At 41.3% G+C, this 64,502-nt stretch overlaps 1 protein-coding gene across 1 annotated transcript; it reads left to right on the top strand.

Moving 5' to 3' along the window:
- Positions 1–17,469: 17,469 nt before the first annotated feature.
- Positions 17,470–62,489, top strand: LOC144081015 (nuclear pore membrane glycoprotein 210-like). The gene is made up of 32 exons (XM_077608415.1): positions 17,470–17,482; positions 17,975–18,082; positions 18,776–18,913; positions 19,040–19,195; positions 19,282–19,456; positions 25,164–25,309; positions 26,492–26,710; positions 26,983–27,156; positions 27,281–27,473; positions 29,686–29,792; positions 32,215–32,319; positions 33,948–34,049; positions 34,164–34,292; positions 35,121–35,248; positions 35,321–35,456; positions 35,528–35,590; positions 36,126–36,305; positions 36,375–36,455; positions 36,529–36,660; positions 36,807–36,965; positions 37,087–37,178; positions 37,262–37,436; positions 39,252–39,427; positions 45,786–46,006; positions 51,115–51,251; positions 51,988–52,102; positions 52,423–52,569; positions 54,645–54,895; positions 54,987–55,191; positions 56,296–56,409; positions 56,762–56,839; positions 58,775–62,489. Exons 4-32 carry the CDS (start codon positions 19,190–19,192, stop codon positions 58,831–58,833), a joined length of 4,005 nt encoding a protein of 1,334 aa, XP_077464541.1. The 5' UTR covers positions 17,470–17,482; positions 17,975–18,082; positions 18,776–18,913; positions 19,040–19,189; the 3' UTR covers positions 58,834–62,489.
- The last annotated feature ends 2,013 nt before the right edge of the window (positions 62,490–64,502 follow it).

Genomic DNA, 64,502 nt, shown 5'->3' with positions numbered 1-64,502 from the left:
AGTCAGGTGAGTACAGTAATCCCTTGAATATCATTGACAATGAACCCATCCGTAGCCACGAGAAGACAAAGGACACGGACTAAAACTCCCATTTACCTGTTTTTTTTATTTGTAACAAGCATAGATGAACTGTTTTCACTGTGGGTACAATATTTAAAGTAGTTACATTTTTAAAGATATACTTTATATTTAGATATGAATACATTACAGTCTTTTGACATGCTGATAGCTGTAATCTTTAATAAATATACACCTTTTGATAATTGTACTTGTGTACTTGTATTTCTGTATAGGCGCGAAAACATGTATTGTGGTACTTATAATGGGGCGATCCTACTTCCCGGTTTTTCGTTTATCGTGGCAATGTCTGGTCTACATTAACCGCGATATTTGAGGGATTACTGTATTCTGGTTTTTGGTAGGGTTAAAAAAAGGGGATTTCTTTATTATTACTTTTTAAATATGACCAAATGATGGTCAATTATACCAGATATAAAGGTTCTTAAAGTTATAACCCTACTGGACACCTAACATAGGTTTACATGCAATTAAGGAAACATGTCTACAAATCTAACTAGTGTATGTGAAGGAGGTACCAGGCAGGCTTTGTTTTTAAACTGCACCAGGTGCTGAGAGGATACAGCACTTCTTTTCATATGGGCATCTGTTCGATCAAACACATAGACCTAGAATAGCTGTAGGTCTGATCTCAAAGTTCTGGTCAGACTCAAAGGAGACAACCCACTCTGGGCTCTTTCCACAATCGCTTTTGAATGACTCCTTTGAGCTCAAGTTCGAGCCTTTTTTTGAAAGCTTAACAAATGCTGCTTTTGTTTTGCCTGTTGTGTATTTCTCACAGTCACGACAATATTTTTGAGCTTGGTGTGAAATGTAACCGTGAAGATGTCTGATTGTGTTCGCACAGTGATTGTAACTGATAGTATTCAGTCAGTGCATTGTAGAGCAACCAGAAGGAGCGTGTTCAGTGAAAGGAAATGTAGCCTTTGCACAGTTCTGTTGTGTGTTAAACCTCAATAGATAAACGATAATCGAGATGTGTTGTTTTGCATGTGTATGTGTGCGATGTGAATGACTGCACAAGAAAAAAGCCGAATGAATTTCTTAGTTGAGGCTCAAACGGCGATGACGCTGCATTCCGGGAGCTTTATGATGTGAAACACCAAAGGAAAGGAAACAATGATGGCATTCATGGGATGTCATTTTCTTCAACTTTTATCTGAGGAATTTGTTGAGTATTACTCCTGTTTCTTTAACGTAATGTGTGCTCCTTGTCCAAAGTAGGCCTTGAAAGCTCGATGACCAGGTCAGCTGGTCGTCACATCTACACACATCATTAACCCAGAAGAAAAATACACCATAATACGATAAGCTGTGAGTCTTGGCATCCCCTCAAAAATTATTTTGACTCAGAATGGGAAAGCCATAATGCGTGGAAAACACCTAAAGAGATTTACTCATTGACTGCTTCCAACTTTCCCAGTGAATGCATTCAACGGCCATAACAGTCAATGTCACCAAATGACTATATTTTCCACCCTTTTTTTAATCCGTGGCCCGCCAATCGCAGGGCACAAGGAGACAAACAACCATTCACGCTCACACTCATACCTAGGGGCAATTTAGAGTGTCCAATCAGCCTACCATGCATGTCTTTGGAATGTGGGAGGAAACCGGAATACCCAGAGAAAACCCACGCAGGCCCGGGGAGAACATACAGGTGGACCGACCTGGCTTTGAACCCAGGACCCCAGAGCTGTGCGGCCAACGTGCTAATCACTCAAGCCGCCGGGCCGCCTTATGTTAAAAGTTTTTTTTTTGTTAAAGCCCCCACTTTTGAGCTAGTCTTCTTTATGCAATGAAATAATTTGCACTGAAATTAAATACGCCGGAAATATTTTCTTTCTGAATATCATATCACCTGACCTCAGATCTGACAGAACTCACTGTCAAAACTTTCCAATGCCACTGTTCCAACATGATGAAAATTTCCCCCGGTGCCTTGACGCTGTGTCAGCCAGAAAAATGACTCCGTGTCAGGTGCAGATGTTTTTCAAGAATGGATAAGGACATTCCTTTGCACTGCTCTGAGTGCAAACGGTCATCCGTACACTTCCCAGGGCTACTTGTGAGTTATTGTGAAGTGCTGGGGAAAATTCCCGCTGGTTCGCTACACCATTATCTGATTAACTGGGCGTGTTGCTTGTGAGTCATAAGTGTGTTCATCACTGACACGTGAGAAAATTAGACAGAAATGACAACAAATAAACATGTTGTTAAAAAATATCTCTAGAACCTTATAAAAGCTTTTGGAATGACATAATGAATGCTGATTGACCATTGTGTTTGGGGATAGGGATATTGAGCAGACAGATACACTTGCTCATGTCAACAAGATGGGCCAACAAAACTCAACCAGCAGACCACAATATGCACATGACGTGGTATTCTCTGAATAATTCAAAGCATTATACCATGCCCTTCATAAACTTTCTTTGGGGATGCTCTAACTTTGCGGGGTGGGGCAAAGTCTTTGCTTTAGGGAATAACACAAATAAATGTATATATTCTGACAAGTTTTTCCATAGTAGGGATTTTTTCCCTTTTTTTGGATGGAGAACAGAGCATGTTCTAAACTGGTGCCGCAGGGTCCAAAGATAAAAAGACTAATAGTTAGACTGCGGTCACAATGGTATGCAAACAGTCATGAAAGCAAAGCAGTACCTGTTCCATCTTGCAAATTCATTTGATGAATATTGTGAAATTTCACAGCTTAAATTGAGAAACCATTTTTTTTAAATCATAGCTTCAGGGATTAGAAGCAAATATGTATGAAAGGCATCAACAAACAGGAAAGCATTTTAAACTGCAAATTTGACTGGATCTTTAAAGTGACGTCAATCACTTTTTGTGACAAATTCTTGTTTTATAAAAACAATTGTGCACTGTCAACCAGTTTCTATTTTACAAAAACATTATTTGGTGTGATGTGATAATCATTAGTATCCAAAGAAAATGTAATTTAGAGCACTGTACTGTACTTGATGCCCTTCTAAATATGCCATTGACTCTTGCACCTTGATGACCATCCTTTTATGACTGTGGTATATTGCAATTTTGCCCTAACTACTACTCATCATTTATCCATTCTCAATTTTGCTTGCTAACCCTTAAGCTTAATTTTGCTAACCCTTTCATTTGCAAAGTATGAGCTTTTTTTCACCCTTACAGGGCAATCATTGAACTCACTGGCTGCCGTTAACGAGACTAGACGTCCAATCCATTTGTCCAGGAGGGGTATTTGAACAAACAATTATTCCAGACAAAATGGATTGGACATCGAGTGCTGTGGCACTAAAAGATCATCATTCATGGTGAGTATTTCTTGTTTGAATTAAATGGTCGTGGATTGCTTTCATGCAATCAATTAAAACATCCTCAATTTTACTTGTGGCTGTAACCAGTGTGTATCTGTTTTTATTCCTTTTATTTTTAAGGAGTTGGCTTTTGTTACAATTGTATTAATTTATAATGTTTTTATGAGTACATACAAAATATCCAAAAAGGATTAACATCAATTAAAAATAACTGGTGACTCATCACCTTATCGTGGTGGTGGGGTTTGTGTTTCCCAATGATCGTAGGAGCTATGTTGTCTGGGCTGTATGCCCCTGGTAGGGTCACCATTGGCAAATGGGGCTGAGGTGAGGGACCAGACAAAGAATGAGTCTGAAGATCTCTTATGACCACTAACACAATTGAACAATGTTTTCCCCCACTTGGACGCAGGTCACTGGAGCCCCCACTTTGGAGCCAGGCCTAGAGGTGGGGCATGATGGTGAGCACCTGGTGGCTGGGTGTGCTCCTGTGGGGTCCAGTCGGGCACAGCCTGAAGAGACTACGTGGGTTCCCCTTCCTGTGGGCTCAGCACCTGTGGGGGAGACCAAAGAGGTCAGGTGCGACGACAGTTGAGCGGGAGCCAAAGAAGGGGTCTTTGGCGGCCTGATCCCCGGCTGTAGAAACTGGCTCCTGGGATGTGGAATGTCACCTCTCTGGTTGGGAAGGAGCCTGAGTTAGTGCATAAGGTTGAGAAGTTCTTGCTCAATGTAGTCGGGCTCAGCTCTAGGCACAGCTTGGGCTCTGGTACCACTCCTCTCGAGGAGGGTTGGACACTTTTCTACTCTGGAGTCGCCCATGGTGAGAGGTGACCAGCAGGTGTGGGCATACTCATTGCCCCACGGCTCGGTGCCTGTACATTGGGGTTCACCCCAGGAGATGAGAGATTAGCACCAAACAGCAGCTCAGAGTACCAAGCCTTTTTGGAGTGCTTTGAAGCGGTGCTGGAGAGTGCTCATGTGGGCAATGACAGTGATACCTGGAAAGGCGTGATTGGAAAGAACGGCCCCCTTGATCAGAGCCCGAGCGCTGTTCTACTGTTGGACTTCTGCGCTCAACGTGGATTGTCAATAATGAACACCATGTTCAAGCATAAGGGTGCATTTGGCACCAGGACTCCCTAGGCCCCAGTTCGATGATTGACTTAGTATAGTTGTGTCATCAGACTTGCAACCGCATGTCTTGGACACTGGGATGAGGAGAGGGGCGGAGATGGCAACCAATCACCACCTGGTGATGAATTGATAGTGGGTGAAGAAGGCAGTCCGGTCTGGGAACGTCTCTCAGAGTCCCCCTTCAGAAGGAGTTTCAACTCCCACCTCCAACATAGCTTCTCTCTCCTCGTCCGAGAGGAAACGTGGGATTTATGAATGTCTTAAAATGAATAACAAGCATACAAAATCTATCTGTGTTGAAACGCAGGGGAACAAGAGGAAGCTAACGGTAGGCAAACATGAACACATGAACAAACATCTCAAATGCAATATGAAGAATTCAAACAACAACATTAATAAACAACAAACATTAATGTTTTATGATTTCTTTGGAATTTAATTTTTCACCCATTTTATTAGTCACTACTGTTTTTTACTTATTTGGATTCAAGTTGCCCTTCTGCATTGCTGGTTGACAGACATTTTGAAAAAAGAAACTATCCAAAGACGATTGCCTTTGACGACTTTTAATAATGTTTCTATTATGCAACAAACGTCGTCAAAGTGGGCGATTGCACGACTCGTGAGCACTTTTGCTGGGTGTGATTTTTTTCTACGAAGACAGAAAGTTCGTGAAATTCTTGAAACATGGATAGTGGTTGTTGTGAGACAGCCAATGAGAGTCCAGCAGAGTGTAGCGAGGTTCTAAAGTGAGAGTCAATGCATCCGCAAAAATATTCTCCAAATAAAATTACATAAGGAAATGCATTTACTTTTGGGGGATTTGGTAACATTTTTTGTATCTTGTGGCACTCATTTGTATATAAAAAGCTTTCGCAACTCTAAAATTTCGTACCTAGAGGCATTCGTAAGTAGAGGTATGACAATATAGGGTAATCACACTCCTTAGCCTCCCCGGAAAAGGTCTATTCGGGGGTACTGGAAAGGAGGGTCCGCCGTGACGTCAAATCTTGGATTCAGGAGGAGCAGCATGGTTTTCATCCTGGCCATGGAACAGTGGATCAGCTCTATACCCTCAACAGGGTTCTTGGGGTGTAATGGGAGTTCGCGCAAACAATCTACATGTGACTTGGAGAAGGCGTTCGACCGTGTTGTCTGGAGACTCTTGTGGGGGATACTCCAGGAGTATGAGATACCGGAATACCCTATACATGGGGTAGGGTTCCTGAATGACCGGTGTCAGGGGTTGGATTCCGCCAAGGCTGCCCTATGCCACCCATTCGGTTCATAACTTATATGGGCATCTAGATGCAGCTGTGGCGTTGAGGGGTCGGGTTTAGTGGCCTCAGCATTGCATCACTGCTTTTTGCAGATGTGATTCTGTTGGATTCATCAGGCTACAATCTCCAACTCTCACTTGAACGATTCACAACTGAGTGTGAAAAGGTCGGGATGAGAATCAGCCCCTCCAAATCTGAGATCATGGTCATCAGTTGAAAAAGGTGGCATGCCCTCTCCGGGTCAGTGGGGGAGTTGAAGTATCCTGAAGCCTTGTTAATGAGGGGAAAAAATGATCGGGAGATCGACAGGCAGATCGGTTAGTGTCTGCAGTGATGCAGACTCTTCATTAGTCCATTGTGGTGAAGAAGGAGCTGAGCCAAAAGACAGAGCGCTTTATTTATCGGTCGATCTACTTTCCTACCCTCATTTATGGTCGCGAGATATGCGTCGTCACCCAAAAGAAGTTTCCTCCGTCAGATGTCTTGACTCTCCCTTAAAGGTAAGCTGAGAATCTCGGCTCCAGACCTAAACCCAATAGAAAATCTTGTAAAAACTCTGTGTTTCTCAGCAACGCCCCAGAAACCTGACTGATCTAAAGAAGATTTATGTGGAGGAGTGGGGCAAAATCCCACCTGCAGTGTGTTCAAACAAGGTGAAAAACTACAGGAAAAGTTTGACCTCTCAAATTCCAAAAAAAGGCCAAATATTAACATGGTTTTCTCAGGTGTTAAAATACCACAAATTTTTTTTGACACATCCATGATTTCTAAGTGGGAGAACGTGCAAAATAGCAGGGTGTTGAAATCCTTATACTATTACTTATTACTTATACTAATACTGACGCACACACACAATAGTCATTCAAACCTATAGAAACTTTGATCTTCAAGGTTTGTGGAGGAAGTCGTAGAATCAGTTTATCCATCTCTAAATACATTTTCAGTTTCAAACCAAAAGCAAAATTAGCAAGAACCTGAGCTGTCAGCATTTTTCATTTGAAAGAAATATAATCACCAAGAATTGCTCGATCATAAATAGAGAAATGACTCCAGTTAATATTTTTGTCTTCAATATTTAACATTATAAAAAGCATAACATACTGAGAATTTTGTATCCATTGATCAAATAAACCTTGCTAAATAATTTCAAGTGTCTGTTGGTGGCCCTGAGGGAAGTTCAAGAGGTTAGCAACACCTCTGGGATGCAACCTCTTAACACTACACGTCTTCACCAAACTGACAATTTACTATCTCCTTGTCAATGATATCCATGATCTGTTTCTGAACAATGAAATGACATCTACATGGATAGTAATAATATGGATTGTAAAATTCCAAAGTAATGAATTCCTAATGAGAAACCCACATTCTTAATAATATTTTTTTCCTTGCTGTCACGTTAACAAAGCATAAAATTCTACTGCCTTTTTTATTTTTATTTAGAGATGCAAGTTCTTTAAATAACAATAACTTGACATCCTGATTAGGAAGTTATAGTCTGTTTAACTATAGAACTGGTCGACCATTGCAGAAACATTAAAAATGAATTTGCTATTCCAATTTAATCCATATGCAAATCACCTAACATTAATTTGAAAAAAGGAATCTCAACACTGTAAAAGTAAAATGTCCTTCATTAATTTGTTCTTGTTTGTTTGTTTGTTTGTTTGCCCCAACAAAGCACTTGTTTCTTCCTTAACACCGAGGAGCAGTAAAATATGAGAGAAATGGTTTGTTTAACATTATTATTATGTTTTTGTAATATTTAGGATATATCTAGTGTGCTTGTACTAAGAACATAGTAACTTGATGTCATAGAGAGAAAAAAATACATCAATTTTGTATAACGTTCCCAAATACAAATTTAAAAACAGCTATCAGACCTAAAACACCAGAACTACTCTTTTTCAAATTCATGCCTAGTGTAATTTCATTGTTCGTAATAAAGAATAGCTACTAATCTTTGAGTCAATATAATTTATTTAAATTTGAGACATTTGGGTCCTTATTTGGAAAGAGACAAGATTCTGAAACAAGAAAACAATGATTGTAGTGGCAATATTGTCTGGAATTACATGCTGTTAAAATTACGAGACGAATTAACGAGACAACACGTGAACTCTGGCTTCGCTCCCATTGGTCAGCGAACACCCAGTCAAGGTGTCAAACTGTGATTAGGATTTCAGTAAATCTTGCCACCAATGCAGCCTTGGAGAGGTGCTTCCCCCTAGGTCACTGCACTAGTGCTGGGACGCGCTCCTCCCTTTCCTCCCAGTCTGCTCTTGAAGATAAATCTCATTCTTTGACCTGGATCTTGTCCACCTGCTTTCCTTGCAGGTCAATCCACAAGCAAAAGGTTTATTAAACATTCTCCATGACTTCCAAATATTCACAACATGATATCATTTGCAAAAATTGGATAGAAGGAAAAGTATGTCGCAATCCATGGTGAAATGAGATTAATAAATGTAATAAGTTACAGACAAACCTGCTAACCTTTTTTTTTCATTTTTCTCTCAGGCATATTCCTCTTTCACTATCTCACTTTCTGTGCTCGTTCTCTTTTTTTCCATTCAAGCCAATCATTCTTATTAGTAAATAGGTTTCAAGTCACATTTTTACAGAAACCAAGCTTAGTTTACTTAGCTTACTTGACATGGGACGGTTTTTTTAGTAGTGAAGGTGGAATCTTCAACACATTTTAACCCAAGTTCGTTACCTCAGCAGAGCCAGGAACATCATAGGGGACCCTTACCACCCTGGTCACAATCTGTTCCAGCAGCTGCCCTCTGGCAGACGCTATAGGTCCCACAAAGTACGGACAAATAGGCTTAAGGACAGTTTTTTCCCCACATCCATCAGAACTCTAAATTTGCGGTAACACAACACACATTCCCTTCTGAGGTAATATGAAAAGATGTTTGGGTGGTGATCTGCCTCCTACTAGCTGACTGAAGGTAAGTGAAAGACAGTGAGAGGTAAGTGACCTGTATCCATAACAGCAGAATGCCAAATTACAAGTCCGTAACTATCACTTATTTAGGTATTTTGCCGAGTAAACGCAGCTTATGGAGAAGCACCAACAATTTCGTCATACGCAGTTTCTGGGTGTGATGACAAGTAGGCTTTTTTGTTGTTGATAATGACGACAGGGCCTATGTCCGATTATTATTATTATTATTATTATTATTATTATTATTATTATTATTATTATTATTATTATTATTATTATTATTATTATTATTAAGTTAACAATTTTTAGATTATTGCAATTTTTTCAGAACATTTGCATGAAATGGGAAAACTCCTTTAGATCAAGTAAGAAAATAATTACAGGCTGTACTCAAATGAGGACAGTGGGTTAAAATGGATTAAGTTGCTATGAAATACTGCAGCAAGTGAATTTATAATGATAGCAGGCAATGTTTTGGACACAAATCCATCCCTACAAAAATGACAGAAATTGCTTAGCAATGAAATAAAATGCAAATTAGTCTTCCTTTCTCCACTGAAAAATCTCCTAACAAAAGATGATGTCACACTCAGCATGAGCGAGAGATTTTTCATGGCTTTGTATTGTGTTGTTGCTGTGTGGCAGCTCTCTGATTTTGTCCACGTGTACTAGATAGCACTGCATTACAAAGCTAGTTATGATGATCTATGCTGGTTTTGATTGTTAAAATAATAGTGGCCGTTCCCTGATGCATTGTACAAAAACAGCCAAGTTTGAGTGCAGAATGTATTTATTTGTTTATATTTACATGTAAAATTACATTAGTGCAGTCACGTTCTTTTTTTTGACTTGGTGCCTATTGCATAGCAGTTTTAAAAATGCATGTTTCACAGTCAAATTGTCCCAAGACTGCACTTGTCAAACTTATCGAAATCTGCTTTACAAAGAAGGCTGGTATAATAATGTTTGGTCTGGCCACCTCCATGCCAGTCAAGACACAGTCTTCCAAAAGGGAGTCATTACTATGGATAATGAATGTTCATTCCTTTCTTCATTTTCCGAACCGCTTATCCTCACAAGGGTCCTTGGAGCCTATCCCAGCTAACTATGGGCACCAGGCAGAGGTCACCTTGAATCGGTGGCCAGCCAATCGCAAGGCACAAAGAGACGCACAATCATTCATGCTCATACTCATACCTAGGAGCAATTTTGAGTGCTCAACCAGCCGACACTGCATGTTTTGGGATGTGGGAGGAAACCAGAGTACCCAAAGAAAATCCACGCAAACATGCAAACTCCACACAGGAATGTCCAGAGTAGGGATCCAACCATCGATCTCAGAACTGTGAGGCTGACGCGCTAGCCACTCGACTGGTGGGCCGCTATAAATAAAAAATGTGTAAAGTTTTTCTGTCTTAGAACAACTTAAATAAACCAAAAAATGGTCACTTCTGCACAGTAGGTGATGTAGTAAATTGTTGGATTCAATCAAACATTTGCAGAGGGTAGCAGACCCTATGATGTTACCACTTGGACCCGGCCCAATGTAACCATGCATACTTGCCACTGCAAAAAGCAGACAAGGCTCTAGCCTGTGCTTGTCTGCTGCTCAGAATGCCCATTAACACTCTCTTCCCCCCTCAGGTGATGACCACCTGAGCTATCAAAGACAAGGGTGCCTGTGATGATACCTCCTCCACACTCTCATCACTAGATTTTATCCTCAGACCACCTCCACCTGCCGGCTGTTGGCCATTTTCTAGAGTTTTCTTTGCAGCTTTTTGCCATGTTCTGTAAGTATCCTGGCACCCTCAATGTGTCAAGAATACCTCTTAATCTCTGCGGTTCATTTCCACTCTTCCTGTAAGTGTCTTCAAGCCTTTATGGATGGATGTATTTTCCTGTCTAGGATGTACATTTCACTGCCCCTGGATCACAGCTCCACCTGATCCAGAAGACCAGATAAAGCTAATTAGGGGAAAGAGATGTCAGTCATCACAAGTGAGACTGGATATACATTCTACATACCAACAATAGAATCGCAGTTACTCAAAGCTACACTCAGTGGAGCACACGTAGCTATTAGCGTGAGTTATGCCACGGAGAACATGTCAAAGACAGGAGCTGCATTGACTGCCTCTTTGCTACCAGTGAAACATAGCAGCTGTTGCACTTACCCAAACTAAAATTACTGCAAAAATGACAAAAATCAGTATTTTTTGTTGGAATGACCTTAGTCGTTATAATTCATCTGTGATAGCACAAAACTGGCGAGCAGCTCTGTGCGGATCTGTTGTGTGCATCCATATTACTGTCACTGAGACATTCACACCCTTTCCGATGATTAGATGAGGTCCTGGGTGTTCAGTGACCCCAGAGAGATTTGGTGGGTGGAAGGTGACGGACTCATTTAATTGCGTTTAGTGCACCTTAACCCTTTCGAGAGCAATTAAATAGTTTGGCTACTAAATTGCAAAATGCTCAACCCTATGAAGACCTGGTATCCCCAAACACGGAAAACACATTTTGGGTCATGTAGGTCATACTAATAACAGGCATAAAAATGTGATCTGCATGAACCAAAATTAGAATTTAGACCAAGTTACTTGGGAAAGACTCCATCACCCTCTTTACTCTCATAAAGATAAGCAATACACAAGATTAATGCTAAACATTCATGATTTACTGTCATAGTAAGAAATATTATTTTGTTTTGAATTGAATTGAATGCTTTTATTGTAATTATTCAAGTGTAATGAGATTTAAATTGAATTTGATTTGATTGATTTAATTGATTTAAATTGATTTAAAACGGAAAAAAAATCATTGTGACATGTCTTTTTTTATTTGATACAAAGAACATTCACCTCAAAAAGGGCCATTTGTTTTAACTGAAATTACCGGTACACTGATGTATTTCTGATTAATGTTGGTCTGTTAGATGCAAAAGGTAGTGGTAGGTGATTTTAAGGGGTAAGTGTCAGGTATTTTCTTTATTTTTAATTTTATTATCTTTATTTATGCATGCTTTTGTGAATGTCTACTGACAAACATAACAGTGACTTTTGTCACTTCAGTTGATTGGGATGGCTTATTTGGTCATAGTATCTGCAAATGATGAACTCAAACTGTTAGGTATATAGTTTTTTTTTTTTGTTGTTGTAGTATTGGGTTTTCCTTTCGTGTCCTTTCCCAACCCTGGTGTCTCGCCTGCTCACTGTTTCTGGTTGTGTTGTGCACCCATCACTGTCTATTTAAACCCTTTGTCTTGGTCAATCCCTCGTCGAATCGTCACTTCATGCCTGTATACGTCGCCTCATGTCTTTTCCCATATGCCCAGTTTTCCTTGTGCTCCTTTAGTGATACAGTTTATGCCTAAACAGTTTATGTTTAATAAAATACACTTTAGTTTAGCAAAACATAAAAATCAATGCTCTGACAGCCATCTGATTGTGGCAGTTATCCTTAGGTACTTTGTGTACAAATTCACTGCAGGTGTGATGCACCGCCCTCAGCTTCATCAACTGCTGGGAAGAAGCCAGGTCATCGGAGACAACAGACTGTGACAGAATGAATGCATTATATTTCATCTCATTTTCTGAACCGCTTTATCCTAATTCAGGTCGCGGGGGACACCCTGAATCGGTGGCACGCCGATCGCAGGACACAAGGAGACGGACAACCATGCACACTCACACCCATACCTTGGGGCAATTTAGAGTGTCCAATCAGTGAATGCATTATATATTGTTAAATAATTGTAAAAGTCTGCAAATTATTAATGCTCTTGGTCCACCCACATTATCTTAAGGAATTATAGTATACTGGTGGTTGTATTAACAGTGATGTAGAACTGCACTGATCTGTTATGAAAGCTGTGTCTCTTACTCATTTGCCCTGTGTAGTGATGAAATTTGGTTACACATTCCTCACAAAAACAAACACATACTATTTAATGTGTCAGAAATGATGCAATTTAACCATAATTGGTATTTTGCCAAGTAACCATGAAGTCATGGCTGCCCTGTATATAATTTGCTGTCTGTTGCTGATTTAAATATATAATCAATAATTATAAAATCCACATTAAATTTGAAGGAACGGATTCTCATTGTTTCAAACAAATCAAGATTTAACAACAACAAACTAACAGACAAATAAATAATCAATGAATAATAACAATAAATAATTAATAAATAAATAATACTTCTGCAGTAGTACTGATAGGAAGTGTAGATGATAGCACACTCCTCACTGTAAGGCCTAGACCAAGTTCTAGACACACACTGGTTCACATTTGGAGATGAAAGCATCGAGCTCATTACTGTCAGAATCCATGTGATCAAAGACATTTTCATGTTACAAACTTAAAGGAGCAATGCATGTTATTAAGCCAATTATGGTTTATTTGGTACATGCTTGAAGGCATGAACGTATGCAGTCGACTCGCAAACATTTGTCAATACAGTAATCCCTCAAATATCGCGGTTAATGTGGACCAGACATGGCCTCGATAATCGAAACACCCCAAAGTAGGGTCACCCCTATTAAAAAAAATCTTCAGTGTTGAGTCCGAGTGGCAAGACTGACATCTGGTTACAAGTTTCGGCCTGGATTTTCACATTTTTATGAACTTTATATATATATATATATAAGGTTCATAAAATAGTGAAAATCCAGACCGAAACTTGTAACCAGATGTCAAAAATTGAACCACGAAATGGCGAGGGATTACTGTAATCCACCGTTTACTGGATTGAGTGAGAATATAAAAAATCCAGCCCACAAACACCAACAGACATGTTTGTGCTACTTAATCCCCCCCCCCCAAAACCCACTGACATGCACCAACACACAAATGGATGCGCACACGCCTTCTATAGGAAGCATTAATACACACAACTTCACAGTTATTGCCATCACTGGATAAGCGGAAGCCCTAGGTGCATAAGCACTGTTGGGCTCCCAAAGAGTTTTCGCAGGTCTGAGCACACAGACGGCCTTGGGGGTACCAGCACTCATTCACTTCGAAAGGCTCGGAAAATGGATAAATGAACGTTCATTCATCTTCAGCGCTGCTTACACTCACGAGGGTCACAAGGGTGCTGGGCCTATCCTAGTTAACTGTAGGCCATGTATACCCTGACTTGTTTTTAAAATATTCTGGCTAGGATTGCTTCATGGCTAAACAAGAATGGTGCTTGTTTTAAGCTCCGAAAATAAATGCCACCTGATGGTGTAGTGATTCGCTCGCCCTACTTCGCCCACCATTCCTGCTGGTGGCGGTATGATTGTGAGCGCGAATGGCCTTCTGTCTCTGTGTGTGCGCTATGGTTTACTGTCCACCGGTCTAGGTTGTAGTCTGCCTTTCGCCCAAAGTCAGCTGGGATGCCTATCTCAGCTAACTATGGGCACCAGGTGGGGAACACCCTGTATTGGTGGCCAGCCAATCGCAGGGCAGAAGGAAGCTGACAATCATACACGCTCACACTCATAACTAAAGGGCAATTCAGTGTGATCAACCAACCTACCCGGCAAAATGAGAAAAACAAACATTCAAAAACATGCATACCTACTGAAAATTTGAAATGATCAATCAGCCTACCTTACATGTTTTTGGGATGTGTATATATATATATATATATATATATATATATATATATATATATATATATATATATATATGAAACGCCATCTCATGGTGTAGAGCAGGGGCAGGGAACCTATGGCAATGATATCATGCATGCTCTTCTGCATGCATGATATCATTGATACTGATTTTGTAAGCCACCACATAACAATGTTGTCAAAGGAAATCAGAGACTTTTTGTACGTTAAAAGTGATGAAATGACAACAACAAAAAAATTACACTTTCATATATTTTTACTTTTCAATTCCGAGATTGGCTCTCAAGAAATAACATTAGAAAATATGAATTGTTTATGGCTCTCTCTGTCAAAAAGGTTCCCGACCCCTGGTGTAGAGGTTTCCTCGCCTGACTTCGGTGCGGGCAGATGCGGACTCAATTTTCAATTCCCACTGGTGGCGGAATGATTGCAATTGCGAATGGTCGTCTATCTCTGTCTGCCCTACGGCTGACTGGCAACCTGTCTAGGGTGTTAGGTTAATTAATTAATTAAACGTACTGTATATGTTTCTGTTCAATGGTGAACTGAACTACAGTACTTGGATCAGTCTGACACTCATCACTATCTAAAGCAAAAAGAAACAGAGAGGACCTCAGAGGCAGTGGGACACGACTTGAACCACATTCAAATAGCAAGAAAAATACATCACAGCGTTGTAATGCTTTGGCGTGAGCGGCGTGCTGAATTTTCTCCATTTTTCAGAGCATTTCTTGGACGTCTTTTACAGTGGTGTCGGCTGCCTCAACTTGTCCCAGTTCCTGCCCCTGGGGGCTAATTCCACAGCATCAGTTTGTACTCAGGTAGGACCCAGGATTGCCTTTTATCCGCCCCCTAGCCCCCAACAGCAGCCCCTCTGATCTCCTGCCTGTGTGGCATTTAACCCCTGTGTCCCTGCAGTCTGCAACTCATTCACCGAAGCAACACACCATGCCGTCATCAATGGCTCTGAATCACCTGCTGGAAACATTTTGTCCAAGACTAAACTAATTCAGAGCTGCCAACCTCCATCGACCTCATTTCAGGAATACCCTTGTCCCATATAAGTGTAGGACAATTTAAATCAAACTTTTATTATCATGTTTTTAAATTAATTGAAATATTGTGTTTTGCAAACCATTGAAAAAGTACAGCATAATGAAAATAAGTTTATTTTTGTGTTTGGGTCCTTCTACGTGGGTTTCACAGTCAGTAATTCCAAGATGCGTCACGTTGAAGTCACACTTGCATGTTGTGCAATGTGCAAATGTCGGTCCTTTTGGAGACATGGGATATTTCATCGAATACAATGCAATAAACTTCTATGAGTGTCTGGATTTCTTAAAAGTTTCATCCAAATTGTAATCCATTTTGCGCTTATTCCGAGGAGGTATATTAATAAGACTTACTAGTGCTGTGTAGTAGTTTTACTTTCTTTAGAACAACCCCAGAAATGATAGGAGTTGTTACAAAACAAAAGACTGGTGGTTTAATCATCCTTAATAATACTTACTTCCCTTGTGAAAAAAAATGAAAAGCGATAAAGCGATAGAAGCTACCTGTGCCGCACTGACGTCGCACAAGACGAATCATTCGTCAGAACTTGTAACTCGGATGATTCACAATGCACCCGTGTTACCAAATTCTTGCGGTTTACAGTGCAGTTGAATCAAGATGGCGGAAGCAGTTGCGATGGTGTGAATTTCGAAATGGTTGTATAAAAATAAATTTAAGTGAAAATTTTCGGGGATTTACGGAGTTCACTGAGGTTGTCCGGAGTCTCGGAGTTTGCGTTGGATTTGCGGAGAAACTCCAGAAATTCCGGAGTAGTAGGCAGCCCTGCTATTTTGACTCATTTACATTTCGCTTATCTTAATATCCTTCAATCCAAACTTCTAAATTTTGAGATTTTTTTTGGTACGACGCAGAAATCACATTTACCAATTAATCTTAGCTACAAAGTCACTTTAGAGCGAAAGTGCTAGATAATTCTAAATGTTTATTTTTAACATTTGGAATATCAGCTTTTACCTGAATATTTCGTCATATATTAAACATAGTCATGCTGACACTGATCCAGCTTGCATGAGAGGAAAATGGCCAGCATTCTAAAATACATTTGATCATTCTGCTTTGCATAGATACGTATAATTAATGTACACATGTTTAAACCTTAACATGAAAAATAAGTAATAATAAAAGATCTCTTTAACATCAAATTATTTATGTACCAATGGACTCATTCACTAATTCATTCATTCATTTCTGACCCGCTTTATCCTCATTAGGGTCGCGGGGGGTGCTGGAGCCTATCCCAGGCGAATCCGGGCCAGAGGCGTTGGTCAGCCAATCGCAGGGCACAAGGAGACGGACAGCCATTCACTCTCACACTCACACCTAGGGGCAGTTTAGAGTATCCAATCAGCCTGCCATGCATGTTTTTGGAATGTGGGAGGAAACCCACGCAGGCCCGGCATGCAAACTCCGCACACGTGGACCAACCTGGACTTTAACCCAGGACTTAAGAGCTGTGAGGCCGACACGCAAACCCCCCCCCCCCCCCCCCCCCCAATCAATATTTATTCGGAAAACTCTTAATAATATTCTTTTCAGGAGTATCAAAAGGCACACGGGTACAATAAACCTGTATGATTATTAAAATATGCACTATTTACATGCAAAAATATTTTTGTTACTGTTGTCAAAACGTGTAATGTCGCATAACACCACTAGATGGCAATATGGTTTAATGGTAGCGTTTATGTCTCAGGTTTTTCATCGCTGTTAAATTTTGAAAACTGAAAGCTAATTGCATATCTAAAACTATTTTTAAAAATCACCCATGACTAGCTAAATAGTGCATTTTCATTTTAGCTATCAAAATTATAAAGAAATCGCATTCCTCTTGTCAACTCTGCATTGACAAACCTAATATGAATAATTTAATTTTAATTGGAATGAATTCGTTTTTCCCAGGAAATTGAAAGAGAATGCAAGAGCATGACATTCAAATCAACCATCTGAAATTTTCAAGCTGAAGAAAAAACCCAAAATCCAATTCCAATTTTGATCACGTGACACTCGTAGACAAGCGGGTGAGTTTTCCCGTTTTCTATTTTTGTGGACTACGTGCATCATGTCGCTAGCAAGTGATCGGCCAATTATTTGCTGGGTAGTTTTATTTATTCATTTATGGAATGAAAACACTTGATTGATATTTGAATTTCCAATCAATAAAATGGTGGGTCAATGGTTGAGTTGATTACCGGCAGAAATATTGGCATGGATCAAATTAAATTATATATATTATTAACTCGTTTTATTCACAACCGTTGCCTACCATCGAGGCGCCTACGTAATTTTTCTTACTAGCAAGATCATACGTATGTAATGAATTCGACCTGGCGCACGTAGTCCATATGATGAATGCCGTTCCAAGTCGCGCGTGATGACGTTTTGTTTCTTTACACGCGCCTAGTCTTCAAACTCACCGCTTTGTCGATGCCTTCTGCCTTTTAAAGTTGACGATGTTGCTTTTCTTCCTCTTTTTTTGGCAGAACATACCTATTTTTTCTTTCTTCCCCCAGGACTACCTTGATGTTTCTGACTCTTTTCAGAATGGAACTCATCAAAGAGTCAAAAACGGCGTTGTAGTCTTTGATGCAACTCTGGCTGTTGTTGAGGATGATGTTGAGGTTTGTCCACCCTTTTAAAGATCAATAACATTGAAAATGACAGCAAGATCACACCGTGTCCCTGACCAGGATAACCGGTGTTGAAAATGAATGAATGATTTTTTTTCATGCCAGATGTATTAAAACCCCATAATGGAATAGTATAGCATGTAATGAATCATATCGTGTATGGTTATGATTGCACACTGCCGTTATATGAGTGTTTGAGCAATAACTTGAGATTTAGGCACAATTATGAAGCAAGAAAAAGCTTTTCATGATGAACATTTTCAGCTTTGGTTTTTAAGTAATTGACAACTAAATCCTCATTAGAAATGTCTTGTTGCTGTGAAAATAAGAAATTATTTAATATTTCTAAAAAAATACAAATGTTTCTTTTGGGTTTTAGCTACCAAATTTGAACAAAAGTAAGGGGTTTTGTACAGTAAGGTTATACATTTTGTGATAACCAATCACTTGTATGCATCTCATTTACATGGTAACCACACACAATAAATTACAATATATATCATATTGCACTTTATAGGCTGAGATCTGTAGCAACATACACATTTAAGGTACTAGAGTTTAACAAATTGACAGTGGGGGAAAAATTTGATCTTGTCATTTTCGTTAATCTTGTTTTTCATTTACTAAATTTGGTAGATTGGATTGATTCATGAGTCATTTCCTGTGTCCTCTGTTCTTTTTTAGAAAGGTGTGGTCCACTCACTCACCAACCCAGTCCAAAATGAACAGAATGTTGGAGGCCGTAACCTTATTGTACTTACACCTAGTATTCTCACATTCCCATGGCAATCCAAGGTCGGCGCATATCAGCACACAATTAAGGTATAATTCATTAGTTTCATAGTGCTGATGACTGAGTTTCTCATCCTATTCTTTTAATTTTTTTAAAAATTATCATTGGTAGCTGTCACACTCGATCTGACAGTTTGTCCTCAATGCTTTGAACAGGCAACAGGTGGCAGTGGAAAATTTAAATGGTCTTCCTCTAACACTCATGTGGCCACAGTGACTGTAAAAGGTGTTTTAATAACAGCCAGTGATATTGGTGTGACCAAAATTCATGCTTATGATAAGCGTAACCCACTCAACGTCGGAGAGATGACGGTATAGTAACTCATATTTCTATAATGAGAGAATTCAATGTATGACATGGAAATGTATCCAGGATTTGAAAACAGTATATTCGATAGGTATATGTTCTTGAACCTGTGAAAATGGTCTTTGCTCCGTGCCCAGTGGAGGCACGAGTGGGCACGACTTTAGAATTATCGCTCAGGATGTTTGGACGACTGGAGGAAAAGATGCAGCGTGTCATGTTGATTGACTGCTCTCACTTTGACTTGCAGATTGATGAGGAACTCAAAGGCGAGTTTGCAAATATATATTTTCCCTTATAAATATATTCCCTTACTCACATGACATTTGCCACCAAGCGGATCTTTATTCATGAATTCTGCCAAAATGTAGAAGGTGGCCCAGTGGCACGAGTGGTTAGCGCGTTGGCCTCACAGCTCTTGGGTCCTGGATTCAAATCCAGGTCACGTCCACCTGTGTGGAGTTTGCATGTTCTCCCTGGGCCTGTGTTTCCTCCCACGTTCGCATTTGAAAAAGATGAAATGAGACTAAGTCATTTTCAATTTGTGTACAAACTAGAGTTTTTTTATTTTGACTTCTTTTTGAATCAATGTAATGTAATGCAATCGAAAAGAAGGGTAAATGTATATCAACAGTATTTAACCTTTCTATATTGGGTACTCCGGTTTCATCCCACATTCCAAAGACATGCATGGTAGGCTGATTGGACACCCTAAATTGCCGCTAGGTATGGGTGTGAGAGTGCATGGTTGTCCGTCTCCTTGTGCCCTGCTATAGGGTGTTCCCCACCTCTGGCCCGGAGTCAGCTGGGATAGGCTCCAGCACCCCCCGCGACCCTAATGAGGATAACGCGGTTCAGAAAATGACCTGTGACTAATTCTTAGGTGTGACTTATATATGATTTTTTTTCTTTCTCTCTGACCACCAAAAGCCCGTTTTGTTTTTGTTAAGTTATACTATTCTGAAAAACGTATGTTAACAGATGCCTTTTTAGCCTGTTCTCCATTTTACTTTTGTTTCTTTAACATATTTGTTCTTGGATCCTCCCAAAAATGCGACCCACACTCTAATGCGACTTAAATATATTTTTTCCCTATTTGGCTGGTGCGACTTCATTTCTCTCATCTCACCTCATCTCATTTTCTTCCTCTTTATCCGAAGTTTCGTTGCGGGGACAGCAGCTTTAGCAGGGAACCCAAACTTTCCTCTCCCCAGCCACTTCATCCAGCTCTTCCAGGAGGACCCCAAGGCGTTCCCGGGCCAGCCGAAGACATAGTATCCCCTGCGTGATCGAACCTTCTCCCGGTGGGACATGCCCGGAACACCTGCCAATAGAGGCATCCAGGGGGCATCCTGATCAGATACCCGACCACATACATCTGGCTCCTCTCAATCCGGAGGAGCAGCGGTTCTACTCCGAGCCGCTCTCGGATGATCGAGCTTCTCACACATCATCTGGAAAGAGCAGGGATGCAATCCTGAGGTCACCAACTCGAACCCCCTCAATGCCATGGCTGTGCCTAGATATTTTGTCCATAAAAGTTATAAACAGAATCTGTCACAAAGGGTAGCCCTGGCAGAGTCCAACCCCTACTGGAAACGGATCCGACTTGCTAAGCGGACCAGACTCTGACACCGGAACCCGCGTATCAAGATTCTCCGGGGTACACGGTCGAACGCCTTCTCCAAGTTCACAAATTACATGTAAACTGGTGGGGCGAACTACCATGCCACCCCTGATGAGGGTGTAGAGCAGATTCACTGTTGAATGAAAACCACATTGCTCCTCCTTTGGGTCTCCCGGGCCGCACGGGCATCCGCCCCCATCATTGGAGCCAACTCGCCACCAGGTGGTGATGGGTTGAAAGCTCCACCCCTCCCTTTACCCGAGCGTCTAAGACATGCGGCCACAGGTCCGACGACACAACCACATAGTCGATCATCGAACTACGGCCTAGGACAGAGGGTAGGGAACCTATGGCTTGGGAGCCGTATGTGGCTCTTTTGATGGTTGCATATGGCTCCGAAGGCATATGTGACTCACCTGTGAGTTGAAAATATGGTGACAGTCCCGAATGCACCAATAGGAGCGTCACGCCGGTACTGTGGTGTTGACACTACATCTAGCATTGCTAATTATATATATATTTTATTAGTCTCTTCAGCATGCATACTCTCAGTGATACTCATTGATACTCATTGATAGTCATTGAGAGTCATTGAGAGTCATTGAGAGTCATTGAGAGTCATTGATAGTCATTAATAGTCATTGATACTCATTAATACTCGATTAGCAACAGTGTAACCATGTTGTCAAAAGAATTCTGGGACTTTTGGACTGGGGTGGAATGACTAAAAAATGCAAACATTTTCATATATTTTTACTTTTATATTCACAGTCTGAGACCTGAGGTAGAACATTTGAAAACATGAATTGTTTATGGCTCTCTTTGTGAAAAAGGTTCCCGACCCCTGGCCTAGGGTGTCCTGACGCCAAGTGCACAAATGGACACCCCTATGCTTGAACATAGTGTTCATTATTGTCAATCCACGACGATCACAGAAATCCAACAGTATAACACCACTCGGGTTCCGATAGGGGGGGCGTCCTTCCCAATCACTTGCCTCCAGGTCTCACTGCCATTGCCCACGTGAACATTGAGGTCCCCCAGCAGAACGAGGGAGTCCCCTAAAGGAGCACTCTCCAGCACCCCTTCGAAGGACTCCAAAAAGGGTGGGTACTCTGAACTGTTGTTTGGTGCATATGCACAAACAACAGTCAGGTCCCCCCACTCGAAGATTGAGGGATGCTACCCTCTCGTCTACCGAGGTAAACCCCAACATCTACATCACACCTACTCGGTGCCTCTCAACTGAGCGACTTCAGAATGTCACCAGAACCCAAGCTGTGCGTAGAGGTGAGTCTGACTACATCGAGCCGGAATTTCTCAACCACACGCACTAGCTCAGGCTCTTCCCCAACCAGAGAGGTGACATTCCATGTCCCATGAGCCTGTTCCTGCAGCCGGGAATCGGACTACCAAGGATCCCCTTTGGCCGATGCACCTGACCTCTTTGGCCCCTCTCACAGGTGCTGAGCCCATGTGAAGGGGAACCCACATCGTCTCCGGGCTGTGGCCGGCCGGGCCCCATAGGTGTAGGCCCGGCCACCAGGTGCTCGCCATCGTGCCCCTCCTCAAGGCCGGGCTCCAGACTGGGGCCCCGGTGACCCATGCCTGGGCGAGGGAATACGTCGTTCAAATGTGTTTCTCATCCAAGAGGTCTTCTGAGCCATCCTTTGTCTGATCCCTCACCTCAGACCAGTTTGCCATGGGTGACCCTACCAGGGGCACAAGACCGCAGACAACATAGCTCCAAAGATCACTGGGACACACAAAGCCCACCACCATGATAAGGTGATGACTCTTCGGGGGTGACTTATAGTCCGAAAAATACAGTAAATGCAATAGATGATCATATTATCTACCTACTGAGGACACTACGGTCCTTTGGAGTGTGCAGAACACTGCTGAGGACCTTTTACGACACTGTGGTGGTATCTACAGTGTTTTATGCAGTGGTCTGTTGGGGATGCGGGAGCACGGAGAGGGACAGGAACAGGCTGAATAAGCTGGTCAGGAGGGCCAGCTCTGTTCTGGGCTGTCCTTTGGACTCTGTGGAGGTAGTGGGAGAGCGGAGGATGCTGACCAGGATGATGTCCATCATGGACAGCACCTCCCACCCCCTGCATGAGTTTGTGGAGTCCATCCGAAGCTCTTTCAGCAATAGATTGCTGCACCCTCATTGCAGGAAGGAGCGCTTCCGCAGATCCTTCCTCCCATCAGCTGTCAGGCTCGTTAACAAAACAAATGGTTGAGTGTTAAGACCTACCGTATGTATATATATCAGTGGCGGTCCGTGCATTTTCTGGTAGCACCTTCAACGTATCAATCCAACCCTCAAAAACTATTTTATGGCTATAAAACCTCTACTGCAGCTACAGCTGCGACACATAAAAAATAATCAATAAATCAATGCACAAAAAGGGGGTAAAATCCACTTCCTAGCAGCAGTTCATGATTAAATACAAATACTGGAGCTTTTCAGACATTAAAACCAGGCCAGGGGGGTGATTTTCCCGGGAAAAGACAGCGATGAACGTCAATGGCGTCCGGGCAAACATTGCCCGAAAATGGGGAAAAATCCAGCCGAAAACAGCATTTATTGATTAAATACAAATACTGGAGCTTTCTAGAACTCAGAACTGGGCCCAGAGTATAATTTCCCCGGTAAAAAGACAGCGATGAACGTCGATACGACCATATACGTCCATACGTGAAACGGCAAAAAAATTCACTAAAATTAGGTAAAATCCACTTCCTAGCAGCATTTATTGATTGAATACAAATACTAGAGCTTTTGAGACATTACAACCAGGCCAGGGGGGTGATTTTTCACGGGAAAAGACAACGGTGGACGTCAATGGCGAAACAGCAAAAATTAAACTGGGGTAAAAATGGGGTAAAATCCACTTCCTAGCAGCATTTAGTGATTAAATACAAACACTGGAGCTTAAATACAAACACTGGAGCTTAAATACAAACACTGGAGCTTTTCAGATATCAGAACCGGGCCCACAATTGAAATATTATTTAGGAATATAGCCATATTATACTCACCAAAAATCATTTTTAACTGTACACAATATCCATCCTCCTTTCTTTCTTCCTTCTTTTCTATCGGCATCGAAGCTAATGATGAAAGTCGAGCCTGTCCTGTCATATTTCCGGCATAGTCCGTCTTGAAAATGGTTTTAAATCAACACAACAATATATTTGCTTGTGCAGCTAAGTTAGCGCACTGAAAGTGGCGCACACAACCTTTTCCCGGCTGTAACAGGCTTGCTAGCTTCGGAGTTGACCGCCCTTTCTTAATGATGTCCATTTTTTTCTGGAAAAGTCCGTCTGGAAAATAGCTTTGTGAGCAAATCTGCAACAAAATCCATTTGTTTTGCTCTGTCGGCCATTGTGGGTGGAGTTTGCGATTTCTGGCTGCCTCACTATGGCTTTGGCCCGCCTACTCTCTATAGCAAGCCAATAATAGTTGGTGAAAGCAATGATGTATCCCAGCCAGCAAAATGCCAATGCTCATGAAAAAGCATTGTGGGGTTGCCAACTCGAAATCTGATTGGTTAAAAGCAACAGTCGTGTTTAATGCAGCAGAGCCTACAGAACTGATTGTGAAGGCTTTGAGGCAGATTTCTGATCCTGGCAACAAATAAAGGCTGAAATGTGATTGGTTAAATGCTTCAATATGAAAACACACATCTCGAAGCAGTGCAACCAGGGGGAAAAGAAATGAAAGGAAGCCAACAGACCATTTGGAATAATAAGTATTGATCGACAAAATATAATATGATTCAGATATTTCTTAGGCCAGCAGAGAAGGCCTTGAAGGCCCTGACGGCCCGCCACCGATGTATTTATATATATATATATGTATATATATACGTATATATATACGTATATATATATATACGTATATATACGTATATATATGTATATATATATATATATATATATATTTCAGCAACACATATTTATATTTATTTATTTATTTATTCATGTATTTATTTATTTATTGACTTACTTATTACCTATCTATTTATGTCTAAAATTCCTTTCCTGTATCTGCATTCTCACCCTCTTGCTTCTGTGAAAATGAAATTTCCCGAATATGGGATGAATAAAGTTATCCAATCCAATCCAATATTTATGATTTTGGAAGGATACATTTATGGGGCTTGTTTGACATTAAATCGATGCAAATAGTTTTATTTTTTTATTTTGTCAATTTTCATTTTTAGCATGTCTCACTATTCACTGAAGACCCGAGTACTTCCAGTAAAGGGCAGATGACTGTTCGTACTATTTTACTACTTTCGCCAGTCCCTAACACTTGTCTTTCTGCATTGCAGATCGACTGGCTCCAGGCCAGGGCTACTGCAGTGGAGTGAGAGCCAAAGCCTTGGCTCCAGGTTACGCTGCACTCTCAGTCAGCTACAAGCAAGGCAATGTTCATCTCAGAGCAAATATCACTATAGCAGCTTATCCTCCACTCATTGTGAGTCCTAAAAATAATGTAATTTCAATGGCCTCAAATCTAACAATTTTCTTGTGGGCAGTTTTTGTTTATCAGCAATCCAGACCCATTCCTCCTGAATGCTGGAAGGCATTTACAGGGCCTAGAATATTCATTTATTCATTCATTCATTTTCTGAACCGCTTTTCCTCACACGGGTCACTGGCAACCAATTCAGGGTGTCCCCTGCCTCTGGCCCGAATTCAGCTGGGATAGGCTCCAGCAACGCCAGCAACCCTTGTGAGGATAAAGCGGTTCAGAAAATGAATGAATATTTAGAAAGAAATACATTTGACACCATGTTTGAAATACTGTGTGGCGCTAAATATGACAAAATGTTGCCGTCTTTTTCACACAGCTCAGCTTTCAAATGGTGACTCATACAAATTCGACTAGCACTGGCAACATAAAAGTTTATGTTCCACCACTAATATGAGGTTAAAGACAAACATTTTATGTTCCACCACCCCTAGTAAATATCAATAACATGAAAGTCGGAACAAAAGCTGAAATTAACACAGCGATGCACTGCAACATGCTGAGGGGTGTTTGGAAAAAAGTCTAATGTCAGCTTGTTGTGATCTGCATTTGACCATGTGTAAAACATGAAATAAAACTTTAAAACCATTTTTAAACCACCTGATGGTGTAGTTTTTCACTTGCTTGACTTCACTGCTGGCAGGCATGGGCTCGATTCCTGCTGGTGGCGGTTTGATTGTGAGCGTGAATGGCCGTCTGTCTCTCTGTGTGCCCTGTGGCTGACTAGCGACCAGTCTAGGGTTTACTATGCCTTTCGGCCGAAGGCAGCTGGGATAGGCTCCGGCAACCCCCCAATCCTCACGAGGATTCGCGGTACGGAAGATGAATGAAAATTATTTTCAACACATGTCCAAAAAATAGTTTTATAATATTTTTAATTGTATTAAAAATGAACTGTTCATTGTGGCAGTTTCTTTTTGACAAAGTTTGAATTATCTTAAATATTCTAACATGCAATCTCAGACTTTCGAGTAATCCTTCTCTCATCAGTGTGGCCATACATTTCAGGACAATTCTTCACTTTTGTTTAAATTGAAATGGTTTGCTTAGAAATAAATACATTTTAAATTGTTTATCTAGAAATAATGGCATTACTGTAATTTTCTTTATTATGTCAATTGGCAGGCAATTGACCCTGTGTCTGTGGCTGTAGTGACTCTGGGTTCCTCTAAAGATATGCTGTTTGGAGGTGGCCCTCAACCTTGGGTTCGGGATCCCTCTAAATTTTTCTGTGACTTGAAAGCAGAAAATGAAAAAAACATGAGCTTCACACGGACCAGCCCATTATCCCAAAATTATAACCAGCACTTTGTCAGAGCAACTTGCAGGGAATTGGGAGAGCAGGTAATGTCCCACCCCTATTTACTAAATATTTTCTATTAAATTGCCACTTCGTAAGCATAACTCTTTGTCGCAGTTATTTTTGGAAATACACCTAACAAGTAGAAAAAAAAGTGCAGTAGGTGAATGTCAATGTTTTATTGTGAAGACTCAAACAAACAATCACATTCGTTGCATGATTCAGAGAGACTTCTGCCCCTCAGTCATTGTGACCCTAGAGTTGTGTTATCCATGCTGAACCAAGGTCAAGACTCATTGCAATAATTTTTCTGTAGATGCTGGAGATGATCGTGAGTAACAAGGACTGTGTGACCAACCCTTACCCCGCTGTGGAGCGTGTATCTGTAAAGTTTGTTTGCACTCCTCCGTCACGCCTCAAACTGGTTCCAGTGCACACGATCCCACAGCTGGAAAAACCGTGCCCCTTGATGCAGCCGAACAAAACTGTGGTAAATGTTACATTTATTCTATTCTTCTAATGGTTTTTAAGTCACCTCAGTATAGTTTTCAAGGCATTGTAAACTGGTAATGTCTCAATCTTTATTTATTTTTTATTTTGTTGTTGTTTTCAAGGTGCCTGTTTCAAATTACCGCAACTCAATCTTGGACCTTGAAGCTTTTGATCAACAAGGGCGGAGATTTGACAACTTCAGTTCTTTGAACATTGTGTGGCTATCAAGCAAAGTGGATTTAGCTAGTTTTGACCCTATTCTACCTATGACCCTTCAGCTTTTCGAGGATGAAAACAAACAAATGAAACTACACGGTAAACATTCTGGTTTAAATATTGTTTGCTGTATTTCAATTCATTCAGAACAAGCTGTAAAGTCGGCAATTTATTCATTCATTTTCCATAACGCTTTTCCTCATCAGGGTTGTGGGAAGTGCTGGAGTCTGTCCCAGCTAATTACGGGGCAGCCAATCGCAGAGTACAAGGAGACAGACAACCATTCGCAGTCATACCTAGGGGGAATTTACAGTGTTCAATCATCCTACCCAGCATGATTTTGGGATATGGGAGGAAACCGGAAAACCCACGCAAGCTCGTGGAGATCATGCAAACTCGCCACAGGAAGGTGCGGACCTGGTAACCAAACCTATCAGAATTGTGAGGCTAATAGGCTAACCACTCGGTCAGGGCCACCTTTTGGCAAATCAGTGACAAAATATATCGTATTGGCCCGAATATGAGACAATCCTGATTATAAGATGACCCACTCTTTTTCAAGACTCAAGTCTGAAACAAAAAGCATGTCATTTTGCCTCATTCAAATAATGCAAAAAATATCCAATCTTAATATCTGAACATTTAAATCTGTAAACTAAATCTCTCATCTCATCTCATTTTCTGAAACGCTTTATCCTCATTAGGGTCGAAAGGGGTGCTGGAGCCTATCCGAGCTAACTCCCGGCCAGAGGCGGGGGACACCCTGAATCGGTGGCCAGCCGATCGTAGGGCACAAGGAGACGGACAACCATGCACACTCACAATCATACCTAGGGGCAATTTAGAGTGCCCAATCAGCCTACCATGCATGTTTTAGAATGTGGGAGGAAACCGGAGTACCCAGAGGAAACCCACTCAGGCCCGGGGGAGAACATGAAAACTCCACACAGATGGACATGACCTGGATTTGAACCCAATACACCAGAGCTGTGAGGCCGACGTGCTAACCACTCGTGCCGCCAGGCCACCCACGTAAACTGAAGTGCGATCACATTTGTAAATGAATGGCTTCTGGTTTTTGAAATGTGAATTAACCAATCTACTGTGAGAAAATAATAAAATTGCAATAACTGCATTAACTATTAAAGTGTTCAGTATTCGCTTTTAAGATATCTGGCGTCATCCAGCCTGGCGCCATCCAGCTTTATTTCAATGCAAAAAACATCGTCTTATATTATACGGGAAACACTTCATTCATTTTCTGAACCGCTTCATCCTCATTAGGGTCGCTGGAGCCTATCCCAGCTGACTTCAGGTCAGAGGCAGGGGACACCCTGAATCGGTGGCCAGCCGATCGCCGGGCATAAGGAGTCAGACAACCACGCACACACTCATACCTAGAGGCAATCCAATAAGCCTACTATGCATATTTTTGGAATGTCTTTCTCGCTGCATCCCCCTTGCGTAACGATATCTACGAGCGCCGGACCGAACAGGTGGCATTTTTTACTGGAGATAGCGTGACCAAGTCACTAATCCGCGAAAAAGCCAGCGGAATCTACATGGACTTGAAAGAAAAGCAAGCATCTAAAAAAAACACCAGCGAAACCCTTCAAAGCGAGTCGTGGCTGGTTCGCTAATTTTTAAAAAACTAACTGGGATACACTCGGTTCTGAGGCATGGAGAAGGAGCAAGTTCCAAATCGAAAGCCGCTATAGAACACATTGAATACATTAACATCTTTGACTTGGTTGTCGCACAAGAAGGTTTAAATTCAGTGTAATTTAAGATTAAAACTTATTTTTAAGTGTGTGTGTGTATAGTAATCTAGGTTAATTTATGTAAAATTTTAAGTTTGTTATGTTACAAGCGCATTGCCATCCATCAAGTCTCTTTCCGGTCCTTTCTCTCTCTTTCTCTCTAAGTCTGTACTGAGTAATGTCACATTTTAGTATTGAATATCATAACCACTAGATAGGTATTTGTTACTTTGTGAGTAGGCGGCGAATTAGAACAAATAAGATGTTTTTCCATTGTAATATCCTGTTTTTGGTGATTTTTCAGAGGGTGGGAATGGATTAATTTGTATTCTGTTATGGGAAAATTTGATTTGAGATACGAGTAAATTGACATACAAGCTCGGTCGGAATGCATTAATCTCATATCTCAAGGTATTACTGTACTGGTATATTTCCCTGTCTGAAAGCCAGGTAGATTACCTTGTAATGTTACAGTATATATTTTCTGACAGCCTCTTAACAGTGTTGATATCTTAATTGAGCAATTCCTTTTCTTTTTTTATCTGTGACAGGGTGGCAGACTGTTGTTGTACATCGTCAGTCAGGAATTGCTCTCGTCACAGCAACTGTGCAGAATTACCAGCTTTCACATATGAAAGCAGCCAGTATATATGTTGGTGTAAGTGTCACATTTTACTTCTCATCAATGATTATATTTCTTCACTCCTTGATGGTGGAGTGGGGGCGGCAGCTTCAGCTGGTAAGCCGAGACTTCTGTCTCCCCGGCCACTTCACCCAGTTCTTCCAGGAGGATCCAATGGATTCCTGGGACAGCCAGGAGACTTTGCATTATCTGAGATGTGTCCGGAACACCTCTCAAATTAGCTGTCCAGAAGGCATCTTAATCAGATGTCCGAGCCAACTCATCTGGCTTCTCTCGATATGGAGGCGCAGCGGCTCTACTCCGAGCCCCTCCTAGTTGACCGAATTTCTCACCTTACCTCTAATGTATTGTTTCCCAACCTCTGTGCCGTGAGCAATGGTCAGTTGTGCCGTGGGAAATTGCAAGAAGTCATGCAATGTTATATTCATAGAGAAAAATTAACATGAATATAACGACATTAAAATTGAACTATTACGAGGTTAAAATCAAAACATGATGAACGTTAAATTATAGATTATACGATTACAAGATTCAAATTGTGAAAGTTTTTGTTGCTTATTTTTCTCTAACATGAACCGGAAGTTGTTTGGTTTCTAGACCATCATCTTTTGGCGACGTGAAGTCTGTGAGCACAATTTCTTTTTTTGCATAATATTAGGAGATTTGAGTAATATTTGGAGAAAAGTCATAAATGTGATTAAAAACATTACATTACTTATTTTTGCGTCACTCGAAGCGGAAGTTGATCAGGGTCCGCAGTCATCAACTTTTGGTGACATTCGGTCAGTGTGAGAAATTAGATTTTGGAATAATTTTGGGGCTTCATGTGATTCCTGCTGATAAAACTTCGATGAGAATGACTATTGATAATATAAGCGACATAGTTTTAAATTATACGATTTTCAAATGGTGGTGTCCCTTGAGATTTTTTCAATTCAAAAAGTGTGCCGTAGCTCAAAAAAGGTTGGGAAACACTGCTCTAAGGGAGAGTCCCAACATCCTGTGGAGGAAACTCATTTCAGCCGCTTGTATCCGGGATCTTGTTCTATCAAATATGACCCACAGCTCGTGATCATAGATAAGGATGACCGTTAAATAGAAAGCTTTCCCTTTCAGCTCAACTCCGTCCCCATGACAGACCGATGCAAAATCAGCATCACTGCAGATGCTGCTCCGATCCACCTGTCGATCTCCCACTCCATTTTTCCATTAATCATGAACAAGAAATCAGGATAGTTAAACTCCTCCACTTGGGAAATGACCTTATCCCTGACCCGGAGGGGGAATGCCATTTTTTTTCTGACTGAGGACCATGATCTCAGATTTGGAGGTGCTGATTCTCATCCCAACCGCTTCTCACTTGGTGGCGAATCATTCCAGTGAAAATTGGAGATCGCGGCCTGTTGAACCCGAGAACCCTGCAAAGGGTATAGAGCTGATCCACCGTTCAACAGCCAGGACAAAAACCACACTCCTCCTCCTGAATCCGAGATTTGACTTTCCGGCAGACTCTCCTCTTCAGTATCCCCGAATAGACCCTCCCAGGGAGGCTAAGGAGTGTGACTCTCTTATAATTGGAACACACCCTCCAATCCACCTTTTAAAAAGGGAAACCACCCCGGTCTGCCAATCTGGAGGCACTGTCCTCGATGTCCACTCAATGTTGCAGAGGCGTACCAACCCAGACAACCCCACAACATCCGTGGGCAGTGACATTCTTAACGAGATGGAGAGCCTTCGTTTAATATGGTTAAAAGATCAACAGTTAGCGGGAGATAGTGTGACCGAGTCGATAATCTGCGAAAAAGCCAGCCGAATCTACATGGACTTGAAAGCAAAGCAAGCATCTGAAAAAGACACGAGCAAAACCCTCAAATTTAAAGTTTGTTATGTTACAAGTGCATTGCCGTCCACCAACCCTAACCCTCAATATAGTATAGTAATGATAAATAAGTAATCAATAAATAGTAATAGATAAATAAGTGGTCAACATAATAAATAACTAGTCTAAGTAGTAATAATAAGTCTTGATTAAGTCCTAGGTGCAGAACTCGAGTTGAGTATGGTGACAGCTCGTAACTCATCATAAAAGGTCTTCTGAGTCATTCTTTGTCTGGTCCCTCACCTCGGACCAGTTTGCCATTGGGGGCCCTACCAGGGGCACAAGGCCTCAGGCAACATAGCTACTAGGATCATTGGGACACAAACCCTACCACCATGATAAGATGATGACTCATTGGGGTGTGCATTGAAGATATCTAGTTTTCCCTGCATTTCTAGTTTACATACGATGTCAACTTTCTGGACTCTGTGGATAGATTTTTCAAAAAACAAACATTAATTCATTCTTGATATACTTTTCTACAAACAGTTCTATCATGTAATATGTACATAATTGCCTTGTGTAAACTTATTCTGTTCTAACTCTTTTGACTAGAATGAAGTGTTCGCTCCTGTTTCAGAGAGATTGGAGCTTATAATAATTGAGGAGGTGAATGTTTTTCCTGACACATTAACCCTATACAACCACCCAGATGTGCGGGTAAGAGATTAGTTTTCATTCATGCCAGATTCAGACGACACAGTTTTAAGCCCGACACAGCGTGCAGACTCATTAACTGTCTTGGCTGACATTTTGAAATGAGGTGGGACAACGATGCCTCGTGTAGTATGACATATCAACTGACTCCAGTAATCCCTTGAATATTGCGGCTTCAACTTTTGCGGAATCACTACATTGCAGACTTTTTTCTTGAAAAAAAAATCATAAAATGAAAATCTACGCTGAAACTCGCAAGCCGAAGCCACTCCCCTGTCTTCCGCTTGCCACTAGCAAAATGACGGAAGATAGAGGACTCAACACTGAAGAAAAAATTGTTGTGCAGTGGGCAGTGGCCATCATTTTTATCCAATAATAGAGCTTTCTGAGAGGCTGGGAGCTGCTGTGAGGGTGGAATTTTATCAGAAACGCGAGCCCCGTGCAACCTTACGCCGTGGCACTTATTTGAAAATAAAACTTGCTTGGCGAATTGGACGGCAGAGAGCATCAACGAAGGAGGATTTTTTTTTAGAAATGCGAGCCCCCTGGCGACGGTGGACGCTATGGAGGAAGTGTAGTTTACCGGCCAGTCGGCCGACGATTCGGCGCCCCGTACCCGCGGCATCGGCCGGAGATTCGAAAACATGTATTGTGGTAGTTATAATGGGGGCGATCATACTTCGCGTTTTTTTGTTTATCGTGGCCATGCCTGTCTACATTAACCACGATATTCAAGGGATTACTACTGATCTGGCGTTTTGGACGCCTCACAACCACATCGCAGGAAGTGTCAGAAATTCTGCTAGTTGTATTATAGCAGAAGTTGGTACACTATACCATAAGGGGTCGCAGCTGGTGCGGGTTTTCATTCCAACCCATCAAGATAACACCTTTGACCAATCTGGTGTCCTCCAAGTGCAATCAGTGGATTGCAGTCAGGTGCTTCTTGTTTCTGCAGAAACCTCATTGGTTAAACTGTCTGTGCTGGATCGGTTGGAACAAAAAACAGGACCCTCAGCGGCCCCCTAAGGCCGATTTGACCACCTCTGTACTATAGAGTAGAGTGTTCCTACTATTTGTTGATTAATATTGACCAGTAGTGTATCTTTGTGACCGGCATGTGCTTTCTCATGTGCACACTTTGTAGGTGTTTCTCCCCCCCTTGAAAATGCAGATGCCTTCTTTGTGTTACACATACCAAACTATGTTACTACACCCCACACACCAAACTATGTTACTACACCCCACACAGACAAAATGAACAATGAATCCCATTTTCTGTTTTGCTTATAGTGAATGTGTTTATCAAAGCAGAGCAGAGAACAATCGCTATTATGATACAAAGTGCGTCCTTTGTCATCAATAGTTGACAGCAACGTCACCTGACAATTTAGAGCACCGGTCACAAACTCTGTTCCTCGAGGGCACTTATCCAATTTTTCATATCTCCCTTCCCCAACTCACCTGAATCAAATAACCAGTATCATTATCTGGCTTGTAAAGAGATTGCTGAGGAGTTGATTTGATTGAGGTGAGTTTGAGGAGGGAGAAATGGAAAACAAACTGGAAGGATGCCCTTGAGGACCAAAATTGGTGACCCCATGATGTAAAATTTTTGGTTTTACGTGCAGGTCAAGCTTGCCCTGCGCGAAGGATCAGGCCACTTTTTTGTCAATACCAGCATCAAAGACATTGCAGATGTGGTATTAGAGGACATACAACGAGCAGCTCAGGTATATGGGGGCATGTGGAATGTTATTGGAGTGACCGATATAAAAAAATCATGATTTACAGGAACTACTGGCTTGATGCCCCTGCTAACTTGAATATACCCTCTGAATTCCCAGATTACCCCCATTCAAGCAGGTGTGGTGCAAGTGATGGTCTATGATCTGTGTTTGGCATTGCCGTCTACAGCCAAAGCCACAGTGCATGTTTCTGACATCCTAGCAGTGAATTTGAGCTTGGCTGAAAAGGTCAGTTTCAAAAATAACTAATTTACTTCATTGTCAGTGGCGGCTGCTCATTCAAAGCAGGGGATCTCATGTTTTGTTCCGGTTAGTAAATGTGGAAATGTGGAAATTTGTCTATGTTGCAAACACATTTTAATCAGAGCACTTTGAATCAACTAACTCACTTTGTAATACCATTCCCTCATTCATTTTCTGAACTGTTTATCCTCACAAAGGTCGTGGGGGTGCTGGAGTCTATCCCAGCTAACTACGGGCACCAGGCGGGGGACACCCTGAATGGGTGACCAGCCAATCACAGAGCCCAAGGAGACAGACAATTATTGACACTCACACTCATACCTAGGGGCAATGTAAATAGTTTAACCGCCTACCCTGCATGTTTTTGGGATGTGGGAGGAAATCAGAGTACCCCGAAAACCAATGCAATGAACGTGCAAACTCTACACAGTGAGGGCCGATCTTGGATCGAACCCTCGATCATTTTGTGTAAGTATCATTCAATAAACAACAATAAAGTAATCCGAGACTTACATTTAAGTAGTTGTAAATTGCTCAATTTTGAACTGATTTTCAAATTGTTTTGGTTGTCATAAACGTCAGAGATGCAGCTGCTCATTATGTTTAATGCTGGAACCTTTCAAATTGATTTTCTTTATTAGACTAAATTTAGTGATACAATTTTGATTTGTGGCTCAGTGGAACTCTGTTTTTTTACTGTTTTGGTGGTTATCTTCTAAGATTCATGGACCTTCATCTTAACATATTTTGATTTGCCTTTCCTGTGAACTGAATTGTTGATTTCCCTACTGACCCAATTTGTCTCATTTACAGGTAGAAATGGGTAATTCTATAAAATGCTATGTGAGTGTATTGGATGATAACAAGAAGCCATTCCCAGCCAGCTATTTCCAATTCATGAAGTTGAAAGTGACAGCCGCATCTTCAATAGTCTATATAATGTAAGCGATATGAGACTTGAAATAGTTTTGTTGGAAAAAAAACCCTCAAGGTCTAAATATCCATTTTTCCAGAGCACTTGCAAATTCCACAGAACATGACAGTGCAGTTTACCTGCTAAAAGGGGTTTCTAATGGCCAGACAACTTTGTCAGCCTCTGTGGTGGATAGAAATGAGAACATAATTTTATCTGCCCCTCATCCAATTGAGGTATTTTGTTTGTTAAGTTATTGTCTCCAATGCAAACACATTCAAACTATTTGTTGTCGGTTTCTTCCTAGGTATTTCAACTCTTCAAACTCATCCCCAGGAAAATTACTCTGCTGGTTGGAGCAATGATGCAGGTGTGTGTGGACGTGCAGTGCTGATGTTTAAGATAACAGCAGGCAGCCACTGTCCAACCGCTCTATTTTCTCTTAACTTTGACCATTGCTCTCATCTCATTTTCTGAACCGCTTTATCCTCATCAGGGTCGTGGGGGTCCTGGGGCCAATCCCAGCTGTCTCCGGGCCAGAGGCGGGGGACACCCTGAACCAGTGGCCAGCCGATCGCAGGGCACAAGGAGACGGACAACCATGCACACTCACACTCATACCTAGGGGCAATTTAGAGTGTCCAATCAGCCTACCATGCATGTCTTTGGAATGTGGGAAGAAACCGGAGTACCCGGAGGAAATTCACGCAGGCCCGCGGAGAACATGCAAACTTCACACAGGTGGACGTGACCTGCATTTGAACCCAGGACCCCAGAGCTCTGAGGCCGACGCGCTAACCACTCGCGCCACTGGGCGGCCTGACTACAGTGTTACACTCTAATTAATGTACATTATTAAATGACTTTGGGGAAAATCACATTTTAATTCCAATTTTGTTTTCCAGATAACATTTGATGGTGAGCCTCAGCCTCAGTCCAACATTCTTTTTTCTGTCTCCAATGAAGCCATTGCTTCTATAAATGGCCTTGGGCACATCAAGGGTGTGGCCATTGGTAACGTCACAGTGACAGGACTCATCCAGGGTGTCGATGTAGAAACTGGACAGACACTCCATGTGTGGAAGGTAACTGTGTTCCAGGTGAGTTTTCTTTAAACAGAGGCACATGCAATTACAATTCTTTTGTGTCTTTAGGACCAAATAGAAGTTGAAGTTGTGCGTTTGACTGCTATTCAGATTAGGGCACCCATTACATGTATCAAGAAGGGAGCACAGGTATGGCAATGAGCTGAATTATTTCATCATGTGGTTAGTTTTTACCCTAATTTCATCTCATTACTGTCTGAAGATGCCTGTGTATGTGATGGGTTTGACCAACAGTCAAACCCCTTTCAGCTTTGCTAATGCTGTGCCTGAACTTAGCTTCCATTGGTCCACCAATAAAAGAGACGTCATCGATGTTCAGTCAAGACACTCAGTGGTATATCTAATATATTCTTCAACTTGGTTCATTTGTTTGGTTCCTCTGATCAGATTTTTTGCATCTTGTTGTCTTTGAAAATCTAGCACTGTGCTAACTATCCATCATCACTTTTAATTTTGCCTTTTCTTTTTTTAAACTTTTAGGCTAATGTGGAGCTCAAGTCAGAACACAATTTCGGCATGAGTGTGACTGGTCGGACAAGAGGGCTGACTCGGCTCAAAGTTGTCATCAAAGTTGTCAACCCCAATATGGGTCAAATTGCTGGTAATCTTCTAGAGCTCAAAGATGAGATCCAAATCGAGGTAAAACTTTATAGTTCATTACATTATGAGCTAATACGTGTGACAAAACGTAACATAGGCGATCTGTGCTTTAATTTGCAAGGATTGCTCATGTTATTTTCAAAATATGTATTTGATCAAGGTCTATGATAACCAATACATGCTTAATCCTAATGTGGAGAGTGGAGAGATACTCATGGCTCCAAATTCAGTCCTAAAACTCCAAACAAGCAGGTGAGTTATATCTAATGGTTTTTTTTTTAACTTAGTACTGAAATAAACACACCTGTAACTTTATTTTTATTTTTGTGAACTAGGGATGGCGTGGGTGTTTTCTCTTACCAGATACTGAATGGCACTAACCAGACTGCTGTTGCACAAGTTGACGATAAGGGCCACCTCTTTTCTGGGCCACTCCCTGGCATTTCATCACTGCTTGTCACCTCACAAGAGTCCTTTGGTGTTAATCAAACTCTCATCATTGCAGTAAAGGTCAGGCATTGTCTGCAATGTATTTTATTTATTTATTTTTACATCAGATATTGTCAAATTTTGTTTTAAAAGAACGGAATTATAACATGCATTAAATCAGAGCAGTATGGGATTCGTAGATAAATACCTGAATACAGATATGGAATAAAATTTCATAGCAATCTAGATTTCATAAAAGGTCTGTTTCTGTACTCATCACTATTTTGGAGCTGGTGTGCTTATATACAGTGTGTGCATCCATATTTACAGTGCCGTGAAAAAGTATTTGCCCCCTTCCCGATTTATGTGTTTTTGGCATATTTAAGGTTTCAGATCATTACACCAAATTGAATATGACACAGTGACAACTCAAGGAAATAGAACAAGCAGTTTCTAAATGATGATTTTATTTACCATGGCAGAAAAAAATTACAAACTTCTCTGGCCCTCTGTGAAAAAGTAAGTGCGAACTTTGGCAGCAATAACTGAAATCAAGCGTTTACGATAATTTGTCTTTCACTACGCCTTGGAGGAATTTTGGCCCACTCTTCTGTGCAGAATTGCTCCAATTCTGCAACATTAGAGGGTTTTCTAGCATGAACAAGCCGTTTCAGATCGCATCAAAGCATTTCAATAGGATTTAAATCCAGACTTTTACTTGGCCACTACAATACCTTTCCTTTTTTTGAGCCATTCAGAATTCATTCTTCCATCAATTACAGCAAGTCGTCCTGGTCCTGAGGTAGCGAAGCAGCCCCAGACCATCACACTGCCACCACCATGCTTCACTGTTGGTATAGTGTTCGTTTGATGGAACGCTGTGCCATTTTGAGCCATTCTGGCATGTTTTGTGCCATTTTTTTGCCAAATGGGCCACACATCTTCCAATATGTTCAACTTTTGACTCATCAGTCCACAGAATGTTCTTCCAAAGGTGTGGAGGATCATGTTTTTTTGGCAAACATAAGACAAGCCTTTATATTCTTTTTAGACATCAATGGTTTTCGCCTTGGAACTCTGCCACCGCTGCCAGCTTCGGCCAGTGTTTTTCTCATAGTAAAGTCATAAACATTGACCTTAACTGACTGAGGTCAGCGAGTCCTGCAGTTTTTTTATGTTTTCTAGGTTCTTTTGTGACCTCCTGGATGAGTTGTCATCGCACCCCTGGAGTAATTTTAGCTGGCCGACTACTCCGGGGAATGTTTACCACTGTTCCCAGTTCTCTCCATTTGTGGATAGTGGCTCTGACAGTGGTTTGCTGGAGCCCCAAAGCCTTGGAAATGGCTTTGTAACCTTTTCCACACTCATAGACGTGCATCACTTTTTATTCGCATTTCTTCTTGAATTTATTTGGATCGTGGCATGATGCTCTGATTTTGTAGCCTACTTCACTTTGTCTGACACATTCTATTTAAGTGTTTTGTTGATTCAACGCATGTGGTGCTAATCAGGTGTGGGTTTGGCCTGTGGAATTGAACTCAGCTTTCCTTCCATTGTGATTTAACAAGGGGGCAATTACTTTTTCACAGAGGGTTGGACAAGTTTGTAATTTTTTTTCTTTCTTTATAAAATCATCATTTAGAAACTGCATTTTGTCTTTCCTTGGGTTGTCTCTGTCATATGAAAATTGATTTGATGGTCTGAAACCTGTGTGTGATAAATATGCAAAAAACACAGAAATCAGGAAGGGTAAAATACTTTTTCATTGCACTGTATGATGACATAGGTGACTCTTTTTTTGCCCATACATCCTCCATTCTGAGATATTACATCCCCTACTGTCTGCTCTATCATGAATTGTCCCTGAATGCAGCACTCCTCTTATCTTATCCTCAGGTGGTGCCTGTGTGTTATGTGCGCTTCAGTACCAGTCCAGTGTTGCATACGTTCTCCAGGGAGAGCCTGAAAGCCTTCCCTTTGGGCTTAGTGCTCACCTTCACTGTTCATTTTCAAACGAGGACTGGAGAGGCCCTGCACAGCACCAACAACCATCTCACCTTCTCTACTAACAGGTCAGTCCACTCCACATTCAGATCCTGTTAAACACCCTAGTGGAATTCACAGTGAAGTGATGCACCAAAGCAAAGATTCTTTAGTCCCTTTGAGACATGCAAAAATGTACGATCAGTACTGGCACGCTCTTGGTATGAAAGCAATTAGCTTGCTCAACTGACGTGGAAATTAGCTAGATGTTTACCAGCCACGACCTAGTTAGAAGGGCTATGGGTAAACACAAGTGGATTTTGTGACTTGCCAGGACTATGTTACATTTCCTCTTTTTTTCCTTCTTGATCTCAAAACAAAATAACATTTGATAAGCAATGGACAACTTTTTAATTAAATGAAACTATATCCGACTAGCGGCCCGGCGGCTTGAGTGGTTAGCATGTCGGTCTCACAGCTCTGGGGTCCTGGGTTCAAATCCAGGTCGGTCCACCTGTGTGGAGTTTGCATGTTCTCCCCGGGCCTTTGTGGGTTTTCTCCGGGTACTCTGGTTTCCTCCCACATTCCAAACACATGCATAGTAGGCTGATTGGACACTCTAAATTGACCCTAGGTATGAGTGTGAACCTGAATGGTATTTTGTCACCTTGTGCCCTGCGATTGGCTGGCTACCAATTCAGGGTGTCCCCCACCTTGTGCCCGGAGTCAGCTGGGATAGGTTTCAGCACCCCCCGCGACCTTAGTGAGGATAAAGGGGTCCAGAAAATGAAAGAAGGAATGAATGAATGAATATATCTGACTACTGTTCGCTGATCTTATGGCTTAGGCTGTTCAAATCCTAGTTTCTTTATATTTATACACTGGTACCTGCTTAGGAAATTAATTTGTTCCAGAAGTGGTTTGCCATCGCGCCTCCAACACAAATTTTGGGCAATGGAAAAAAAAGAACGTATAACCACCTTTTAGCTATTTTAATATGTTCATACATCAGACTATATTCAAGCCATGTTTAGGGACAGGGCGTTTAAACTCATGGTTTTAACATCACTTCTAGTTATGGTGCTTTTTTTCTTGCTTAGTTTTAAAAGTCATAGGACAGTTGTTGTCTTTGCCATTCGGTGTCCGAATCAAAATTTTATTAATCGTGTGATTGGGAAATTACAAGAATAAGAATCAGCGGGAGCAGGCAGGTTTGGGAACTCATAAATAGATTTTCACGTTTGTTAAACAACCTTTAGGACTGAAGCATTCATTTTTAGAGTTTGGTTTTCGTGGGCCAAAACGTATGTAGACTTCCGTTGGCAGGTCAAAAGAATTACACATTCCTTATGGATACAAAATGGCAAACGGAGAAGTGAACGAGATATAAGCATAAAGAGAGCGCTACACATGAAACTGTGCAATAATGACCCACCAGTGAAACTGGAGCAACTAGTTGGAAGGTCCCAGTTATTTGAAAATAGAATGATCGTGGAACGTGACGGTGCCACTACTCCAAACATAGCGTGTAAAAATGGTAATATGCCATATATATTACAATATTATCACCAATTTCTTTGCACTCGTTCTTATAAAAATGCTAAATTCTGGGGTTTATTATTCCAAGATATGCGTCCTGTGACCAATGAATCTTCTAGTTTCATTTTACTTTCATTTATTCCAAAAGGCTACTGGTGGTACTAAGCAGCTTGCCCGTCATAAGAAAATTTGAATGAAAGGAAATGAGATTTTTGTTTCGGGTCTGTGTTTGAAATGGATTATGGCAACATATTTCCAATTTTATACATTTACAGATGATCATTTTACAATTCATTGTGTCAATTTGTTTTTAAACTGGCTATAACATGGTAATCTATAAAGCCAATGACTTTCCTAATGACCCATTTAAAAGGTGTAATTGAAAGAAAAAACTGGAGTGGTAGTAATTTGGACTCGGATCGGTAGTTATTCTACAGGAGTGGGGCTGGATGGCATTTACTTTTTGACTCAAACTCATAATGGGGATGGAATGAGAAATTTTCTCAGGGAATGAGTGGAAAAGAGAGTGAAAATCAACTCCCAATTCATGATGTAGTGTATTAGTCTTTGCAATTTACACACTTTTAAAACAAAAAGATTTTTTATTTATAGTTTGTTAAATTATAAACAATGCCTTTCCTGTCACATTCACCTCAGCTTTGGAGAAAATGAGTTTTAAAAAATGGGTTTGCCAGGGAAGTTGTTATGAATGAGCCTCGGTTGCGGCGCAAAGAGGGACCCAAGCCGCGGAAAACAGGCAGACAAAACAAAGTGCCGGTCCCAAAAGGTTTAAAACAAAATGCTAAAAGAATAAATCTTTTAAACTAAAAACTGGGAAAAATAACAAAGAAACAATCTGAATGGGGAAGCATAAAGACAAGGTGACGCACACCGACAAAAGGCAACATAACAATGACATAAAATAATTGCACGCCCGACAGACAAAGACACCGGGTTCAAATACACAGACAGGGGTTGATGACAATGACAAACTCCTGGGTCACACAAGGGAAGGAGAGCCAGAAAGGACACAGCAGGTGACACTCATGTACAATCACACGGACAGACACACAAGAAAAAACACACCCAACCACCAAACCCCAACAGTCTCTGGAGGGGCAACAGCGATTTCACAGACCGCCTCGCCCCGGACGACCTCTGGAGGGGGTACGGCAAACCGCCTCGCTCGAGGACCAGGACGGGTCGTGTGCTGGAATCATGATGGGCCGCTGCTGTCAGGGACCCGATGTCAGGGACCCGATGTCAGGGACCCGCTGTTAGGGACCCGCTGTCAGGGACCCACTGTCAGGGACCCACTGTCAGGGCCCGCGTTGTCAGGGCCCCCACCATCAGGGGCCCTGCCTTCAGAGTCCCTGCTGTCAGGGGCCCCGCCATCAGAGTCCCCGGCGTCAGGGGTGCCGGGACGGTGCCCCGGGAGCCTGAGAGTGTCGAGCACGAGCCGGCACTCGAGAGTGACGAACAGGAACCGGCGCCTGAGGGTACAACGAGCAGGACCTGGCGCTTGGTAGCGATGAGCACGGACTGACACGGGAGAATGATCGGCACGATCTGGCTCTCAAGTGCTGGAAAGCAATGACCACAAAATGGAGCCTGAGAGCGACGAGCACGAACTGGCATGGAAAAATGATGAGCTCCGAGACGTCTTCGTACTCAAACAAGTCCAATGGATGAAATGTTTGTTTGCGGAAGGAGATTGAGGCTGGGATAAATGTGCTGTGGGGAAATAACGGGGGGAAAACATGAGCGGGCAGGCAGTTAGATGAAAGGGAGGCCGGCGGCGGCGCTCATGCCGTCACCAAAGGCCTCTCGTCGACTCCACGATAGGAGACCATTGGGCGATCCAACACTAGAGCCAGGGAGATCCTGCTAGTTCCAGTGTGGTGTGATTATTATGTTATGGTTCGCCTCGGTTGCGGAGCAAAGAGGGAGCAAAGCGCAGAAAAGCAGGCAGACAAAAGAAAATGCTGTAAATGTAAAGTTTAATACAAAAAACGCTAACAGAATAAACCTTCCAAACGAAGAAACAAAGTGAACGGCGAAGCACACAGACGGGAAGATGCAACATAACCAGAGAAAGAAAATAATCGCACGGCCTACAGATGAAGACACGGGGTGTAAATTCACAGATAGTAGTTGATGGCAATCACAAACACCTGGGTCATGCAAGGGCAGGACAGCCAGAAAGGACACAGCCTTTTTCTCCAGGTTTGTCTAACTCTGTTTTTGATCGTTTCCCCCTAAAAGTCAATTGGGTCAGGGCAACTGGACCGAACATGAATACAATTAATTTATGTCGAGACCCTGAGTGACTTCACTTTTGGGTGTTTTTTTTCTTGTGTGTCATGTCCACGTGATCGTCCATGAGTGTCACTGGGTCAACACCCAAAAGTGAAGTCACTCAGGGTCTCGACAATAAATTAATTGTACACACACTCCTCAACTTACGAACGCAATTGGTTCCGAGCGATTGTTCATAAGTTGAATTTGTTTGTAAGTTGATTTAGTGCTATATTTTGTATTATAATTTATGTTTAAGGCCTATATAAGTATATTGAAGGTTTATATAAGTGCATTTGTATGTTTAAGGCTTGTATAAGTAACACGCATTGGTTTGTACTGAAAAAAAAAACATTTAATAAAATGGAGAGAATATGTACAGTACTGTAGAGAGAGAGATAGATTTATGTATTAGAAACTGGCCAAAAGAAGCGACCTAATGACGATTGCACAGTTTTCTTCTTTTTTTCATCATAAATGATGCAGTAGCACTGTATGGCATCATTCAATTGATTTGCAAACTTTGTGCAACGTTCAATATTTGGGTCCTGCTGCTCGATCTTTCTGTTTATAAATGGTACTGAATGTGCAACGCTCACCACTCTCACGCGCATCAAGCTTCGTTATTATTGCCACTCGTTTCAAATGAAATGGCTTGCCTCTTCCTTGCAACTCCCTCAATAGAAGCCTTTAGCTTTTTACCAACCATATTCAATATTGGATGCATGAGATATTTAATGATACAAATGAAAAAGGTTCTTTGCACACTGGAGATACATTCACGCACTTCCGCATTGCAACGAAGAAGAAGGTAGATGCTGGGTGAGCTGAGCTCTCACAGCGCCAGGCGTCGGTATTAGCGGCGGAAAGAAGTACTACTCCGAAAAAGACGCGAAATACAAAATTGGACTTGCGAACATTTTTGGACTTAAACGCAATTTGCAGACATGTTCGTATGTACCGTTGTTCGTAAGTTGAATGTTCGTAAGTAGGGGAGCGTCTGTATTCATGTTCGGTCCAGTTGCCCTGACCCAATTGACTTTTAGGGGAAACTGATCAAAAACGGAGTTAGACAAACCTGGAGAAAAAGGCTGTGCTTAAATTTTTCTAACAAGAGGATTTGACAGGTATTTTTTCCTGGATGTACTTTGTTCTGTATAGATACAGGCAGAAAGTCATATCCTTTAAGCCAGAGGTCTCCAAACCGGTCCTCGAGGGCCGCTGTGGGTGCAGGTTTTTGTTCCAACCCATCCAACAGAAACAGTTTAACCAATGAGGTTCCTGCTGAAAAAAGAAGCACCTGACTGCAATCCACTAATTGCACTTCTACGATACCAGATTGGTGGAAAGGTTTCCTCTTACAGGTTGGAACGAAAACCTGCACCCATTGCGGCCCTTTCTGGAATAGTTTGGGGACTACTGCTTTAAGCGGAAGAATATGTGCAAAATACGCTACTACTAATCTTTTGAGATCTTCATTGGAAATACATGTCAAATGCTGTCTGGGTAAAAATGTATTTTTTTCAGGCATTTTATGCTGCTGAGGTGTTATTTTTCAAAGGTGCTAGTTTGTCTTGTCAGACAATGAAAGACAACAGCTGGTGTAACCAAAAAGCTGTATAAGTTGGATTGGATTGGATAACTTTATTCATCTCGTATTCGGGAAATTCCATTGTCACAGTAGCAATAGGGTGAGAATGCAGATACAGGAAAGGCATAGTTACACATAGTTACAAGTTAAGTGATTAATGTAAAAATGAATTACCGTAATTACTCGAATATAACGCGCACTCGAAAATAACACGCAGGTATAACTTTGGGCCAAAAAAATCTGGAAAAACGCAGTACTCGAATATAGTGCGCACCTAAAATTTCCCGCTGACGAAAATCAGAAATCTTACCTTTTTTTCTTCGTTTCACGATTGTTTTGTTCAAACAAATTTATTCATTAGAATCCTTCAAATGAAAAGTTCCTCTCTCTCTTTGTCTGTCCTCTCATACATCTCTTCATTGAGAATCCTATCAACGTCCACGCTTCCTTCATCCACTTCCTCTTCCTCCCACAACACATCATCCGATTGGCTTTACGAGATGACGTAAAATCCGTGCGTCAAAGTGAGTTTGACAATGCTTTTTTCGATCGAAAATTTGTAATTTATTTTAGTTATTGATTATAACACTGAACTGAGAGAGGGTGAACTGAGACGGGTACGAGGCTAGAGGGGGGCAGTGGTGGTCTCGGCTTCACGAGATGACGTCAAATCCGTGCGTCGGCTCTACGAGATGACGTAAAATCCGTGCGTCAAAGTGAGTTTGACAATGCTTTTTTCGATCGAAAATTTGTAATTTATTTTATTCAATTCAATTTCAATTCAATTTATTTGGCAAGAAAAAGCACCAGGCTAAGGGCCATGTAACAAGACACACACAAAAAAAAAAAAAAAAAAAAAAAAAAAAAATTGTTTTTGATTATAACACGCACCCCCAACTATTGGAATTAATTATTTTGCAAAAACCTGCGTGTTATATTCGAGTAATTACGGTAAACTAACATTCAAAGATCTGCTTGTTGTGATCGAATTTTAAAAATGGTTTGCTTGTGCCTGTCAGGCATGATCTGGTGCAGGTCAGCTCTGGCCCTGGTAACCGTACCTGGACAGTGAAGACAGTCAACATAGGCCTTACGCTGCTGTCTGTGCATGACAATGAAAACACAGTTGTGGCAGATTACATTCCACTTCCTGTGGAGTATGCCATCCAGCCAGAAGAGTTTCAGACAGTGGCGGTGGGCTTCGTCATTTGTTTTACTACTCAACTGGCCACTCAGCAAGGTGAGAGACTTGCAATAGCCGCTGAAATGTTATTAATCATCATCAATTTTAGTCTAAGGTTTTGGTTAGTACATTATGTTTTAACAGAAACCTGGTTAAGTCAGGATAACAGCATGGTAGTTATGAGTCCACCCCCAGAAACATTAGTTGCTTTAGTGCGACATGATATGATTGGTTTTAAATGCATGAATGTATGAATACATTGCAGTGGCGGTCCGTGCATTTTCTGGTAGCGCCTTCAACGTATCAATCCAACCCTCAAAAACTATTTTATGGCTATAAAACCTCTACTGCAGCTACAGCTGCGACACATAAAAATAATCAATAAATCAATGCACAAAAATGGGGTAAAATCCACTTCCTAGCAGCATTTCATGATTAAATACAAATACTGGAGCTTTTCAGACATTAAAACCAGGCCAGGGGGGTGATTTTCCCAGGAAGAGACAGCGATAAACGTCAATGGAGCTTTTCAGATATCAGAACCGGGCCCACAATTGAAATATTATTTAGGAATATAGCCATATTATACTCACCAACAATCCTTTTTAACTGTAAACAATATCCATCCTCCTTTCTTTCTTCCTTCTTTTCTATCGCCATCGAAGCTAATGATGAAAGTCGAGCCTGTCCTGTCATATTTCCGGCATTGTCCGTCTTGAAAATGGCTTTAAATCAACACAACAATATATTTGCTTGTGCAGCTAAGTTAGCGCACTGAAAGTGGCGCAAACACCCTTTTCTCGGCTGTAACAGGCTTGCTAGCTTCAGAGTTGACCGCCCTTTCTTAATGATGTCCATTCTTTTCTGTAAAAGTCTGTCTGGAAAATAGCTTTGTGAGCAAATCTGCAACCAAATCCATTTGTTTTTGCCTCTGTCGGCCATTGTGGGTGGAGTTTGCGATCTCTGGCTGCCTCACTATGGCTTTGGCCCGCCTACTCTCTATAGCTAGCCAATCATAGTTGGTGAAAGCAATGACGTATTCCAGCCAGCAAAATGCCAATGGCTGCGAAAAAGCATTGTGGGGTTGCCAACTCGAAATCTGATTGGTTAAAAGCAACAGTCTTGTTTAATGCATCAGAGCCCGCAGAACTGATTGTGAAGGCTTTGAGGCAGATTTCTGATCCTGGCAACAAATAATGGCTGAAATGTGATTGGTTAAATGCTTCAATATGAAAATACGCATCTGGAAGCAGTGCAACCAGGGGGAAAAGCAATGAAAGGAAGCTAACAGACCATTTGGAATAATAAGTATTGATGGACAAAATATAATATGATTCAGATATTTCTTAGGCCAGCAGAGAAGGCCTTGAAGGCCCTAATGGCCCGCCACTGATACATTGTCATAAAGGTAAAACAATTTATAGACCACCCAAATACGATGGAAGGCTTTTGATGCATTTGCTCGGAGAGTGACTTTAACATTTATTTTGATAATCCCGAAAAAGGATGTGCATATATATATATATATATATATATATATATATATATATATATATATATATATATATATGCCATAGCAGGGGACAGTTATTGAATCTGATAGACTAATTCCTCTTTTTTCGCGGCGAATGTCGAAATCGCGAAGTAGGATCACATCTATTATTAGTATATACCACACTACGTGTTCGCCCCTATATAAAAATTAGAGTACACAAGTATAATTATCTAGAAGTGTATATATTAAATACAAGCAGGGGGGCCCGGCTTCGCTGGTTCCACCTGCTTGTTTAGAACCAAAAGACAATTGTTGCGCTATTAAAAAAAAATCTGTTCTGACAAATGGGTTAGATGAGAAAGGAAAATTTCCGTTACACGCATAACACAGCAAACATGTATACAATTATGGACAGAATAATTTCAGCACTTCAAATCAATCAAACAAAATGTACAGATATGATATGACAAGCAATTCAGCAGTTAAATTCAATTAAACCAAAGCATCAGTAGGATACCAAAACAGCCCAAGCAGCGGTCGCTGATTCAGCCATTTGGCCAATGCGAATAGCACACAGTTCCTCAGTCTCATCAGCCCGAGCAGCTGTTATAGCCTTAGCGGCTCTTCGCCGGCCACTTCTACGCTGAGCGTAAGTCTGACCAACCCCAGTAACTGAAGTAGCCGAAGACTTTTTGCACGGCAACGCTCTCGTAACATAACATAAACAAGTTTGAATAAACTTGGATTACGATGCAGAAACACTCAAAAATAAGTTTAAACTAACCTCACACTAAACTTAATTCTAATTTTGTTTTAAATTTTGATACCTTTCTTCTCCCGGGTTGGCTCTATTTGCCCCGCCTCCACCCTGACTTTCAGATGCAACCTATCGATTGTTTGGTTTTGTATTCCCTTCAAAATATTCCCAAAACAATGCACACAAATGTCCCCACAATAGGATAACGCACGACCACTTGCCAACGAGAAGTAGTAGATACGCCATTCGCACTGACTAACGGGGAGAAAAAAACACTGTAAAAATGCAACGCTCAGCCCAGTGCTCGCAGACAAATTACACGAGGGAATTGTGACCAGAGAGACATTACACAAGGGAGTTGCGGAGAGAGAGACAGTGCCCATGATGTTCTTATGAGCAGCCTCTCGCGTCCGCTGTCTGCTCGTATATCAAAATTTGTCTCGTATCTCAAATTGCTCGTATGTCGGGGCACTCGTATGTCGAGGTACCACTGTATTTAAGCAATGTTTGGGTGTTAATTTTGGTAAAACATTATAAACCAAAATGAAAATGTGACGAAAATAAATACTCACACAATAGCGGTGCTGTTGCGTAGTTCATACAACTAACTTAAACCACCACAAGAGAGCAGCAAGCTAACATATTTCAGGTCAGGCATACTCATCGATAATACTTGCAAATGCTCAAAGCTTCAGTTTACACACTTAGAGAAGGTAAAGAAATCCAATCACTCCTCTATTAGGATTCAACAGCCATTTCTGGCTACCATAATGTCAACTCTATACGATGCACGGTTTGGATCCGACAGCCGTTTCTGGCCACCATAATGTCACCTCTCTACGATGCAGGGTTTGGACAAAAGTAGGGTGAGAATGTTAACATTAAACATATACCCATCCATAATTCACGCTTTATCTATTCCTGCTCCCGAAACACTTTTTTTCGTGATGGAAAGACTCGGTGAGACACGACGGTGCTGGACGCACTGACCCAAGACGCCTTTCCACGTCATTTACAAACGTCATTTTAGAAAGAATTTCCGCCAGCGAGTTTCCAAGTGCACACACATCCATCATCACATGGATGATGGATCCATCACGCTTTATAAGGATTAGAGAATAGATAAAGCGTAATTTATGGATGGGTGGATGTTTTATAACTCCCGTCACGACAAAAAAAAAAGTGTTCCAGGAGCACCTAGAAACTCGCTGGCGGACCAATCAGCCACGCGGTGCGTTTAGGGCACATCATGTAAAAACACTGATTCATACATCAACTCTTCTTTCAGCTGTAACAAATAAAAGTTGAGTTTACACACTTAGAGAATGTGAAGAAATTCAATCACTCGCCTATTAGGATCCGACAGCCATTTCTGGCCACCGTGAAAATAATTTCAACTCTCTACGTTGCACGGTTTAGACAAACGTAGCAAGAGAATCTTAACATACACACACACATACACCCATAAATCACGCTTTATAAGGAATATAGATAACAATTAAAAAATAAGCATATGAAAAAACTATATACATTCCCATTGGTACGTGCTCTTTTCTTGAACCCCCTTTCACATCATGCCTTTTCTATAGACAAATAGCATGTTGGGAAGAAATGTACACTGACAGTCACGCTTTCAGGGTCATACAGCGACATCTACAAAATTTTGAATTTAGTGCATACACAAGGCACACTGATTGATTGGGCGCCCGTTCATTTAGAGAACATTTTAGACTTTTAAGTGTGCCCTATAGAGGCAAAAATATGTTATGTCTGTGGTTACACTAACTTCCTGTGTCAAAAGATAGACTATAAAATACTACTGGTGGTCAACAAAATACTTAATGCCATTGGAGCAAAATACATGCTTGATTTGTTTGACTCATATGGCTAACGGGTCTGCTGGTTGTCCCAAGAGTAAAGCAGGATGAGCAGAGCTATATGCCTTTTTCTCCTCTTCTCTTTTTCAACTGTTTGTTTTTAACTGTCCTGATTATTTAATGTGACTTTTACGTGTTATATTATCTGTGTGTGGGTATTTTCATGTGATCTTTGAATTACCTTTGTTAGGTATTGGTTCTTTGGTGGTTTAGTTTGGTGTTTGTGTTACGTAAAGTGTGGCATCATGGGACTTAGTTGGACCCAAATGCAGGGAAGCAATTAAGGGACGAGGGTGTGGACTGCCCTAACAAAACTTTAATCATTGATGCAGGAAGGGAATCAAGAAAATAACAAGGACTTTAGAAATATATAACAAAATAAAACCTGACGTGGAAAGACATGGGGGAACGAGGAACAAAGAACATGGCATGAAACAAACAAGGTAGACGATCCCACAGGGACTAACGAACACACTGGGTATAAATGGACAGACAAGGGTTGATTACAAAGTACACACACCTGATCACATGAGGGAAGGGAAACCATGAGGGACACAATTTGCAAAAAGTTTATCAAACCAACCAAAACCCCAACTAACCCTAACAGTTTGTTATTCTTGGCGCTTTTCTTTTGTGACTTGTCCTTGTGATTACCTATTGATTTCACCTGTTGTTTCCCGCTCCTGGTGCATTTCCTGCTTGCTGCTTCTCGTGTCATCCAGGTGTTTCTGATTATTTTATCAATCCCAGCTAACAGTGCACAAGGCAGGGGTCACCCAGAATTGGTGGCCAGCCAATCGCAGGGCAAATAGAGATGTACAACAATTCATGCTCACACTCATACCTTGGGGCAATTTAGAGTTTTCAACCAGGATACCCAGCATGGTTGTGGGATGTCAGAGGTAATTAAAGAATGTTAATTAAAGAAAACCTTAGATTACTTCACTCCCCTGTGTCCACCTCTTTCCCTGCACACCTCATCACAACCTAAATTTGTTCATTTGTTCTATCTAAATGATTTGCCTTGCCTTGGTAGGAGACCATGGAACTTGGAGCTCCTCATCTAACGCCACGCTGCAGGTAGACGCCAAAACTGGTGCAGCTGTAGCCAGAGACTATGGGACTGCTACCGTGTACTATGAGATACCTGGTGTTTTAAAATCATACAGAGAGGTACAGTATAATGTCAGAATTTAGCTACTAATGTAATTTATTATAATTTAGTATTATAATTAATCCTAAAATATAGTGTTTTATTCTACCTCCGACAGTCATGGTTTTGCTGAACAAGTAAGTGCAAACCACTGATTTTGAGCTGCTTTTCCATATTAACTTCTGGTTGCATTTTAGTACAGATTAATATCTTGACGTTGTATACAAATTTTGCTTGTAATTTCAAATCCAATAAGGTAATGTTTTGTACAAAAAAGGATAAGAATCGATGTCCCAATATTTTGAACCTTGGGTTTTACTTGTTTGTATCTCTTATGTGGAATAAGTTGTCATTGAGCGGGCCGGCGGCCAAGTGGTTACCGCGTCGGTCTTCATTGTGTGGAGTTGGCATTTTCTCCCGGGCTTGAGTGAGTTTTCTCCGGGTACTCCATTTTCCTCCGACATCCCCGAAAACATGCAGAGTAGGTTGGTTGAACATTCTAAATTGCCCCTAGGTATGAGTGTGAGCGCGATTGGTTGACTCTCCTTGTGCTTGCGATTGGGTGGCCACCGATTTAGGGTGTGCCCTGCCTGGAGCCTGTAGTTAGCTGGGATAAGATCCAGCATGCCCCATGACCCTTGTGAGGATAAGCGGTTCAGAAAATGACTGAATGAGTTGTCATTGAGTTAGCTTCTGGCAGCACCTGAATAGGGTTAGGGTTTTCTTTAATTGAATGTGTTTTTTTCTGCTGATTAGGTCAAAGTGGAATCATCTACAAAGACAGCTGCAATCGCAGAAGCCTTGCCAGTTAGAATTGGAAAGCAGACTAGAGTACTACTCATAAACAAAGGAGAAGGAACAAATCTAATCGGTATGAAGCAGCTCATCATTTCTCACCAACAAACACAAGCATGACTGAATGTTTATGTAAAAACTTGAACAACATTCCCTTCACCTCTCCCACTCCCTACTTTGAACCTTGTGCCACTCAAAACCAATTGAAATGACAGACTTCTCTCAGTTTAGCATGACATTTGAATTCAGAATGTATCAATAGTGAGGAGTGTTTAATAACTCACTGAAATGCTTTCTGCGTAGCTCATTTCACATTTCCATTCTATACATGTAATTTTGTTAAAAAAAAAAAGTGGATTTAACCCAACGCTTATACCAGCGAATGATACCCTACAGGAACGTGCACCTCTACCCAGAGAGAAGCCATAGAACAACTGCAACCAGAAACCTCTGTCATCTGTCAACTCAGTTTTACCAGCCATGCTGTTAATTTCCCTGCTCGCAGCATCTTTAAAACACATATCAGCTTTGATCCAAACACTGGTATGTCTCGATGGATTTTCATTCCCATGAGCACTACGGAATTTGATTAGGCCATGTAACCTTGCGTTTTTAGAAATATATATAAATCTGATGATTCACTGTCCCCTTAGTCATTCTGTGTTTTGATATCTGTGACATAGATTTGTGGAACAAGGTTGTCGCAAAACAAACATGGGCACCGTAGTCATGCTCCATGACAAGAGGCAGGTGTATACTGTTTACAGGCTATAATCAGTGGCGGGCGGTGCATTTTCTGCTAGCGCCTTCAACGTATCAATCTAACCCTCAAAAACTATTTTATGGCTATAAAACCTCTACTGCAGCTACAGCTGCGACACATAAGAAATAATCAATAAATTAATGCACAAAAATGGGGTAAAATCCACTTCCTAGCAGCATTTCATGATTAAATACAAATACTGGAGCTTTTCAGACATTAAAACCAGGCCAGGGGGTGATTTTCCCGGGAAAAGACAGCGATGAACGTCAATAGCGTACGGGCAAACATTGCCCGAAAATGGGGTAAAATCCAGCCAAAAACAGCATTTATTGATTAAATACAAATACTGGAGCTTTTTAGACATCAGAACCGGGCCCGGAGTATCATTTCCCCGGTAAAAAGACAGCGATGAACGTCGATACGTCCATACGTGAAATGACAAAAAATGCTAAAATACTAAAATTAGGTAAAATCCACTTCCTAGCATCATTTATTGATTGAATACAAATACTGGAGCTTTTGAGACATTACAACGAGGCCAGGGGGGTGATTTTTCCCGGGAAAAGACAGCGATGGAAGTCAATGGTGAAACACCAAAAATTAAACTGGGGTAAAATCCACTTCCTAGCAGCATTTTGTGATTAAATACAAACACTGGAGCTTAAATACAAACACTGGAGCTTTTCAGATATCAGAACTTGGCCCACAATTGAAATATTATTTAGGAATATAGCCATATTTGTAATTTTACTCACCAAAAATCCTTTTTACACAATATCCATCCTCCTTTCTTTCTTCCTTCTTTCCTATCGCCATCGAAGCTAATGATGAAAGTCGAGCCTGTCCTGTTATATTTACGGCATAGTCCATTTTGAAAATGGCATTAAATCAACACAACAATATACTATTTGCTTGTGGAGCTAAGTTAGCACGCTGAAAGTGCCCCACACACCATTTTCCCGGCTGTAACAGGCTTGCTAGCTTCGGAGTTGACCGCCCTTTCTTAATGATGTCCATTTTTTTCCTGAAAAAGTCCGTCTAGAAAATAGCTTTGTGAGCAAACAGAATCTATTTGTTTTTGCTTCTGTCGGCCATAGTGGGTGGAGTTTGCGATCTCGGCTGCCTGGGTACTGCTTTGGCCCGCCTACTAGCCAATCATAGTTTGTGAAAGCAATGACATGTCCCAGCCAGCAAAATGCTAACGACTATGAACAATCATTGTGGGGTTGCCAACTCGAAATCTGATTGGTTAAAAGCAACAGTCTAGTTTAATGCAGCAGAGCCCGCAAGAACTGATTGTGCAGGCTTTGAGGCAGATCTGATCTGGCAACAAATAATGGCTGAAATGTGATTGGTTAAATGCTTCAATATGAAAACACACATCTGGAAGCAGTGCAACCAGGGGGAAAAGCAATGAAAGGAAGCTAACAGACCATTTGGAATAATAAGTACGTATTGATGGACAAAATATAATATGATTCAGATATTTCTTAGGCCAGCAGAGAAGGCCTTGAAGGCCCTGACAGCCCGCCACTGCCTATAATTAATATCTGCACAGCCAGAGGAGTGTATTTAACACCCCCCATAAAGAGTGGTCGGTAGATGAATTGAGGTGCTGAGGCAACCTAATGCCAAAAGCTTCTTGTGTTTTGGACTCCTCTGAGGGAATTCACAACATGGTCAAGGCTACACCCACTCTGTTAATTCCAAGTGAGGTTTTAATGGGAAAATAGGAATTTGACAGAGATGCAAAGATTACAACATTTGGTCGAGGCACACTTGCTAAAATATTAGTTAAAACCAATGTTCCCACAATGAACTGTCATCATCAATCTTTTTTTTTGTCTTGCCACAGGCTTTTACACATGTTCCATGAACTTTCAGCCAATGGCAGACCAGCTGACCAGATTTATAAGCATGCCCATGCCCAACCTGCTAGTAAAAGCAGGCCTGAAGGATGCCTCCTTTTCAGGGGAGCAGATCAGCGTCAGACTGCCTATAGAACTCGGCCTCTATTGTGACCTGACTGAGCTAATCCTCTCCACCCTGCACCCATCGGCAGAGCTTACGGTTTTTGGTCCTGCTGCTGCACTAGCTGGCATGGAAGTCAGTGGCAATAGCATTTTCTCTCTTGTATAATGATACCTTGTTCTGTGTAAGGAAAACTAATATAGAAAAACAACCTTCTGTATGTTAGGTGGTCTCCAGTTCTCCTGACATTGGTATTCAAACAATCGAGGCAAACAGCAGCCCTGCACCTCACTTGAAGTTAAGCATCCAGGCCTTCCATCTCCGAGCAACTGCCTCTGCTTCTGTCACCATTAACAGCACCTTCTTGGGTCAGAGTCTCATGATCCCAATCACCTTGATACACGTCGCTGAATTGAGTGCCTACACGCAAGGTCAGTGGTCCTCTTTGGGTTAATGGCTAGTCACAATGAGGCCGTCTCCTAAAAATGATTCAATCGGAGTAATTTTTTAACACCTCATGAATGCTAATTCTTTAACGCACTGTTTCGACGAGATGGCTGTGTTCTAATGGCCCGTTCATTATGCTGGCTCTGACTGAATAAACAAAGTAACCCATTACAGTTTTCCGTGCACACCACTGCGCTCTCTGTTCGGTCGATGCCGGAATTGCATGTGAATGCATCATGCCCTACAGTTTTACTATGCCACACACATTTTTCTTAAAACATTCTTCTCAGCTCAGGTGGTATGTACATGCAAATGTTTTTCAACATTTCTGACGGCCAATTAGAAAATGCAGCCTGGTGGGTTCCGAATGGATGGAGGGTGAAATGGGACAAATGGGAAAATGAATACTTCCCGTACAGCGAAATATACGTAACGTCAACTGGGAGCCATGCTAATCTCACTCCACATAAGTGGCGTGAGGTTCATGTTTGGAGAGGCACAGTCAGATTTTCCTCGTCTCACAGTTGCCCCGTATGGTGAGGCAAGAGCCTCATTATGCATTTGTGCAAAGCAGTTAAATGACGTTTAGCACAAGAATACATTACACACCAATTATATTAATACAAAACAACGCAGACCAATGATGCAGGAGGAAAAGAGGGAGCTGATATTGACATGATAATGTCATTGGAACACGACAGTCTGCTGACTTTATCATTCAGGCGGTGGCTTCGCTTTGTGTTTTTGCTTTCTGTTTTCAACATCACAGTAAGAACGTGAGGCTTTCCTATACACAATCATTGCATTTTGGTATCTGAGCATTACCGTGTAAATGGGGCCTGAGTTACAATTTGCTATTGTTGAGGACTTTTGTAGTATCAGTATCATGTCAGATTATTTTTTTGTATCTATGAAGGATTTTACTAATTGGGTTGCTACAGCTTGCAAAATCCTGATTCCATTGCATTACTGAAGCACTACATTGTGCTGTAGTTAATAAATTGTACTTTGCTGTTGATATTCCCACCCTTTTAAATAGAAAAGCCTATAAAAAAATAGGCTGTGATTTAACCTGAACTCTTCTATAGCAGCTGCCGCACCACTTGTAAACAAAGAGGGGGAAATTCCACTAGATGACTCCTACCATCTGATGCTGATCACTTTGTTCGCCACGCTAGCATGTGCATCCATCATCTACATTGGTAGGGTGCCAGTTATTACTATTATATCTGTGTTTGTTTAATATTATTGAAAAACAGTGTCTAACTCATTTGAGATCACAATTTTTCTTGAATTTGGGAGAATTTATTTTGCCCAGAATACAAAACAAAGAGCAAATTGTGAGAATCCCGTCCGGATTTCTGTGGATACAATTGTGTCATGTGGAGCGGCATAGATCAGTGGTGCAGTGTTGGTTGCTCCTGATGCTAACTTATCAGTAGGTGGATAAGGAAGTAATGTAAAGTGCTCTGAAGTACCTTGACGTTAGAAAAGTATAAACCAATTTACCATGATGCTCCACACTTAACCACTAACCTTCTTTGCCTCCCACAGTCCTCCACTCATTGTTCCTTCGCACGCAGCAAACATACCCTCTAACCTTTGTCCTGAGGACACCTCTACCTGCTGATGGTAGGAAACCATTTTAGAGTTCTCAACTCATCTCATTTTCTGAACCGCTTTATCCTTACTAGAGTCACGGGGGTGCTGGAGCCTATCTCAGCTGCCTTTGGGCCAGAGGCAGGGGACACCCTGAATTGTTGATTGTTGGCCAGCCAATTGCAAGGCACAAGGAGACAAACAACCATTCACGCTCACACTCATACCTATGGGCATTTTAGAATGTCCAATCAACCTACCATGCATGTCTTCGGAATGTGGGAGGAAACCGGAGTACCTGGAGAAAACCCACGCATGCCCGGGGAGAACATGCAAACTCCATACAGGTGGACCCAGGTCTCCCACTGTGAAGCCGATGCGCTAACCACTCAGCCGCCGGTCCGCCCCGTTTTAGAGTTTAATCCTGTTAAAAAGCAACAAATACTGCTGCAAGAGAAAGTAAATCCTTTTGGTAGGGGCAATACCAATGTGACGGTATGAAGTGTGATCTCATAACAAGACATAGATGCTCCTCTAAATAGTAATGCCATGATTATTACAGAATACATTTCGAACGGGCCAATTACCCTTTTTTTCCAGACCGAAAAATTGTACTATTATTAATCATTCATTCCTTCATTCATTCATTTTCTGAACCACTTATCCTCATTAGGCTTGGTGCTTGAGCCTATCCCAGCTGACTTTGAGTACGAGGCGGGGGAGACCCTGAATTTGTGGCCAACCAATCACAGGGCATGGGGAGACAGACAACCATTCACGCTCACACTCATAACTAGGGTTAATTTAGACTTTCCAACCAACCCACATGCACGTTTTTGGAATGTGGGAGGAAACCGGAATACACAGAGAAAACCCATGCAACCCCAGAACTTTGAGGCCGATGCACTAACCACTCAAATTAAATGCAACCTTCTGTGGTGCCTATTATTATATTTTTACATTTAGTAAATACTTCATGTTTCAAGTCGATTCAGAAATACAGCATTTTTTTGCCCACGCATCACATTATACGATGTTAATAAATAATGACACCAAATTTCTACTCCAATAAAATGATTTAGAGCGGGGGGTTGTCGCATACATTTTTTTTCTGGGCGGCCCGGCGGATGAGTGGTTAGCACGTTGGCCTCACAGTAGGGGCGCTGGGTTCAAATCCAGGTCGGTCCACCTGTGTGGAGTTTGCATGTTCTCCCCGGGCCTGCGTGGGCTTTCTCCGGGTATTCCGGTTTCCTCCCACATTCCAAAGAAATACATGGTAGGCTGATTGGACTCTCTAAATTGCCCCTAGGTATGAGTGCGAGCATGAATGGTTGTTTGTCTCCTTGTGCCCTGCGATTGGCTGGCCATCAATTCAGGGTGTCCCCCGCCTCTGGCCAGAAGTCAGCTGTGATAGGCTCCAGCACCACGCGACCCTAGTGAGGATAAAGCGGCTCAGAAAATGAGACATGAGATGAGACATTTTTTTCTTTGCGATTCTCATCAATGGTCTCTTTTGCATTTCAAAACTGAGTCAGTAAATCGAAACATCCATTTTTCTGGATCCTAGATTAAGATTCTATGAAGATTTTGATTTTTTTCCCAGCATCCATAACACCTCTTTGTTAACAACACTTAAAAATAGTCTTAGGAAAAAGGCTTCAAATGGTTTCAAAAAACAATGCAATTATAAAATTTTCTATAACCTGGTGTGGAGATCTGATCGCATTTCATCATTAATGTACATAGGCATGTAAGTCATTCCAAATTTGCATGTTTTTTCTCGCGATGTTACAATTAAGTGTAGATTTTCTCAGTTATAGGCTTGAATTGAACCAAACAGGTGTCTGTCAACAATCAGTCTAATAAAATGTGCTGTTGAATTCAGCGCTTTCAATTATTAATAGCAAAGCGTGCTGTGCAACTTTGACATGATGGCTGACTCTCCTTCTGGCTCTTCCTCACCCCCAGATTCCTCGGTGATTCCAGACAGAAAACACCGGGTCCGCCTCTGGTCTGTGAACTACTAGTGTTGACAAATCCCTTTTTATGGTCTCTCCTGTCCCACAGCGGGTTAATATTGAAAATACCTACCTCATCCCCTTTAGGATGAAAGATGGGGATCTAAATGCAAAAATATTAGATTAGATTAAACTTTATTCATTCCGTAATTGGGAAATTCACATTGTTGCAGTAGCAAGAAGGTGAAAACACACACAGGAAAAGACATTGTAGACTTAAATACAATAGATAATAAATAAGTTTAATTTCATTTCATTTTCTGAACGGAGGCGTGGCGGCCGCTGGAGCCTGACTTCAGGCCAGAGGCGGGGGACATCCTGAATTGGTGGCCAGCCGATCACAGGGCACAAGGAGACGGACAACCATGCACACTTACACCCATACCTAGGGGCAATTTAGAGTGTCCAATCAGCCTACCATGCATGTCTTTGGAATGTGGAATGAAACAGGAGTACCCAGATAAAACCAACGCAGGCCCGAACATACAAACTCCACACTGACCTAGTTATGAACCCAGGACCCCAGAGTTGTGAGGCGGACACGCTAACCACTCAAGCCGCCACTATAAAATTGTATTTTATTATTTATAAATAATGTGTATCTTAAGTAACTTTCTTAACTTGTTTGACATCTACTTGAAAGGTTTTAAAATCTTAACTCATTTACAGCCCCTGCAAGTGATCGACATTCACATTCTGTCCCACTGGCAACCTTGTTGCCAAAGTTTCTCTTTTATTATCATTCAATAAAAATTCTGAAAGGTACTCATGCAATCATTTTGAATTTAATGCTAGTAGACAATTAGATTTAAATAATAATAATAATAATACAGACGCTCCCCTACTTACGAACGAGTTAGGTTCCGAGCGATTGTTCATAAGTTGAATTTGTTTGTAAGTTGATTCAGTGCTATATTTTGTATTATAATTTATGTTTAAGGCCTATATAAGTATATTGAAGGTTTATATAAGTGCACTTGTATGTTTAAGGCTTGTATAAGTAACACGCATTGGTTTGTACTGAAAAAAACATTTAATAAAATGGAGAGAATATGTACAGTACTGTATAGAGAGAGAGAAAGAGATTTATGTATTAGAAACTGGCCGAAAGAAGCGATCTAACGACGATTGCACAGTTTTCTTCTTTTTTTCATCATAAATGATGCGGTAGCACTGTATGGCATCATTCAATTGATTTGCAAACTTTGTGCAACGTTCAATATTTGGGTCCTGCTGCTTGATCTTTGTTTATAAATGGTACTGACGGTCGAACGATTCAAGTTGTTATATGTGCAACGCTCATCACTCTCACGCGCATCAAGCTTCGTTATTATTGCCACTCGTTTCAAATGAAATGGCTTGCCTCTTCCTTACAACTCCCTCAATAGAAGCCTTTCACTTTTTACCAACCATATTCAATAATGGATGCACGAGATATTTAATGATACAAATGAAAAAGGTTTTTTGCGCACTGGAGATACGTCACGCACTTCCACATTGCAACGAAGAAGGTAGATGCTGGGTGAGCTGAGCCCTCACAGCGCCAGGCGTATTAGCGGCGGAAAGAAGCACTACTCGGAAAAAAATACAAAATTGGACTTACGAACATTTTTCGACTTAAACGCAATTTGCAGACTTGTTCGTATGTACCGTTGTTCGTAAATTGAATGTTCGTAAGTAGGGGAGCGTCTGTAATAATTATAATAATGTATCACAAATTTTTATAATATTATTCCTGCATTTCGAACAGAAAAGACTAAGGCTAAAAAACTACAAACTAATGTTAGCAATGATCATCTAAACATACATATGGAATCAACAACCTATCTGTATTTTCCGGACTAAATATAACACTTTTTTTGTAGTTTGGCTGGGCCTGCGACTTATACTCAATGCCAACTTTTAAAATTCATTCAACAGTCTTTAATACCCCCTAAGCCCTTTTAAAATGATAAAAGTATACAAATTTTGAATGGAACATGTATGCAAATACAAGTATGTATGCAAGAAAAGAAAAGAAAATTATTAAGCCATTAAAATGAATAAAAACTGCTATTTTCCAATGGTGTGAAATTGGATATGGCAGCTGAGTAAATGTACGTCCAACACAAATGTAATCACACATCTTAAAATTATGTAAGTAACCCAAGAAACAACTCCATGACAAATGTTGGTCGAAGGCACACAAATCTTGAACTGAACTCATCGCCTTCCAGAGGTCCATGGTCCCAGAAAGACTACCCACAAAAGGTGTCACGCTCATACTCTGCCGTTGGCCGCTACTCTAAATGGGGCAGCGTTTGGGTCTGCCTCCAGCGCCCCGTTTTCAGGTCAGGCTTCCACCGGGCTCCCCTGTCATGATGGCTGCCACCCTGCACAAGCTTGCTTTTGTCTGCCTACAGCATGCTAACCTCATTTTCAGCATCACGGAAACGCTGCTTCCTGCTAAGGAATGGGAGGCCAGCTAAGTTTCGAAAAATAGCCCATGGCAATATCACGACAATAAAATACTGTATACAGGTAGTGAATTTATGTTTCAGAAAAGGGTTGACTTTGTTTAATGTTTCATTACTTGGTTGTTTTTTTTTGTATTTTGGAACAAAAAGTTTGCCATCAAAGCTTGGTAACCTAAATACTTCATGTTGAAGCATTTATAACTACGTAGTACCATTCTATCTCCAATAAGTTTGTGATGTTTGTGATTGTTCTTTTCCCTACAAAACTCAATCATGGCAAATTGTTCTTTTCGATACAAAACTCAATTATGGCAAAATGAAAAGCTGTGTTTTGGCATAACTTCCACATGCATGCACAGCTGACATGAAATGGTACAACAGTTATGTTGTTCTGCAATAGTTGCTTCTTTCCCAGGGGAGGTATGACACCGGAAAGGTAAATAATGATCGTAGTTAACTCATGGTTGAGAGAGCCGTTTATAAGGAAGTTTATCCTTATAATGTTTGTGTAGACACAGCAGAGGCCCAGCGGTATTCTTACTGGAGTACCTTTTAGTTAAGTATGCGAAAATGGATCCCCCAAGGAGCTACTTGCTTGAGACTGGTTCTGAATGAAAAGTCTCAGTAAAAATTTGAAAAATACCCAATCATTTTGAAGAAACTGCAATTTAATTCACTGCAGAATGTGGCTGCATAAAAGTAAGCGTACAATACATCTAGGACTTTTGAGGGCAGCCATCTCAGCAAAACCAGAATGACATTCAATTTACTCTCACCACACAGTTTGCATAAAGTCCAACCTGTCACTGAGTCAAGCTGGAAGGCGAGATCTCAGGTGAATTCCTAAAGGCACTATTGGCTAAAAGTGGATCAGTGGCCCCCTCACCTTTTCAGGGCCAGATAGTTTTGCCAAGCAGGGTTTACTATAAGATAGAGGTTGTGATTTTGAATCCTGACCAAATAAGACACACTTTCTTCTGGATTTTGTTCCGGAAACTCACTCACCAGATGTTTATTTTTGATGGATATGAAATATTTCCCATATGACACACAGTAATTATATTTTTGGTAATTGCATTGTTCTGGGCGGCCTGGCGGGCGAGTGGTTGGCACATCAGCCTCACAGTTCTGCAGTTGGGGGTTCGATCCTAGGTGGATCCTCACTGTGGAGGTTGCATGTTCTCCCCAGGCTTGCGTGGGTTCTCTGTTCTCCGGTTTCCTCCTACATTCCAAAAACATGCAGGGTAGGCTGGTTGAACACTCCAAATTGCCACCAGGTATGAGTGTGAGTGAATGGTTGTCTGTCTCCTTGTGCCCTGCGATCGGCTGGTTACCAATTCAGGTTGTCCCCTGGCTGGTTACCAATTCAGGATGTGCCCCGCCTGGTACCCAAAGTCAGCTGCGCCATCTTTGAGGATATGAACGCATTGTTCTGGCTATTTGCAAAAAAAGTAAAAAATAAACACTTGGAATGAAGTTCTGGCTTTGGAAAATCAGCCCTGAAAAAAATGTTGACTGCTGTTTGCATGTGTGATTTTCACTATAGTACCTCTTCATGCGTACTTGGTGTCCTCTAGTTATGAAGTCTGATAGTTCCCAAGTATGTAAAGTACAATATATTGGCAGTAACATTCAGCTGAAGATACAGATTGGATTGGATTGGATAACTTTATTCATCCCGTATTCGGGAAATTTCGTTGTTCCAGTGGCAAGAGGGTGAGGATGCAGGAATAGGAAAGGCATTTTAGACATAATATGCTGTCCTCTTAGGCTCGCAAATATGGAATAGACAGACACATTCTTCTTTAGGTTTATAACTTCTACAGTTCAAGGCCACACAAGGCAATGAAAAAGTGGATAAATGACTCCACTTGGAAAGGTCTTAAAAACTTTTAACTAGGGATACAGTATAGTATTGGATTTCATGTAACCTTGTCATCCCAAAATGGGAAGACTCGGTCTCAACTCATCAAAGGGGTAGTATGCAAGATTTGCACTTCAATTATTCATTAAATGGCATTAAAAGACATTAATTAAGCATGTTTTTTTAAATAGTTCTAACAAAGCTCTCAATGTCAATGGTTAAGATGATTTTTTCATTTCAAAACCCCATTGTCAGCCTTCAAAGTTGATATTGTTAAGATTTTGTGTTTACAATGAATGAATGAATCTCTCCCTCCACCAATAAGACAGTTCCGAGATGAGTTTTTCTTTTCCAGGTTGTGCCAGCCCTTTAGACTTTAAAAACTAAGTTTGCATAAATAAACGCATATGCAGTAGTGTTAAAAAGAATAGAAATTCAATGTGACAAACCTGATTAATTCACATTTTCAGTATATTATTGCTACATGCCAAACAACTTACCAGTAGGGGCAGTAGAAAACTAATTGGGCAATTTATGTTCAGCAGTATCAATAGCAATGTGGCCTTCAATCAGCGAGGTCATCGTTCTTTTGTAAAAAGGTGGAATTCAGGTGACACCTATTTAAGGACGAAGCCAGCACCTCTTTAACGTGGACTTCTCCTTGAATGCCTGCGGAAAATGGGTTGTTCAACACATTGTTCAGAAAATGTATTTTGATTAAAAGGTTGATTTGAGAGAGAAAACTTAGAAAGAGCTGCTAAAAATTAGGCTTTTATTTTTAGTGAGTTGAGGGGTGTTGGAGTCTATCCCAGCCAACTATGGGCAATAGGCGGAGGACACTCTGAGCACCAGCAGACGCCAGGGCCAATTACTACCATGCGTGTTTATGGGAAGTGGGAGGAAACCATATTACCTGGAGAAAACCCACCCAGGCTTGGGGACAACATGCAAAATGCACATAGGAAGGTCCGAACCCACCGGGGATTCAACATTCGATCTCAGAACTGTGAGGCGAACGTGGTACCCACTTCAATACCGGGCCGCTGTGATAATTTAAAATCTTAAGAAAATTTAGCATTAACATGCAAAACTTTAAACTTTGTAACCTAAGCAGCATCAGACTGAACATGATAAATGTACTGAAACTATTCAATTTTAAGTGTTTTTGGCTAGAAAGATTAACTTTACAAGGACAAAATGCATAAGACACCCAAAACAGTACGCAAGCGAACTAAACTGAAAATGCAAAGCAGTTCATTACGTACATCCACGCGACCAGTATTCCCCTACTCATGCTGCCGATGTTGAAGAGATATAGTCTTCATAGTGAGAGGATGGTGGAAGTGCAACAGCAACCA

The sequence above is a fragment of the Stigmatopora argus genome, chromosome 1 (genome assembly GCF_051989625.1).
Source record: "Stigmatopora argus isolate UIUO_Sarg chromosome 1, RoL_Sarg_1.0, whole genome shotgun sequence".
NCBI lineage: Eukaryota > Metazoa > Chordata > Actinopteri > Syngnathiformes > Syngnathidae > Stigmatopora > Stigmatopora argus.
Note: the sequence above shows the minus strand (reverse complement) of the source record. Positions and strands in the feature narration are given on the sequence as shown.

Excerpts from the sequence above, each read along its gene's own strand:
- LOC144081015 (XM_077608415.1), top strand. Across the intron at positions 36,306-36,374 it reads AGACACTCCATGTGTGGAAG|GACCAAATAGAAGTTGAAGT; the intron begins GTAACTGTGTTC and ends TTGTGTCTTTAG. Across the intron at positions 56,840-58,774 it reads GACACCTCTACCTGCTGATG|ATTCCTCGGTGATTCCAGAC; the intron begins GTAGGAAACCAT and ends CCTCACCCCCAG.